This window comes from Chlamydotis macqueenii, chromosome 3 (genome assembly GCF_036417535.1).
Source record: "Chlamydotis macqueenii isolate bChlMac1 chromosome 3, bChlMac1.mat, whole genome shotgun sequence".
Taxonomy (NCBI): Eukaryota; Metazoa; Chordata; class Aves; order Otidiformes; family Otididae; genus Chlamydotis; species Chlamydotis macqueenii.
In genome coordinates this window covers 92,020,343-92,085,738 of record NC_141558.1, presented here as the reverse complement: position 1 = coordinate 92,085,738, position 65,396 = coordinate 92,020,343, and the positions used below count along the sequence as shown (strand labels likewise).

General features: G+C 40.9%; 1 protein-coding gene across 2 annotated transcripts; it reads left to right on the top strand.

Moving 5' to 3' along the window:
• Positions 1 to 18,894: 18,894 nt before the first annotated feature.
• On the top strand, positions 18,895 to 50,208 carry DRC8 (dynein regulatory complex subunit 8). Of its 2 annotated transcripts, XM_086744704.1 has the most exons (7): positions 18,895 to 19,092; positions 37,067 to 37,151; positions 41,501 to 41,573; positions 46,377 to 46,456; positions 48,350 to 48,392; positions 48,493 to 48,559; positions 49,579 to 50,208. In XM_086744704.1, the coding sequence occupies exons 1-7, from the start codon at positions 19,065 to 19,067 to the stop codon at positions 49,692 to 49,694; spliced, it is 492 nt and encodes a 163-aa protein (XP_086600830.1). In that variant the 5' UTR covers positions 18,895 to 19,064; the 3' UTR covers positions 49,695 to 50,208. The 2 variants fall into 2 exon arrangements, with proteins under 2 accessions (XP_086600830.1, XP_086600831.1); XM_086744705.1 differs by lacking the exon at positions 48,493 to 48,559.
• The last annotated feature ends 15,188 nt before the right edge of the window (positions 50,209 to 65,396 follow it).

Here is a 65,396-nt window from a genome sequence, read left to right as displayed (position 1 = left end):
TCTCACCACTGCGAACTTCATAGATTGATAGATTCTTTTAGGCCTGTTTCAGATCCCTAAGCCTTACCTTAAATTAACACATCTGCACACATTCACAGCACCTCTGTGTTAGAAAATGCCCTCATTCAGAAACACCCTAGAGCTGCAGTCCTCACATGTAATCCCATTCCTAAACAATGTCATGTCTGCCTACTTCAATACCACGCTCATACTGCTTTATACTTCTGTTACCATGGAGAAACAAAACAGCTAACAGCTTTGAGGCACATCAAGAGATTACTTACTTACCCTAAAGCATTCAAGCCTTTATATAAAGACACAAGTACAGAAAGTAAGAATCATTTTTTCCCCATGAAATTTAACACCACCAACCTGAGGTTGTTTGTTTTTTTTTTAAGTTGCTAAGGCTCTCTCTTTACTAAACCATTTAAAAGGCTGAACTTTTTTTTTTATTTTTAAAAGGAGATTCATACCATAGTAGTAAGAGTAGTAGCTAACCACTCAATTACACTACCAAACAAATATTCACAAGTGTAGTGGGACTGTGCTTTCAAAATACAGTATGCTGTTACCCATTATTATAAAAGTGAGAAATCCTAGTTATTTTCAGATGGCAAGTGATTTAATTGTGATAAGAACAGCATTTCTTATAAAGCTAAGTACATCAAATATATGCATAACTGATATAGACGGGTAACCTTAATGACAGCCTCCCAGTATAAAAAAAAAAACAAACAAATTAAGTTTTTGCTGTTTAAGTTTAATACATATTTCTTACACATTTCCTTCAATACAGCTTTTCCTAGATCATGCAGATAGATACTAGCCATATCATAAAAATGAGTGTTTGGTAATACAAACTTCCAAAACAAAAAAAATGCTAGAGGAAAGCACTTTAGCTTTAATTTGCAAAGCTGCTACTTGTATGATAATGATGGCCATATAAAAATAACACATCATTGCTGATAACCACAAATACTCCTCCATTAAAATTGCCCTTTCTTTGGTCTCAAAAAATCTTCCTTTCCATTTAAATGGAAAATGATATCTGCCTGTACATAACAGATGCAATGCTATGGTCTTTATCCATCATAGCATTTTCCTCCTGTGTTACTTTCTAACTTAAGAGAATATTTTTCTCTCCACAACAGTTTTCCCCTCTCAAAAGTAATTTAGGATCCTTTCAGGAAGGGAGTGGGCAGTCTTGGGAGTCCTGTCCCACCTGGGCTTTGAACCTTTTTTGAACCTTTCTGTACAGCTTCAGTGTTCCAGCAGTACTCAGGCATTTACCTTCTCCTAGTTCTGCTCTCTTACAGCCCTGTCTGTCGTGTTCTGGCTGTTCTTCTCACGTTTTACCCTACATCTGACCATCACAATATGCTCCTGGTCTCTTCTCTCCTTAACCCATCTACCCTCAATTAATATTGCCTTCAGAATTCCACATTCAGCACACCATTACTTTAAAAGAGAATATCATTCTTTAAATACTCTGCTGCCTTTGATGGTAGCAGGGAGCATGTGGAGCAAGTCTTTTGCTTTCCCCCTTTTCATCTCTTCTCATGAAATCCTCATTAATCATTATTAGAGCCAGTCAGAAATTTTCAGACATTTTTAAAGTGCTAATTTATCACAAGTGAGGTTGCATGACAAAGGGTAAGTTCTGATTATTTCTTAGCCCAAAGAACCCCCTATCTATATATCTCTATAAATAGGCTCTATCTGTAGACAGTCTGACAAACTCTCTGGGAGCTTGTTTTGGAGAAATACCACTGCACTTCTCCTGTGCTGCTCTTTCCCTGACACTCACTACTGCTCACTATCAGAGTCAGGATTGACCTTGCCTCGTACTATCTATAATCTCTCCACAGTATTTTAATATCAAATGAGGTCCAATTCATCTCAGACATGAGGTGGTCATTTGCCCTAATAAGGCCTATTATTTGCACAGGAACTAGATTTCTTGGATCCTAAGAATGGTTTTGGACCCAAGGATAGGTAGTGCCTGATTACAAGTAGAGCTAACAGTGTTCAAGGGACTGAAATTCAGGTTTCTGGCACTGGTTTGGTTAGCCAGTTCCTCCTCAGTAGCGTCTTTCTCTTATTATACTCCTGCATAGCATTCTCCTTTCTGCTCTGGTATCCTTTGGGCCTCCAGGTGGGTTGTCAGTCAAGGGTCAGTACACAAGTCCTTTTTAAGATCCTAATGATATTTTGCTTTTCCTGTGCTGGATGAAGTACTTCAGCAATCCCACCAAGCAGAAGGAAGGACTGCAAAGCTACACTGGGACATCACAAATCAGCCACAACCCATGTTTGTCACCCTTTAAGGGGCAAGCACCCACTGACCCCATAGTGACAAGAAAATGACCCTTTCCCCATTTTCAAGAAGTAGCTTTTCTTGCTTAGAAAAGCCAAAAACCAAAACCATGCATTTCTGAGAAACAGCTTCTCAATTCAGAGCATTCAAAGACTCATACAGCTTCCAAGCCTGGCCTTGGGAAAAGGGGTGCATCCTCCAGCATTAAAACCAGGATTCATTTTGGCTTTATTCAGAGTCATGCAGAAGTTTACTGATCACACATGTATCAAGGGTTAACATAAGAAGTTATTCAGTTCTGGAAATCACACATCTGCAGTTTCTTGATATTTTTCTTGTAACCTGCCATATATACACATTTACTAGAGTGGAGCTGTGAACTCAGGAAAACTAGATAGACTCTGAATAGCAGTCAGTCTGTGAAAGAGGAGGTAGCACTGTAAATCAACTTCTAAAAAATATTGTTTTCCTGTGAGAAGAACATGTGAATCAACCACTTCTAGAGAGTCTCAATTAATCTCCCTAAGGGAGTATTAAGACAATCAAAGTTGAGTGTCAGCTCCAGTGTACCCTCCTGCTCATATACCAGAAAAAAACCATACAGTGAGTATATGTAACTAAAACCAATTGATCTCAGAAGACAGATGCAAGAAGTGTGGGTGTCAAGACAATTCACAACTGGCAGCCAACAGACCAGCTCTTGCCTAATGTAAATTTTCTGTTCAACCTGTCTTTAAAAAAAAACAAAACAAAACAAAACAAGAACAACCCAAAACCCAAACAAACCCAAACATCACCCCCAGACACTTAATGTCCAGATGACCACCATCTCAGATTGTCTTTCCCTCCTGTTCTCATGCTCTGCAACCTCTACAGTACACACAGTACAGTCGTGTCATCATTTTACTCTTTAAGCCTGTTCAATACACCTTTCTCCTTCGCCTCTTAAGATGCTTTGGTCAAAAAAGGGAAGCAGTCACACACCTTTTGCGGCACCAGAGTGCTGCCAGCTCCTCAGGCCACCTCCCTCTCCTCAGTTCACAAAGAATGGTTTCTACAGATTGGGAAGGCAAAAGAGAATTGCATAAACCCCTTAAAACTTAAAAGAATATTGTATGCTAACAAAAGGTACTACCATGGTCCAACTGCATACCTTAAATCTGTGATGGGCAAGGCTGAGTAAGTAAACTATTTTTGAATATACATTAATCCACGTTAGCATGCTTTCAAGATGGCTGTTTTTGTAATGGGGGCATGCCACACAGTTGGAGCCCAGAGCATTCACAAGTGTACCTATCCCTAGGATAGGGATCCTAGCACTAGGGTGCTTATTTTTTTTCTTTTTCCTGAAGCTGTTGGCTTATTTATTTCTAAGTTCCGCAGCCTCAGGGGAACTATATGCAGACAGAGGCAGTACCTCAGACTTCTCCCCAACACTACTTTCTACATAGGAAACATGTCCAGTACATTAAAAAAGAAATAAATAAATGAGAAAAAAAAAAAAAAAGAGAAAAAAAAGAAGCTAGATGCTAGCTAGCTTTCCTTGTCTAGGTACTGCTCTGACAGTCCTACAAGGCTGTTGCTACAAAATCCTGAGGTCTGCTAAGGTAACTCCAGGAGACACCAAAGCATCAGCAAGTGCCAAACTGCCTTTCCCCACAATCTTGGTCTCAGATGTCTTCACTCTTACCTTTGGAAGCAGCATCCCAAGCTACTTTTCTGTTAGGCCCCAGAATAAGTCAGCACAGAAAAATAAAAGGCAAGGAAAACCTCTCTGCACAGTTGGTGAGAGAAGGAAATGGAGCCTTTTCCTTTCTGCCCTCTCGCCTCCCATCACACATGCACGGGCTCAGAAAGCTACAGAAAACCTAACTATGCACTAGCAAACCACAGCACAAGCATTAGGGACACTTAACTTTAAAGCTGTACGTTATACCATCTTTAAATCAAGAAATATAGAAAAGCAGTGTAAAGAAATTAGATCAGAGGTTTGGTTAGGGTTTTTTTTTTTTAGGAAACTGCATTTTATCCAGTTAAGTTTACCTCACTGTAGAATGCTCCCTAGGAAGAATGCCATTTTGTCATAGATAGCTCTTTAACCCGCTCTGCTAGAACAAATCTGCTCAGCCTTTACTTTCAGGATGAAGAAAACCAGCATAATTTCACATGACAGACTTAGCAGCAACAGAATCTCTTCTGGCAATGCAATAAAGTAACTGCTAACAAATGGCTACAGGTAATTTCCCAGGAAAGCATCCAAAAACTCAGTAAGCCCCCTGCTAACTGAGAACAATTATTTGACAATAAGCATCAGAAGAAAAGCACTGTCACTTAACCTTGCTGTTCCACATCCATAGTCTAAGGATAGTCCCAGGAGCGGACTCTTGCCAGAAGGCAGGCAGCCCTTCCAGCAGGTACTATAAAGCACAGCCAGGTATCCCATCAGGTCACGCTGCTTTAAAGGAACAGTGCCAGCAAAACCAGGGGGAGAGGAGGGTCAAAAGTCTTCTAGAGGCTTTCTGCTGTAAGGTAGCTAATCCAAGAGTTAACAAGCTCCTAAACTATCCAGCTAAAGTTTTCCGGTAGCGAGCATAAAGCAAATAATCTTTTAAAATCGCATCCGATCAAGATGTTTTGTGCAGCACCCTAAATGATCACTATTTGCAATTCAAGACTCTCTATCCTATAGCTTTTCCTATGTCCCTGGACGCCTGTGATTCTGCTGAGTGCGTTACAGGGTCAGGGTCTCAATGAGATTCTGGATTGTATGAGTTCTTTTTCACACAAAAGGAAACAGAACTGCCTGGCAGTTCCTTTATGATATGAGGCATCTGCACTTGTTTCACCTGCTCCCTCCTGCTCCACTCCCCAGCAAAGAGATCCCAAAGAGGAGCAAAAATTAAAACAAGCAAGAAGCAAGGTGAGCACAGCATGCTAGTCATACAAAGGAACTGTTTTAACAGTCCTATTATCACATACAGGACAGTGTTTCTGAAATAAAAGAAAAGCTGGTTGCTAAGTGACAGTAGTGTGCTTGTCTATCATTTACCAATTCAAGAACTTAAAACCAAAAGTATTGTTAAAAAAAAATTTAAAAAAGCCATGTGCGCTCCAAGCACAAATCTCACACCTTCAAAACAGAGAAGAATCAGATTGTCCACAGTATCTAGAAAGGGTTGTTTGTTTTTTTTTAATCACCAGTATGTTCCACGTGGGAAAGGCTCAGATAGTCTAGTTAGGGATAGCCCTGTGAAATTCTAATACACTGACACACAAAAAGCAATTAAGAGTGAAAGTAAAAAAAACAACAAAACACTTGAAAAATAAGGAATTACATGAGAAAATAATGTTAGAACTGCTCAGTTTTAAATGAAATGAATTCAGGGAAAATAATGTTAGACCTGATCAGCCTTAAAGGAAATTAACACAGAGCATTCAGATGGCAAATCTTTAAATGAATGCTTAAACTCAACTTTTTTTCCTGTATCCCCTGTTTCTTCTCTGAAGCTGGACTCATCACAAAAGCCAACAGGTTTTTTTAACTCCATAGTATCTAACTCTAGTGATTCCTGTCCAAGTTCTTAGGCTTGACAATGTGGGAGTTTGTACCTAGTGCCACACTAGCAACCAGCAATAAATTAGGAGCAAGCTTTCGGTCCACTGTTAATTTGAAGCACCCTTATTATGAGGAAATATTTCTGGTAGAATTTCCTTTTGTTCATTTGTACTTCTCCCTTACTGGTTTATAGCTTTCCCTATATTCCCTTGCCCATTTGTATGTATTTCAAATGCTTTCATTTACTTGAAATACTCCACTGTAATGATGCAGAACTTCACTTTGCTGGAACATTGAAATGTCTGGCTTGAACCTGACTTGCCCTGGCAGTGGCGTACGGCAGCCCACATGAAAACAGTTGAAGATCCCCGTCTGCTTCCAAGTGAACAAGGACTGCTTTGGAGAATGCTACCCCATGTAACCCCCAAACTGACAGCCTGGGAGGGAAGTGAATGGACGTGGGTGCTGAGGCACTTTTCACTTTCATTGCTGTGAACAGGTAACAGATCCACAGAAGCCAATTTGGATACTCAGCAGTGAAACTTGTGTAAGGGTGAAAACACTCCTTCTCTCACGCCTTCCTCTTCCTCTTCCCCACCACACACACAGTTACTGGTGTGATGAGGACCACACTGGAAACTTGCACTTGTGGAGCCAGGGACAGAGCATGTCCCTTTGCAAGACTATTAACCAAAACTCTTTGGGAGCCAAGGGCTGCTATGCACTCATCACCCACAGCTAGCAGCGCCTTGGGCCCTGTCTGCTGGGGAACAAGCACCTGGGAGGCCAAAGACACCCCTGAGCCAAGGTTGGAGAAAGTCTGCAGCCTGATGGAAGAAAGGGAGGAATTGGGTTGGGACAAGCCTCATGGCCTTACAGGGAGGCTGTGGCTTGCAGGCAGAGGGCAGGAAGGAAGAACATGAAGCACAAGAGATGGAGCAACCCACCCTGTGCAGGCTGAAGCAGAAGGGCTGGTGGAGCAGCGAGGAGCGTGCCTGCCTGAACAAGGGTGGGCTGTCAGCAGCCTCATGCTGGGATGCTGCAGGGTGCTTCCTTGGGTGATATCCAGAATGGGTTTGAATAAAGTGAAGTTTAAAAAAAACCTGCTGAATAAATACCAGTGGTAAACACTGTGCTCTTACAGAGTACGTTCTGGATTTTAAGCAGTTTTGTTGAAGTTTGAAGTTTACTTTGCTTCTTTTGTCAAGTTTATTAAAGTAATTTATTACTGCTTCTCCTGGAATCGCTTCAGAGATTCTGTTAATTCGGGAGAATAACAAAAATGAGAAAACTCCTTAGAATTAAGAAAAGGAAATTTATGGAACATGGTATTTTAATTAGCAATGAAGTTGCTTGTTGCAGGGCACCAAGATCTCTTAAAATCCTAACAGCCTATATTTTAAAATAAAAGTATTTAGAACTGGGTAACAGTATGTTATTTTCTTCCCTTTCTGCCCTTTAGGTATATTTGGAATCACATTTGTAAGGATAAAGGAGAAGTATTTTCTTTCAGTACTTCTAACAGTCTGATGTTTTATCTGAATTGGAAATTGCATTTGATTTCTGTCTTCTTTTTTTTTTTTTCCAGTCTTTACTGTGGCTGCATCTGCTGAAACTGGGGGTGTAAGAGAAGGAGAAGTGTGATTTACACTGGTGGAACTTACTGCTGAACTCACTGGTGTTACTTATGTGAGGTAAAGCTAAGCATACATATATGCCTTATGATTGGGACTGAGTATGAGTATATGCCTCAAGAGATTCTTCCATCAGCCATTTAGATCTGCTGACATTTTGGATCACTAGATCCTCCTCTCTTTTCAGTTTTTTCAAAACTTAAAGTCCTTTAAGATCATACTGACAAATACAACTTTTCTATCTAATTGTCTATATCCATTTTTCTTTCATCCATTTATTTTCTGATTATTCTACTTCAAGCATTTGACTGTGTTTTTTCACTTCTGTTTTTCATTTTTGTTTTATTTTTAAATCCTCTCATTTAGGTATCATTCTAATTCTTCTTCTAACACTAATAGCTCACAGATCTTTTATCTTCCCAATGCATATTATCTGTTTTTCTCAGTAGCTAACAAATGTGCTCTCTCTCTCCAGCTTCCAGGTATTAGCACTTTTATTCTTGATTTCCAAGTGAGAATATAAGTGATTAATTCCATGCAATTATTTGTGATCACAAAGTTGACAAAAAAAAAGAGCTCTTACAAGCTAGGTTTGTCTGTGAAACCTGATGCTTCATATAAAATCAACTCATCAGCTGCAGTCCACCAGGTTATTGAAAGATGTTGGGAGGACAGACAAAAGAATTTGGTGATGACTGTCTTAGCAGAAGACATCTTCCCAACATCAAGAACGATTGGGTTGCTGACAATGGTGCTGGCTTCTTCATAACCAAACATACCTTATGCAGATCCAAATGCCAGGCCTGGAGCTTTGAGTGATCTTTGAATTTATGGAGCTTTTTAAAAAATTTTCTTTTCCCTTTGTAACCTTGATATTATTGAAGATTGTCCCTACTGAGAAAAAAAAAAAAAAAAGATGAGTATTTACTTCTTTTAAAGTCTAAAATCAGAGATTCTCCTGTGGTTCTTATTTCTCAAATCTACAGGGAAGCCAATAGCTCTAGGCTGATAATTATATGTATTCATATTTTATGGCAATGAATATAGGTTGGAAAGTGATAAAAACAGAGTTCTAAAAATCAGTTTCTTCCTTCTACTGTTGATTCAAAGAAATGCCACAAAGACAGAAAACCTTGTTTAGTCTTTCTGGGACTGTCGTATTTACTGAGGAGGTCTTCAGTCACTCTAGAAACTGGACTTCTGAAAATATCCTGAAAATTTTGGCTGCCAGAGTTGTTTAGAAGAACAAGAGATTCTCAAGACTTCTGAAATTTTAGATCAGAAGAACTATGTGTATCTCCATGGCTACCAGATCTGTTCATGAGCATCCTGGCAGATTTCTGGCAGCCATTTTGGAAGGTTTAATAGATAAACTGCTTAATGAAAATACTATTGTAGCCATGTAGGCTTACTGGTAAGACCAAGGCTGTATCAGTCAGAAAGGAGGACATGTTACTGACCACTGTGCTATTTGATCTTGTTAAACTTGCTGGTGTCAGGACTAAAGATCAACAAAATGGCTTATTAGTGTCTTGTGATCTGTCAGTCATGGGCCTGTCTATATCTCTATGAAATCTGGACTTCCAGCATGCAAATATTTCACTATGGGAAGAGGAGAAGTGGTGGTGCCACTGAAGGGGAGGCTTCAAAGATGTGTCTGCTTTCAGCAGCATCTTATAGGGGCATACAGGACACAAAAGGAGAACCTTTTCAAAAGGCTCAGCTCTGGAGTATGCCATCTGCCCTAGGTCCCACGGTCTTCCTACGTGCCTCCCTTCTTGCTAGTTACTCTACATTTTCTTATTCTACATTTTCTCATTTCTACAAATTAACCTCAGCTTCACCTCTTTAATACTCAATTTGAGTTCTCTCTTCAGTCATGTATCTTCAGCGTCTTGGATGCTCCACACTACATGTAAGGAGACAAGCTACTTGCAAAGGGGATGTGGAGAGAGGTACAAATGCTATCTTAAAAATATTATACAACACTAACATTACTTACTGAGCCCACATGCAATAGAAATATGATATCACTTTTTAGGTAAGACATTGTGAGCTTTTGGAGGTTTGGTCTTAATCCTGTAAATAACAACAGATGGAAAATCACTTACATGTGTTACTGTTAGAAAAATGGGTATTAAAAGACTTATCTAGGGTCATGACTGAGGTCTGGTAACAGAGAAATAACACTTATGAATTTCACTGGCAAATTCTGTCTAGTTTAGCTAGAGTGGTTTAAGACCTTACTGTCACAGCAGCTGCACTGCTTGAGAAATGACAAAATGGGATGTGTGATCACTCCCTGGGTCACAGCTTTGTTTATCAATTTAAAGTATCAAATATGCTGTGCTGAACAGCCAGGATGGAAGGAGATGTACTGGGGCATCCACACCCATTGCTTTCTGATTCTTCTGTTACAGAGAGGAGATGCCAGCTGGCAGTGGAAGGTAAGGTCACCAGGAGACAAAAGTATTGCCTCACATCACTGCAGCAAGGTTTAGTCTTCAGGCTTCCAGACCTTCTGGTTTAGTTCAAAACTACTCTCCCTCTTAGACCCTGATTTAGGCTGAGTTAGTCTAAACTGACAGTAACTACAGCTCTCAAGGTGGCAATGATGTGTACAGCAATGCCAAGAATAGAATAGAATCATGGAATAGTTTGAGTGGGAAGGGACCTTTAAAGGTCATCTAGTCCAACCCCCCCTGCAATAAGCAGAGACATCTTCAACTAGATCAGGTTGCTCAGAGCCCTGTCCAGCCTGGTCTTGAATGCTTCCAGGGATGGGGCATCCACCACCTCTCTGGGCAACCTGTGCCAGTGTTCCACCACCTTCTTGGTAACTAAATGCTTCCTAATGTCCAGTTTAAACCTCACCTGGCACAGCTTTGAACTATTCTTACGCATCCTATCAATGGGTACTAGAAAGAAGAGCTCAGCACCTTTTCCTCCTCAGGAAGCTGGTAGAGAGTGGTGACATTGTCCCTCAGCCTTCTTTTCACCAGACTAGACAAGCCTAGAGTCCTTAGCCTCTCCTCAATAAATATTGTTGTATCATGAAAATATGCATAAACTGGATAAAAGATGTGTTCTGTTTTAATTATATACTTTGAAGCAATTATAAGAAAATAAATCTCACACTGTAGATGATACCACTTTTAGGTTAATTTATGTAGCTATCCAATTCTTGATGGTAAATTGTGGTGCTAATGGCATAAAACTGGGAAGAGGTTACCTATCTAGGATCAGGTTTACTGATCCTCACTTTCAGATAGATTTTTAAAATTGTATTTCCACTTTGTAAAGTTCAGTTAACAGCTTCAAACTTGTCTATATATTAGGTAGTCCATTTTTGCTGTCCTGCATAATCTTGGCCATAACTTCCTTAAGTGAGCACTTAACTATCTTAATTGATCACAGCTTTCCTAATGCTGCAAATCTTTACATGTGTATGATCAGTGTGTTTGATCAGCAACTGTCTGATCAGCAACTGTGGCTTAAGCAGTTGTCGCTCCCTACATTCTGCTGTACAAGTATTATGTGGCTATTCAGCAAATGCGAACTCTTCTCACAGAGAAATAACCCATTAGTACATTGTTGCCCATTTGTTTTTCCTGGGTTATTTTTCAGGTTGTTTGTTATTTCCCCAATGTGGTTCATTGCACAGCTTTAAAAATGCTTAAGTGATACAGCTCTGAATGTCCAACCCTAAGACAATTTAAATGGTTTTATCAGGATATTTAAGTGCCTTTTCCTGTTAAGTGTCTTTTATCTGCATTTATCTACAGTATCGATCAGAATCAGTTTGGCATGTTGCAGTTTTCCCCACTCCTTAGGGCTCTGTGTGTGATAACTGCTTGTGATAACTGCTTGTCCTTCTGTCCCACAAGGCTAATGTCTCTATCATGTAACATAATAAAGGTAAATTTGTTTGATTGCCTTTGTATTCTGTTGAAGGGATGGATGCAACTTCTATTTCGGAGCTCAAAAAGGGGTCATATGTCCATTAAAAAATCTTTTTTGCCCCCCCATCTCTGTCAGCTAGTCTAATAAATGATGATGTTTCTCTTTTCAAGCCCTGCTTTTGCTTCCTTGATAGGCCTCCATGTGAAAGGAGCACGACTGAAGCTAGTTCAGGACAGCAGCCACCTGAGTTAGAAGAAGGCAAGCCAGCGATGGACCAAAAGCCCCCTCCAAAAGGATTGTGCTGGAAGTCTCAGGCTGCTGCCTGGTGGCAGGTCTGTGTTTCCTCAGCCCTGGTGAGTTCTTATACTCTCCCTTCTGCTGCACTAGCCCAGCTGACAACCTGGCAACCGTAACAACAGAAAAGAGTATTTTTTAGCTGAATCAGTTCCCTACGCGGATCTTTTCAGAGCTGTGCCCCGGGGCACGGCAGAGAAGGGGATACAAGAGCAGGTGGTGCCTCTGCTTGCCCTGGCACAGTGCCACTGAAAACTCTTGACCAATCCAAAGAATTTGTTACCCCTCTCAGCTTGAGTTACCATATCTAAGTGGCTCTGTAGACAAATGCTTCCTATTTCTAGATTTATGACTTATCTAAGTAGTTACACTGGCAAAATTTACAAGTGGAGGAGCAGTTTTGACGGCTTATTTTTCCTGTTCCCTAGAATGAAGAATACAGCAAAATGTCATCTCTGCCTGGTAAAATTGGCTGAACTTCAGCTTTTGACAGTGTAACAGTCTATTGTGGTATGAATATTTTACATTCATAGCCAACATGCAAAGTCTCTGAACACAGATTAGATTTTCATTAATACAGTTATCTATCTTCTGGCCACAGTGCATCAAAGTCTCCTATCCCTCACAAGGGAATCAAACAGGAATTCAATTTCTTTCTTATTCTAAAGGTAGAGAATGTATTCCTGAGATGTGCCTTAGTTCTGTTCCTTTTTTCCCCTCTTAAAGCAGCAAAGTATATTTTTATTTCAAAGCAAATTTCATTTTGCAATAGTACATCTATACAGGAAAGTTTACAAAACAGTATCTACAGTATCTCTAATGCAAATGAAAATAATCTCTGCAAAGTTAAAGCTTATATTTAAGTAAAGAGAAAATGTCATGAACCTGGAAAAACAAGCTAGCCATTCAATTAGCCCTTTGAATAAAAAAAAAACCCACTGGGATGAATGAGTATTGAGGTGATGCTTATGCTGTAACACTAGTCTTAATCCTGTGCCAGAAGGTGAATAAATTGTGAATCAAATTAACATTGGTCCCCCAGACTTTAACTTTATTCCCACTGAAATTCTGAAATTAACATGAGCAGGTAGTGGGGTCAGACTTGTAAAGTGAAATCCTGAACACTTTAAGTTAATGGGACTTGTTATATAATATGATTTTCTCCCTTTCTGTCCTACTGTAGATTTAAAAGGATAATGCTACATAAATTCTCCACATTTTATCTTCACAAACAGATGGTCTACGTTTTTTTTTTAATAAACAAAACCTTGCATTCTGAAGAAGACAGAAAAATCTTAGGTGCTTAAATTGATGGGTTTTCTTATACCTGGGTTAATTTTGGTTTTGATTATTGCCAGCCTGGTGAGTGCAGCAATATATCCATGTCCGAATAATCTTGACAGTGGATCTAAAAGAAAGTAGTTCTGCTATTCATATGCTAGGAGGATTTTCCCGAGTATTAAGAAGTACTATATCATGCCTCATGTAAACTGATTAAGCACCTTATATGATCATTCAGATGTGTAGCCTTAGTTCCTCCTCTCATCCCAAAGCTAACTGCTCCTGTGTCATGGCTGATGGCTTTGTAAAATGCACTTTGGGCCAATTTACCCATGCTATGGCCTTTATACCCTTAAACCACATGTTATTATATAACAAGCAATGAAATAAGAGCTTTTTTTAAAGGCTTGATTCACAATATTGGCAACATAAACACAATTCCACTGCTCAATATTGCCATTAAATTGTGATTGTCCAAGTGTCAGTCTGAAACCTATGATTTTGTGTTTTCTCATATATCTCTATTTTTACACAGCTTCTGGATAGCTCTGTTACTAGAGGGCCTCCCTTAAATATTAAACAACGACCAAAGTCTTTCACTTTTTAAGAACACCAAAACGAGCCTTCTGGGTCATATCAAAGGTCCATGTTTTTGGGCATCCTTTCTTCTAGTGAGGCCGAAAGCAGGAGCTCAGTAGAGAACCAGGCAAATGGATATCCTGAATACTCTCTCAGCCTCCTACAAACAGTTTGTGTTTCAAGGATTTCCTGAGCTAGAGGCGTTAAAGAGCATTTCCATGTATTCAGTATCACTCATGGGTTTTTCTTTTCTTCCCAAGTGTGTAAATTGAGTGATTTGATAGTATGTTATTTGGGAATTTTTTGGTATGGTATTTAAATGTGTGCAAAGAACATTTTCAAATGAAACAGAGAAAGGAAGAATGGAGTTTGCATTCATGTTGCCAACCTCCTTGCTTTTGTCTTTTGCAAGAGTGGCTCCAGTGACGGTATCTTGCTGCTCCAAAAGTCCCTCATTCCTGAATTTCAGGCAGCTGGCTAACACCTTCTAGGCTCCAGAGGAACACAGGTGTCTTGGATATGGAAACCACGGTTTTCCTTCAAGGAAGCAGGCTTTCTTTACCAGTACAGGGCCCTTGAACTTGGCTCGGCGTTCAGTGGCGAGCCCCCGCTGCCTGTGGAGCACAGGGAGAAGTACTCATGGCAACCCGTGTTGCTAGGCAGATGGATGATTGTGTTTTGTTCCTGCTACTGTGTTCTCTGGGATCCTGGCTTCACTTCTAGATATAATTAATGGTAATAAAGTCTGAAGGTTAAAATATGTGGATCTCTAAGGCCATTTCTGTGCCTGGGTGGGATGGGGAACAGCATCCTGGCACTTACATATAAAAGCGAGAGCTTTTTTCTGCTGCAGCTTTTTAGGCATAGTCCCAGAGGCTAAGCTCTGCCAGTAGCTCCTTGACATTGGGGAATATTGCTGAGGGAAAGAAATGCTTCCTTTTTCCTAGTAACTCATTTTTAATGCATGTTCAGCCACTTTTCCTCAAATGCAGCTTTCTTTTGAAGCTAGACAGGAGCAACTAAAGATCCATGGGATCATAGCTGTATTTGAGCAGTAAGAGGTATTTGCCAGGACAATTCCAATGCCATCTCGTGGTCCGAGAAAGATTTGAGATGCTGCTATTATAAGCGGCCTTCAAGTCTATTTTTTTCCTTTCCTTCTTTCTGTGTTTTACTTACAGACACAACCAGACACTGAGCTTTCTCCCTCTAAAAGAACATCTCACCCTTTCTACCTTCCTCCTTATTTCTCCCTCACTTCTAATTGCATGGTCCAATTTCCTGGCTGTGCTGATTCAGATGCTTGTCAGACCCTTTACTGAATTTCTTAATATGGCAGAAAACTATTCACTTTTTGATTGATTGTTTTTTTTACTATTTCAGTGACTCATATTTGCTCTCAATGAATGGGGGAGCCAGCACAAGGTAGAAGGAGGATGTGCAGCCAGCAGTAGCGAACGAAGGGCAAGACTTGAATAAAGAGCTGGATCCTCCCATTTCAGCATCAATGAACTCCCTGTGTCTCATGTAATCATACCCTGACATTTTATTTAAGAGATCTGATTTTGGGCTTCTAGATTTATCAGCTGTATGAAAAATAAAGGAACTCCCTCCCAATTTATGTGCTTTTTGCTGTTCTGTAGGTCAGAGCAGGAAGACTTTTATTTTTCAAAAAGAAAACAAAATTATGATAGATAAGGTTAATATGAAAATACCAGCAGTCTGGTAGAGCTAATAGTGGTGGGCATGCCTATTTGTCTGTCTCTACCCACACTGTTAGGCTTCTCTTCATCTAGTCCAAGCATAGGATCAAACTCTGCAGTAACAAAGAGAACAAGCCAGAAGAGAAGCTGTGTTCCCTCCCACGCATCAAGGAATGAGGTAGCTGCTCTCAGTGTAATTTACCCAAAATCTGAAAGAAAAGATACAGCATAGGCAAAGAATGATGGAGTCTTTTTCTCATTTTTATATGGTCGCTGTGTATCATTTGGGTGAACAGATAACGTTTAGATAATACTCTATTTTGAAGAAGCTGTTTCTGAGTCACTCAGATCAGCTGCTGATCTCAGAGGAAGAGTGGCATGGAGATGCTAAATGCACTTGGGTCATTCATGTTATATCAGTGAACATGGGTACTGCAACACGGAAGCAGCTCCCGAGTGGTAGGGCTGTACCCATTTAGCTGCAGAGGAGCTATAGGTAGACTCCTGTCACAGGATCGTAGCTATTAATGTACTTACTTTGTGAAAGGCAAATGAATATGCTTCTTTGTGTCTTCAGTTATACGGTCCCCAAGGACCCACAGAGGGAGTTCCATACTGAAGGTCTTCAACAAGTGCTCAGAGCAAAGATGCGTCCAAACACGCTGCAACCCTGAAACCATGGGGGACACACACACTACTTTGTAGGAAGTTACTATACCTTCTTGAACTACTTTATCTTTGACATTGCTTCTCCCATTTTAGAGCTGTTTTTTATTGCCAAACAAAATTTCTGAACATGTGCATGGAAAATACACAAATTGTGTGATAGGTCCCCGATAGCTGAGGAATGTATGTGACTAAATTAGGTGCAGAGGCAAGGGTACCTTACGTCTATTAGATTTCAGCAGATTCAGGCTTTATATCAACAACGCTGGTTTCTTCCATATTTTTCACGGAGATACTTTCTGACATTTTTTTAAATGAAAAATTACAATTTTAAAAGGGTATGTTCTCTTCAGAGGAGCTCTTTAACGATCTTGCATGCAGCAGCTGATATTTCAAGCTGTTGAATTAGTAGTTCTGGGTTTCCTTTTGTACTTGTCTGTGCCAAAATGCGATTAGTTGTTTCAGCCCACTCATACCCTTGGTTTGAGATGTCTGTGTGCTAAGTTAGAAGGGAAACAGTCATGTGGTTCAGGTCCAATATTTGATCTGCATTATCATTGTTGAAATTTTTTTCCTACATATACTTTTCAAGATATATTCCCAGGAAAATTTAAAGCAGCGAGTTCTTGTTTTGAAGTGCTTTCTCATTCCATATTTTGTTCTTCTCCTGGAGTCAGGCAAGACACCAAACCCCTGTGTGTCAGGAATTGGGGGAAGAAGGGAAAAGAGGTGCTGACAGGAAAACAGGCTGCAAGCTGTTGCAAGCAAAAGGAAACTCCAGGCTGGAGAAGGCAATGCAGATGAAGCACTTTGATTTACAGCAATTGTCCTGAGTGGAATCTCAATAACATAGGCAGAACGAAGTGAAACACTGTTTGCTGAAGTTAGTATTAGCTGTAAGTGACAGAAGATTCTGCAGCTAGGCTAAAGATATCAAACCTAAACATCTAGGATTTGACCAATACTTTTATATTTTCTGAACAGTGCAGGCTGAAGTCACCTCCTACAATGGGACATAGGCATTGTGGCATACACAATGTGTTGTATCTGTTGTGTACTTCACAATTTCCCCTTTCTTCATTGGCTTTTACACACTGCTTTCGTTACCATCCCTCTTGGAGGAAAAAAAGACAAGCGTGTGGCAAATATATAAGGGTAGTGAGGAAAGCCAAGTGCAAGTCCTGATGAAATTGCTGGGAAGAGGATAAAAGTAGTGGCCTGAGTGGAATTACTGTCCTATCACGTCATATTTGCAGTGACTCACTTAAAGTCAAAGGCTACTGTAAATCCACAAGATTCTCAATAAATTTCCACAATAAGCAATATTTGCATCTATTTTAAAACTGAATGTTGTTCATATTTTGGGTATGGATTTGGTGTGAAAACCTGAATGACCAGAACAGGATTTTTAAAAGAATTTATCAGGGAAATCTATTAAACACTTTGAATTAATGTAGCATTTGTAGAAGAGCTCTAAACATCCTGTGATGAATCAGATGATCCAGAAAATGACAGAAGAAATCTAATACTGGAGCACATTATTAGAGAACTTGAAATTCCACATTTAAGATAGGGGAGGAAAGTGATAAGAATGCTCTGTGCTTGCCAGACAGCGTATTTCACACTTTTCTTCCGTTTCAAACATGTGGCTGATCCACCACCATAGTTCTACAACCAGGAAAGACAAAGGTTTTGTGCCTGGAGGGGCTGAGGGAACAAGAAATCAGACCCCTGTAAGACTGAAAAATAAGAGCCTTTCCTTCTGCTGCTGCTGCATCCTCTATCTTGGTTGCTGTGCTTTCTCAACAAAATGTCTGTTATCAGTTTGAGAAGAAACAAATCTGTGTTACTCCTGTAGTCAAACATGTAATTTGAAATAGTTACTTTAGTAAACCGTTGAAGTCTGTAGATAACCTTTCAGAGAGATCAGCTTCGTTAGAGAGCATAATCAGCTGTTTTCCCAACAGAGTAAAGATGTATTCTCTTGGGTATCTATTATACCCTCTTTACTCTGAGCTATGTTCAATAAAAATGCAGAAATAAGTGGCTGAAAGGCAAATCGCAAATGTTAAAATGTTATAAAAAAGTAAGTGATTCTTTTAAAGCAAATAAGTCCTATTTGGGCTCAATGTGTTTCTTGAAATTTCAGGCTTCTGTGAATACTGAGCACATCATAACTGTTTGTTTGAGAGGTGGAGATGAGCCCTTGAGGAGCAGTCATCCACATGGGCCTTGCAGAAATTTAACATCTGACAAACAGGCACCTGCTGTGGTGAGGACAAGGTTTTAGTTCTAGGAATTTCATAAATATTTATTTTTTATGAATATATAGCTGCATCTTGCTGGAATATTAATATTTATATTTTATCTACTTTCACAGTTGTTTTAGAGTCAGAAGAACCAGGCATTGCAAGCGTGTCTGCTAAAACACACAGCTAAATTTAAACTGCACAGTTTTATTTAATATGCCTAAGAATATTTTAGCTGTTTTGGCGTGATGGTACTTAGAATAAAATGTTCTTTCACTTTCTAGAGCTCAGATACATGGAAATCTCTGCGATTGCTGGGGAAAACTATTTCTAAGAGAAATGGAGTACTGTGAAGTGGCAGGTTTGAGGGGCTCATTTGTTACCTGGCTGCAAGGGCAGTGGGGTGCAGCACTGACCCCACCTCACAGGCCAAGTGTGGGTTTGGGTCACAAAGGGAAGGGTCCCCTCTTTAGCACAACCGGAGTGATGCCCTAAGCCCCTGCATGGGGCGGCATGGGGCCTCAGGGCCTGGCAGCAGGGCTGGGCCTCTGCACTGGGATCCAAATTTTGGGCTCGATCAACGTTTTGGGAGGACTGCGGCCGTGGCTCCCTGCCGGGTGCAGTACTCGGGGCCGGCGCGCAGAGCCTCCCTCAAACTACTTCCATCATCTTTCACTTGCTTTCTATCTTAGCAGGCCGCGAAGGCCGCAAGTGAAGGGCTTTGCAGGGCGGAGGGAAAGCGGCTGCATCTGTCAGCCTGTCCCGGCCCGCTGGGCAGGCCTCCGGCAGCCGGCCTCCCCGCAGCGGCGAGGGAAGGCAGCGGCGGGAGGAGAGGGCCCGGCTGGGCCCGCGTCGCCATGGCGACGGCTCGGGGCTGCCGCCATGGCGGAGACGGAGGGGAGCGGCGAGGGTAAGGCCGGGCCGGGGCCTCCAGCCCCGCGGGGCGTGCGGGAGGGCTGGCGGGTGGGACGGGCTGCCGCCGGGCGCCGGCCTTGCGGGGCCCGCCCCGCCGCCGCCGCCGCCTGCGGCCTCCGGCGGCAGGACAAGCGGCGGCCGCTGGGGTCTGCTGTTTCCGGGGCTGCTGCCGAGATGGCACACGGACACGCTCGGAGGGGCACAAATGTGTACATATGTGTTTTGTGCATATGTTTATATATATATCTCTCTCTGAATGCATGCACACGTACATATTTACATACACATATAAACGGCCCCCCCAGCCTCCCTGGCCCATTCGAGGTGGCCGCACCACTGCCCCCGCCTCAGGCCTGGCCCCACCTCAGGGCGAGCGGCCTCTCCCCAGCACTCCCTGTCGCGGGGGCCGCCACCCGCCGCCCCCTGTTCTGCCACCAGCGGTCAGTACCGCCCGCGGGCGATGGCCACGGCTGCTGGCGGCCTCATGGTTGTGTTACTGCCGGGCAGGGCGCAGCCGGCGTTCATGGCGGCGAGGCTGACCAGCGGGGTCACGGCCTGGGGTGGCTTCCAGAGCAGGCGGGAGGGCCGAGCCGGCCGCTGGAGCCAGGTGGCCATCGCCCCTTGCAGTCATTTCTGGATGCGTCGGGCTCTCTCTGCCAGGAAAATGTAATCTGTGCTGCTGAGAGCAGCATGGCTTATTTTTAGAGGCGAGCGTGTACTGCTTTAGGGAGCCTTGCCAGAAATTATATTTTACAGGCTAAAGGTAATTCCTTCTGCAAGGATATTCAAGAATCATTTCAAGGAAAACAAACTTTCTGTAAAACTCACAATATTGTGACTTCTGAAATCCATCCTTTCCATAAGTAAAATTGTGTGTGTTGTAATAGTTTGCAAATTCTGAACATTCTATTTGAAGTAATCTAAATAATGGATTATTTTGTATTATTTAGTAAAGAAATTCAGTAAGTTCCTTAGAAAAGTCCTGTATAAATAGTTGCTGTGGATGGTGCTGAATGAGTAATTTGATTTTGGTAGAAGTATTTCTAGCATGCACTTTGCAGAATAGATATGTTGCAGAAATTAAGAAATTAGACTGATGTAGCTTCAGTAAGGACTGTTCTTAAAGTGTTATTTTGATATTATATTATTATGATATAAAATCATTTTTCATTTTTGTTTAGTCTTGTGAAAGCATATTTATTTTGCATCTTTCCAGTTTTGTAAATGAAGCTGAGGTACAGTGCTGGCAGAGGTGGATAGAGATGATAGGATAACAGCCTAGAAGTCTGCCGAGCCATCTGAGAAGAGGGAATCTGGTGTTCTGGCAGGATAACTATAATATTGGGAAGTTCTGACTCTGAGTATTTTGGGCGCCCATATGTATGATATTGAGATTTTGCACCATTTTGTCAATGCGCAAGCAGAAAGAAACTCTTAGAAAAGGAAGGTCATGGGTTTTTGATTGCTTGATTAATGGCTTTTAATGCTCTTTTTTTGTAGTTTCAAAGTGAGAATACTTTGCAAGAAGTTAAATTACTGTATTACTGAAGACAGACTCTTTTTTTTTTTTTACACTTCATGTTTTTTAACATCCTGTAAAACACTATTCCCATTAGAATATCAGATGTCATCTTCTAGAGGAAAATTGTGCTGTCATCCTAAACGACCTTGACCTATAAACTCCATTCTTGGCCCTGCCAAACTTCCTGATGGATCATGGAAAGTGACATACTGGACTTTGGTTTCCTGTCTGTAGAGTGAGAACAATAACCTGTATCACACAGACAAAGCATCTGACTTACCTTCTGTCACTTGTGAGGATCACAGTCTGTTATTAGGCAGAGCAGTTGGTTATTGCTCTATAAGGGTGTCTCATTGTTACAAACATGGTTGAGGTAAGCTAACAGTCAGTGTCTCATTAGCCTGCAGAAGCAATCCCGTAAGTTGCTTACACCTACTTCAGAGCTCCTTTCAGACTTCTTGCAGATAGCAGTTAGAGGATTAATTAAGTTTCCCCAATTCTGGATTCATGCATTGATCATCCTTTCTTCTGACAAGCATTCCACGTCTATGCAAATGACAACTTTTACTTTATTACGCTTCAAACAGAACAATAACATTAGTTATATTGTCAAATAATTAGTCTTTAGGGTATTCCTCGCGCTTCTTTGTAGAACTACAGTTCCACCAGCTTTCACGGTAAAGGTTTCCCTTAGGTCCTATTATTTTCAAGTTTTATCTTCTTCAAACTTAAAATGCCTGCTTAAATGTTTCACACATGTGCACGATGTACACAGGAAAAATGGTGAAAGGCCAAATCCTGCAACCTCTTGTATATCATGTTACTTGCATAAGTATTACCCCCTGATTTATGCAGTTCTTGTGAATAAAATCTTGTATGGGCATAAATGTTAATGGGATCATGCCCATACTATCTGTAGCTACATGTTTTATGTATTACTTTCTATCCCTACATTTGTGGTTTCAACAGTGTTTAATATTTTTTCTTCATACCCATCTGACTACGCTAGACTTTTTGCTTATTCTTTCTCTTCTGTATACTTGTCTGTATCTTCTCTCCTATCATTCTGTTTCTTTCCCCTTTTCCGCTACTTAATTCAGTCTGTCTGTTCTTCCATTTGCTCTCAGATACTTCCTTTGTAATTTGACATAACGTGACAGATTTTCCAAGTTTTAATATCTCTGATCTCAATACTGATGTTACTAGAACCTGAAGGCAGAATGTAAGATTGGTAGTGCCTGAACTAGAGAGAAGACAAGACTTATTTTTCTCCAGCTGGGTTTTAGGAAATCACATGAAAGTACATAAAGGAGAGAACGCTCAGTGTTCCTATATCATTATGGTAATGTTATGTATTTGATCAGTATTAGAATTTTTCTAAGACCATATTCTTTGTGCCAGTTAGCACATATTTAAAATGCAATTAATAAGTCATGAATTTTAATCCAAAAGGAAGTACATGAAATAGTCTGAGCTCCTGATTCACCTACTTACGCCCAAATGAAACTGAATAACTAGTTCTGGATAACAGATGTCTTCCAGAAAGGTACCTGATTCTGATGCAAAGACCTACAGAGGTGGAGAATAACCGTTCTGCGATGATGGTTTTCTCTGGTAAATGATTAGTAGTTGTTCTGGTTAGTTAGAGTTACAGCTGCAGTATTTAATCAGGCCTCACAGATCCTCTTCCCCATTTATGAAACAATCATGTGGAAGTTTTTAGTGGAGATGGGAAAGAGTTTTCACCCCAATATTGGTGCCTTATGTAAATACAGTAACAGTGTGTTCAATCATACATATACATCTGCTCTTTAACTGCTCTGGTTTGCTTGCCTGGCATGCTGGTGAAATCAGAGATTTACTGGAGTTTACGTTTAGTAAGAACTAGATACGTATCCCATACAACTACTATCTTTTTGGAAAGAAGTAGAGTTGCCCCTGCTTCACCTGACCTGCTGAATCCTCCCGTGTCTCTGGGTAGAATCTAAACCTTCCCTCTGCCTGGATTCTTTATTGCTAGAGTTATTGAAAATGTGCTATCACTGTTCATTCTGTTTTAATAAAGTTGCAAGTCCAAGCTTAGAGAGCCTAGTAGCTGCCAGGAGCACTGTAGGCAGCTGTAAGCATTAATTCTGCTTGGAGCACACTTAATTAACATGAGAGTTTCAAACCTGACACAGAAAAGCACTTAAGCTGTGTATGGCTTTGGGGAATCCCACTGAATGGGATAATATGATGCACGTGATGCTTAAGCACATGAGTACATTTAAGCATCGTGCCATACTGAGGATTTTTAAAATGTGTTTTTGAGGGTTTTACAAATAAGCATCAGCCTTTGAAAGGTACAAAAGGTGTGGATTAAACACTCACAATAAACCTTCAGGCTAAAGTACTCTATCAGACAAATTATCTCTAATTTAAAAAGTGGCAGTGTTTCATTTATGGAAAAATTGCAAAATTAATAGGAGTTGTTTAAGTAGCTTTCCCAGGGCTCAAACAAGCAATATTTCAGCTTTAGAAGAAAATCTGAATATATGATATCAGTTACGAAGTCAGTGTGTGGTTTTATCACAGAGGAATTTACAGGTGAGGACTATGAATATTTTTGTATCATCTTGTTGACATTGCTGTGAGAAATTACATGAAGAGAAAAGTTTATAGCTTTTATTAGACTGTAAAGCAGTTTAACATGCACCTTGACATGAATCTGAGTTATGTTTTAATATTTGTACTTACTTGAGAGTGAAATAAAAAAAAAATTATGTCCATCTACCAGGGACAAACACAGGCTATAGATCCGATCCTCTTGGCTATACTCCTGCAGTAAAAGTTAATCTCAGATGGATGTAGAATAGGTAATTGCAGATTGACAGATTTCTTGTTTCCATGGTGCATAAAATGGCAGAAGTTTTTCAGTTTGGCTCTACTTCTAGCTGACTTATTGAATAAAAAATTGGCTAGTGTGCAGAAAGGCTTTAAACTTTTTTGTCTGTTAAACAATGCCAATCAGCAGATACGCAGTGCTGACAGGGAGCTCGAGAACTCCCACAAATTATCTTTCCAACTATAGTTAACATGTTATTAAGAATTTCCATGTCTACATACTAATTATTCTGAGATCTGAAGGGTTGTTTTTTTTTTAGCAGTTTAGGAGTACCTTTATTTTGCGTGAACAGATACCGCTTCATTGTTATCGGGAATAAGATGTGGCAGGCTAAAGGTTGTGGAAGGGAAATGGTCCTATTGGGTAACAGAGTTCTGACATGAGCCTGATGTACACGCTCAGCGTTTAGCCCCCAGGAGGGAGGTGGCCATGCAGATAGGGGTGCTGGTCACACCACTGCTCTGCACCAGCCAAATCCTGCCATGGGGTCCAGCTGCCGCTCCTTCTGTTTCTGCCACGGGGGTCTGGTTGAGATGGGGGGCAGAAGCTGAAAATAGCTCCCACACATCCTGTGAGGTATCCTGAGGGGAGAAGTAGCTGCGGCAGCATTGTCCCAGCCCAGCCTGTGCAGAGGTGGGCCTCATGCCTGGCACAGCGGCAACATCAGGAAGGGCATGGGACAGTCAGAGATGGGGCTGAGGGTGCTGCAGAGGGTGGCCAAAGAAGCGGGGAGCGCCCTATATGGAGCTCGCAGGTACCCAGTGCGGAGGTAAAAACTGTTGGCATGGTAAGGGGCAGGAGGTCCCAAACCCTACCTCTGGCTCCCATGGCTTTTGAGGTTGGATTATGTGCTATCTGACAGATTTCGGGAGATATTTTTATAAATGGTCTTTAATTGTAAATGTCCATCTTTAAGAAAATAAAAACTCCCAACTTTTTTTAAATGTGACATCCTTCCTGTTCAGTATTATGTAGGTGTGGGTAGTATGTGAAAGCCTCATGGATGTAAGATTGGAAGGGATTTCCTTGAGTCCAGTCTGGGGCTGTGTACAACCATAACTTTGAAAAGCTTACCAAGCTCCATCCTAAAAATGCTAAGGATTATTGTGTCACTGATGTAAGGTCATAGGAGGTTCTGGACCGTTACTGCTTGGTCAGGTTGAAAATTAGACATGAATTCTGAAATTTATCCATGACAGCTTGTATCCTTTTTTTTTTTTTCCCTGTTTGACAACTTTCTCCTTTAGCTTAGCCTGCCTCAAATGGTTATAGAAGTAAGTCTTATTCCCCATTGATGATAAATTGATGATAAATATGAATGTCTTCAATTTGTCAGCTGAAATGCTGTTCAAATTCAGAATATTACTCTTAGGCAAACAAAAGGAAAATTGGAGGTTCATATTCATTCACAATATGTAAAGAAAGTGATTTAGTGCTGTAAGTGATACTTTCAAGACAACTCTTTAAAAAACAAGGAGGTGCAGCAAACCGCTGTAATCCCATGCCATTGTATTTCACTGTAACAGTCTTCCTTTGCTTGGTCAAAGCCCTCACTCCAGAGCAGTGCAGATAGAATCGCATATGTGGTCTAGAAACTGTGGGGTTTTTAAACCATTTGAGGCCCTGTGAGGCAAATTGGAGAGCTTGTGGTACGTTACATCGTAACATCATGTGTTAGAAGTCATACTTAAAACCCCTCATTCTCCCATTACTGTTCTTTCAAAAGAAGAACATTTACAAACTGCGGTATTGTAGCAGCGCTACTGTGGTGCTGTAGTTAAACTTTATAATGGCTTATGTTTAAAATAAATGAATTCTCAGAGCACTGATATCCACTTGATTCTGGTCCCTGGTTCCTGACCACTTGAGCAATCAGCGTGCAGAGGCAGTTTAGTAGGCATATTCAGTTTATGAGATGTTTGGTGCTGCCATGCTTGCAATCGGATGTATGTGCGCGCTGTTGGTGACAGGTTACAGAGTGCCCTGTTGGGGCCATCCCACGTCAGTGGCAGAGTGAGCTGCTGTTGCAGGGCACACAGCAGCGCGTGCATGACTGCGTTTCAGTGGAGCATATGTGTTGTAGGCTGTGGGTGTTGGGGTTGTCCTTTGTGGCTCTGCCATCTGCTTCTGGGGCCAGCACTCATGGAGAGCCCAGGAAAAATGGAGACAAATGCCTTCTGCGACCACACAGCATAGCAGCATGGGTTGTGTTCTGCTGGTGTCGCAGCCTGTGTAAGCTCTTCTTTTTCAGCAGCAGCTGGAGGTATAGCAAGACTCTGAGCATCACCAGGAGAGCTATATATCCTCGCAGGGCAGCTTGCTGTTGGTGATGAAAGAGAATATAAGTATGGGCTAGACATAACTCTTTCATTATATCCCAGGTGTGGCTGAGATGAAAGATATAGAACAAATTGCAACAGTGGAGATTACTGTTTTTGCCAACTCTGAGCTACAACAGGAGTGCTGACTGGTATACAACTGCCAGAGTTGGGATTTCAGGGATGTGCAAGACATCCCTAATGGAGATTTATGTTGAGCTTATCTCTGCCTTATGAAAAGGGCTGCATGCAACTGGTATTGACTTTTTAAAAAGTGTCACAATTATTTTTGCAGGGTAACAAATGTCAAGCGCTGGCATTTTTTCACTTCACTGTAGGAAGGATAAAATCGTGACTTTCCTCAAGAGAAATATAAGATATTGATTGTATATTTTCTGTGAATCACAAGTGTACAGGAGACAATCCAGATCTATGTATAGATGGGACTTCCTTGCTTTTTTTTTTGATGTCTGGAGGCATATCTCCACATCCTCTGCACAGAAGAGATCTTTATATCAAAAGGAGAGGATTTTCCCCCAGCCTTTTGCAAGATGGTGCGACAGTATGTTGTTTCACTGCCCTTAGTGTCGGCTGCATGCAATGGCAAGTATTTGGCAGCTTGTCTGTGGACACCAGCTAGCAGAAGGAGAGTTTTGCTGTCAGAGCTGGACCTGTGCAAATGATTAGGGTGAGTGACATTACTCAGAGCTTGCTGCTTTGGCTCATGAAGCTCCAGGCTTTGTGAAGTCACCACTTGAGTAGCTGCGAAATGATTATGTGCTTGGCTGGGTGAAATCTAGGTCATAATTGAGACTTGTTAGGTCCAATTTGGATACATGTTTCTTCCTGAGAGTCTTGATTGCATGCTGCTTCCAAAGAAATAATCTGCAACAGTTGTGAGACCTGTGGAACTAAAGCAGCATGGCTATGGCCAACTGCTTGGGAAAACAGGCAGGGCCAAATCCTGAGAACTATAGTTGAACATTTCATGCTGGGTCCTGATTGTTGCTCTAAAAATGTTACAGCTACTCCTGACATAAAATATTTGACAGCTTATCAAATGAAAATGCGTGTCATTATGATCCAGGACTCAATAGCTTTTTCTGTCCTGTAAGGTCACTCTAACTGTCCCATCCCAGAGTTTTGAGGCCTGTCTCATCCAACTCTTCCCTCCAAGAAGTGCAAAAAGGTGAAACAGATTTGAGGAAAAAAAGTATTTTAAACACATGACCAAATATTGGGAAAAACAAAAAGAAGCTGGCTTTTCTGCAAGGACACTGCAGCAATAAATGCACAAAGTGTGGGCAGACTTCTGTGAAAACTGGGAAGAGAGAAACTGGTATGGTCAAGGTAGGTGCTGTTGTGTTTTGAAAGATGCTCAGGAGGACTGCCAAGCATTTCTGCTGTAAGTAATGATGATTCCAGATTCTTTCAGTCTCTAAGAGAGTATCCCTACTTTTTATCTGGAGTTTGGGCATACACAGAGCATTCTTTTTGGTTCCCAGTGGATACAAGGAGTAAGGCGCTTAAGAAGGTCAAGTCAGGGCATCAGCTCTCACTATTGACTGTTTCAGAGCTCAGAGAGACTGCACTCAGGGTGATAAAAATGTCTTAGCTATAGGGAAAAATGTAATACAGAGCTGTGAACTTGAACAGCAAGGTGCTTGTCACTGGGTGCTAACTGCAGTACCCCCAACAGCCAGAGGGACAGTGGGAGATGGCAGGCGGAGCTCAGGGCTGTGGCTAGGTGAAGCTGCATACAGTCAGTAGAGCAGCAGTAGCAGAACAGTAAGTTGGAGCTGGAGGAGGGCTGGGTGCCGAGTATTGGCTTGCGTACTTCCCTGCTACTTACAGGTAGCTACTAACCCTCCCGCACAACATCATCCTGGCTGGTCAAGACAGAGCAGAAAAACTGCCTATGATGCTGTGTATGTGTGAATCCAGCAATTTCCTGATGGAAGGGCTTCTGCCTACTTCCACCAGCAAGGCAGGGGATGATTTTCCTTGCAGATTTAAAAGCAATGCTGTAGCATGGCTTACAAATTACTCACTAGGAAATGTCAGAATGTCATGCAATTTTAACCTGAATTAGGCCAACTTGTGGTTTTCTGACTTTTTTTCCTGAGCGTGCTGGTAGGTCCAGAACACTTCATCAGCAGGAGAATCTAGTGCTGTATGCAAATCCTGGCCCCCACCTGCACACCTGCACTTCCAAGGGCTGGACTAGCTCATCTCGGTGCTGCTGTGGGCCGCTGCCTGGGCTTGCAATGCTCAGGAATCCCTGCCAGAGTCTGTCTCGTCTTACTTGCTTTGATCTGGAACACGATGCATGCCACATCCCAGATGTATGGTCATACCAAACAGCCAGCCACTGCACCTCCATCTCTCCTCTTTGGCAGATGCAGACCAAATCTTGAAATTCGTTTTGTGCGGTGAAAGTGGCAAGAACTTCTTCCATACCATCCCACAAAAAAAAAAAAAAAGTAAAAAAAAAAATTGAAAAATTGATCACTCAGCAAACGTCAGCTAGTGCAGAGGTTTGAGAAAATTGAACTCTAGCTGAGTATAGCTAGGTAATATTCCTTGGTCATTTCACAGGTTTGTAGGCTTCTCCGCGGATGCTTATGAAGACTGGTGCTTTGGTATGTATAGGTATATATGTAGATATAGCATATCTGCACACAGAGTGTGTACAGTAAGAACATCAGGGCATATTTTATCGAGCCTTTCCTGAGATGCATCAGGTGCTGTCACTGACATGGATTGATATACACCTGTGTTTCATCCCTCAGACTAACTGCCTACAAGGGAATGGAGTTTTCCCTAGCAAACGATATGATTGTAACATCCTTCCCTCATATGTCCCCAGATTGTGCAGATTTAGCTTGCCCTCACCAACAAGCTGCTCAGGAACTCTTTGAACAGCAAGGAGGAATGATTTTCTTGCCTGTAGGGCAGAGGAGAGACTAATCACCCCCTTCCTTTTCCTGAAAAATAAGTCTTTTCACCTGGAGCTGGATCTAGACTGCCATGGCCACAGGCATGTGCAGTGCCTGAAGAGATGCGAAGATTGTGACAAAAGTGCGAAGCCAGGCAAGGAGGTTCAGGAGAGCAAAGGGGTGCTATCCCAGAGGGAACAGTGCTCCAGGGCAAAGTGAGCAGCGTCGACCAGCAGTGTCAGCCACCTCTGCCTGTGTGCATTTCTGTGTAAGGAGCTCAGCCAGTTAATAGGAAAGGCAGCGTCATATTCCTTACTACATCCTCAGCACGTGCTGCTGCTTTTTTTCAATAGCACCTGTCCATGCAGTCCATCTTCCATATGCCTTCCCCACAGCAAACCTGCCACGTTCCAGCCCTGAAGAGCACTTAGTGGGCTTTTACAGGCTATAAGGAGCACTGTACAGTAGCAGAATTCCTGGTGGAACCCAGTCCCACTCAGTCACTCCTAACATTCGACATTCCCTGCCCCTCTTCCCTTCACTTGCAAGTTCTGCTTTTGTTTTTAGCAGTTTCAGTAAGTTCAGAGTAAGTTTGCTTTGCATTTTATATGTAGGAAGTCTTGATGCCTTTTATTTCTTTGACAAACAAATTGCAATCTTTCTTTCTGGGGTTCTCCAGAAAGAATTGGGTGAAACCAGGAGAATTAATGTCTCTGTTCCAGAAGCCTGGGCACAGGGAGGGTGTCAGGGTCATAGCATAGGAAGTGATGCAGAAAATAGTGGTTTATTGGTCCTCTCCAACATATGGGCAATATTGTGTTAGAGCAAGAGTCTGTCAAGGAATTTGCAGAAGTAGCAAGGGTATCCCTTGTAATTTGCCCGTCTCCATTCCTGTGGGCAAATGCATTATCTGCAGCAAGACCAGGCAGTGGTTGTAGTTCCTCTAGGAGTTCATGCTGACATACTTTGCCATCTGCATCCCCCCGGCTTTGAGAAATACAGTGCAAACTTTGGACAGAACAAGCAAATAGGATCCTGGTGAGGATGTGGGAGTCAGGTTTAATACAGCAGCTGTTCATGTCATTATGAATCAGGGCAGATAGGTATGAATTATCAAGTACTGAGGATACTGAGTGATCTCTGTGGACTGGTGTGAGGGCTGTTTGCCCAGCACAGACCAGGCAAAATAGTGGCATCTTGCAAGAACAAGCAGAAGGGACAGCATTAAAATGGATTTCATGACCTTTAAGGATGTGTACCACAAGGGAAAGAAATATTTTTTTCCATTGATGAAGAACTATATTTGATCCAGAAGGGGAGGCAGTAGACAATATTGAATCATGACTCCAGCACCTCTGGGGAGAGATAACTGGGACAAGAACTTAGTGAATGGTGGATATTCCCTTTCAAATCAATGAAACTTTAATATGAATTGTGTTTTGGGGGCAGTGTGAACTGTGGATTTAAACACCTTTGGATACACTAGGTGATGAAAGGCATTGACTATTTATGGCTTCTTTTCCAACTTGTCCTGGCATTCTCCATGGCCTGTTTTGTTCTATGCCATAGTGTTAGATTAAGAATTTTATGAGCAGCTAGAAGCTTGACTGCTTATCAAAGCAGCAATAGTTTCTAGACTTAGTTTCTCAACTGTTAAATTAGTTTGTTAATTGCCCCATTAGTTTTGTTAGTTTTGGTTCCCACATCTATTAAAACATCTGAATCTATGGCATTTAAAATACCACTGAATAAACATCTATTAAAACATCTTAGAATGCTATGGCATTTAAAATACCACTGAATAAGCAAAAGCTAGGATAATATTCAGGATATCTTGTTTCATCAGGTGAAGTTACTGGCAAATTGTAGCTCCATTAGTTGCCACCAACTGACTATTACAAACTAGATATACTTTCTATGTTGATATATTGTTGCATTTTTCAACTTTGAGGTTAAAATGCACAGTCATTATATAATTTAAAAAAAAATCTTTAATGGATTTGTCAACTTCTAACTGAAATAACCAAATTGTTTCCATTGTGGTTGATCTGAACTATTTTTATTTTTTTCTTACTAGCATCATTCTAAAAAATAATCTCATTTCCATGACCAAAGCTGGAGTCAAGATAGTGCTTAATTTTTTACATCACTTTATTATATATTTTGCCCCATGTTACAATTGTCTTATGTAAAGGAAGACAAAAAGGAAAAAATGGCTTTTGTATTTTTATGTCAGAATTTGAAGTAGCTTTTGCAGTTAACCACGTCCTTCATCAAACTGACAGCCTGTATTTTATTATCAGACATCAAATTAATTACCTGTTTTTTTCTAAAACCCTATTTCTGCTAGTGGTTTTGTTCTCATGGTTATTTGCACCATGTGCCATGGGGCCGTGTGAAGATTATTCTGATTGCTCTGCTCTGAGAGCTCTATTCTATGTATCTATTTTAAAATATAGTCTCTTTAATTTTATTCTCTATTAGTAAAGTAGTTACTGTGATGGAAATAACCAGGTAATTTTTCAGCTTTCACATGTACTACCATTAGGAAAAGAGGTATGACAATAGGGTGAGTGAGGTTATGCTCTTAGCCCAAGGTTACTTGCATACAGAATGATGAGTGCAGGGCTTTGGTTTTGTTGATTCACACTGATGATGGGGTTTGCTTGTTTATCTAAATACCACATGGTGTATGCTGCCACAAATGTAAACAATAGGAAGCAATGATATGGCTAGTTGTCAACAATTTTGAAAAACATGAAAGAAAAAGCTTTTCCTGTTCTTGAGACTCCATTTTTACTTCTTTGAAGAATGCTTGAAAGTGACCTTTGCAGAAACCAGTTAAGCTTTTTTATCTTCTACAGGAAACAGACCAAAGTTCAGGTTGCCTAAGTATCATCTGTGATAACATGGGATGCTTCTCATCCAGGAGAGAAAGCGTTATCCCTTTCCTGAGTCTGCAGGCCATAGCTTGGATCCCCAAATTGGAGTAGGTACCACTGTCAGTGAAGACCTCAGTCTGCTAATTTCTTGGGAACTCGCATATACTAATTTTAATGAATCTGCATCTTTTATCTTTTCATTCAATCTGAATGGCTAAACTCAGGTGACACATTTCCCATTGGTGCCATCAATACTTTACATCAACTTGTTTTCTTCAGATTGCAGTTCAGGAATGAGTTTATCCTTTTTTTTTTTTTTTAAGAATCAAGCTGCTTTATAAACCTCTTGTTTTTCTTCAAAATCTACTTGATTTGTCTTTCCAGGATGAAGACTCTTCAATGAACTCATATCTTAAATTATTTCATTATGTATCACAAGACACAAAGAAATAACATTGCATATTCCACAAGCTTACAGCTTAATAATATTGTTCCTTTTTTTTTTTCTAATATCTAATATATTAATATAATACATGCTATAGGAGGTACAGAGTGGAGAAAAAATATGTCTCTTGCCTCAATAGTTTTAGAGCATGGCATACAGTTACTGTTCCAGCATATTAGGCTGACTGTACATTAGGCTTACTCTGGAATTCAGAAGGTCATTAGAAAAAATCTAATGTATGCCTGTTCTTCTACAGAGCAGAAAAGTCTTGCCAGTAAGTCAGATTCAAATAACCTCAAGATTGTTTTCTCCCTGTGTTCCTTTTCCTCAGTAATTTCCTTAAAACAGAATTAGTTAAATGCTGTAAGGTTTTTTTCTTTGGGGTGGGGTAAGGTTTCAGAATTATTTTTAAGTCAGTCAAGCTCCCCATGCTTAATATGAAGGCAACACCAACATTTGTGGCAGAATAATTTAGGGAGTTGTATACTTTGCTTTCGAGTTAGGAAAGAGAAGCAGTAGCATAGGAACACCTTACGCTGATATCATTACCAAAAATTGATCTTATGACAGCACATTGGCTTTCCTGTTCTGGAAACAGAATGTCTTGATAAAACTAATGCGCTTATTTGAGAGTGTTTGAGATTTCACCTGTGCTGGTGATGCTGAGTATTGTGACTGCTTTTTAATATCTTGACCTAGGTGATGGTCCAGTTAACACTTGCTTAAAAGCCTGATTAGATCTCACAAGAGCTAACTGATAACCTCCTCAGAGTTGCAACTGTGAAGTATCTTATTGGTTTTTTGCTTTGTGTTTAAGCAAATAAACATTGTACAACTACTGTCAGATTTGTTTGGTTGGTTTTGTTTTTGGTTTTGATGCCCTTATTTCCATTAGTGGTTTTGTGAAGGATTTTGGAAGAGGTCAGATGAAACAGTGTCTGCGAACATCAAAGACAAATCTCTTTTTCTTTTTAGTTCATCTCTTTAATCCTTTTGCCCGGTATACTAGATAATAAATTGGGAAATGCCCTTAAAGGGAACGTGGCATTCTTCAGGAATAGCACCAGTCTCCCTTCTTACTGGGGATCTGTTCCTGCATCTTGACACATTTCTAGGTTTTTAACTCCATATTAAAGCTGTGAGGAATAAGATCTGTTTAGCTAATTCTACTTCTTGGCCAAACCTTTTTTTTGACCATGTAGTAGGCTCGGTTTTTAAGCAAATCAGCCCTTAATTTTACTCTTTACATAGCACAAAAAGAGTTTCAGAGTATCACGTTGCGTAAATACGTTCATCGGGCTGCATTGGGACTAAATCTTTTCCTGTGAGCAGCAGGCAGATGCTATTCCCCAGCATTTTAGGTGGTTGTTTAATGTGGACCTACCCGTTCTTTTGACACCTCTTTTTTCTGCACATAGTTTCTCTTCAGTGAAAGGAAAGGTTGCCTTTTTGAGCCATTAGAGCAACTGGCCGCAAGGAAGAAAAGAAAGCAAGCTCACACAGTTAAATGAATGGCAGAATCTCGCAAATTGTATAAACTATAAATCACATTTTAAAATGCTCATTACTCAAGAGTCTGGCAGAGCCACATCTATTTGCTTCTGTTCCCTACAAAGACTGAAGCTGTGGTCTTTGAAGAAGTGTCACAACTGAGGCAGGTGTGCTGCTTAAAGGCCGGCTTCAAATGGGCCTCAGAGTACTGGGAAGCAGTCTAGACGAGTTGAAGAGGAACAATTCAGTCTGAAAGAACCAGCAGAATTAATTTGGGAGTCTCAGCTCCCTGCCAGTCTTACTTAACTGGCAGCATCTAGAGTTTTGTCTAGTTCATGCTAAACAAACTGGGAATATAGCAAAGGATAGTACAGGAAAGGAAAAAGATAGTGGATATTCTTTTCAGTTAGTGTATCCAAGGAATGGATTTTAAGACATTTTGTCTTCTTATTGCCTCTGTGGTAGGAAAATAAATGAGAATGAGAAAATGAGGAAAAAAATTGCAAGTATCTGAAGCATTTTAGCAGCATAAAAATGGAAATAGGGTATCATCCCTACAGAATGCATTTGAGAGAATAAGTAGTTGTAGGTATTGGAATATTTTTTTGCCATGGTATTTATTTATTTAAGCCATTGGAAGTAATAAAATAATTTTATTTTACTGTCTTTGACAGTATGTATTGTTTTTCTAGTTAGTAGAATAAGTGAGGGAAATCTTTTATTAGATTGGAGTGTAGAAATTTCTGTCCTGAAAACTTGTTCCACAGGGCAACAAGAAACTTTTGTCGACCTACCCATGCAGCAGAGTCTCCTTGTACAGAAAGATTTCAGTACATTAGAGCATCACATCTGCAGAGTTAACTGCATGTCTGATCTCTTGATGCCCTTCTGGATGATATAATTTTAAGCTTTCATCCGCTACTTATCCTAGAGCTGGAATCTATCTTTCTCTCCCTCCTGAAGAGAGGTTTAGAGTGAATCATAGAAGTTTTCAGATAACTAGCTTTGCTATCCTGAACTGTGTTGAATATCTTTGGCTTTCATTCCCAGAGGGAGAACAAGAGATGTAGGTAATAGCTTATTAGATGTTCTCTCATCTCACAGAGAGTCTTTAAGAGGGCTACAGTATATTATATTTGGATATGGCTCTTAATCACAACTTCCTCTCAGTTCTTGGAAGAAATATAGATTATCTGGTACCTAGATTAAATAATCAAGTTCATTTCAGCTCAGGACCTTTCTTCGACAGGCCTGTTGAAATAGGTAAGATTAATGTATACTGTTTTCGCAGAAGGCAAAGCTTGTCAAGGCTGGATCGCTACATAATTCCAGTACTAGAAATCTCTCCCTGCCTCCCCCTGGTTAATTTTTATTTCTACAGAAGGCTCACTCATCAAGCCAAGAATATACAGCTATAAATATTCCTTCAGCATTTCTCTATTGCCAGACATAGTGTACAACTGAAGTGCTTGATGTCAAGAACAAAACTGCAGCAATCTGCATTGGAGACTGCATCCAGGACACTCTGAAGTCACCAAAAAAACCCATCAAATTTAGTAGTCTGAGAGTCTTTAGGGCCTCTTCTACAAGGAATCATGTCCACTTAGATTTAACTGTGTTTTGTAGAAAGTAATTAAATGCAGATTTTACTGTTTAGGCACATAAAACGTAGGCATTATTGTCAAGCTGTGAAAAGAACACAGCTTGTCCTGTATCTGGGAACTGAACAGGGCTCTTCTTCCTCAGTGAGCTCCAGTCTTTAATCCATCGTACATGTACCTGCCTATGCTTCCATCAGGGGAATAAAGTCAGAGAGAGGAATATAGGGTATATTCCTGCCTCTCTTCTCATTATGTATCCTCTGGGGGAGTTCAGTACCAAACACAGTTGGAAAGCAACAGGCACTTGTACCTTTTTAAGAGAATGCACGTCTCTTCTATATGAAGAAGAGCTTCCTTATATCTGGGTCATTCCACTACTATACTGAATTGTTTGCAGCCTGTGGTTGGTTGACCTTGGCCAGCTTCCAGGGACTCACCCAGCTGCTCTCTGTCCTCCTTAACAGCAAAGGGGGAGAAAATAGAATGAAAAAGCTCCTGGGCCAAGATAAGGATGGGGAGATCACAAAGCCAGTGTGTCGTTTAGCTATGTTCTGTTCTGATACCCATTGCCAGAAAACAGACATTTCTGTCCTGAGGGTGAAGGAGCAAATGAAAAAAAACAGTTGCACGCTGCAACCCCAGGGATTCCCAAACTATTGGGATTGTAGAAGCTAGGTATGAATTTGTTATGCCTGGGGAAACAAGGTCCAGTGGTTTAGCACTGGTCAGAGCTGCTCAACAACACTTAACAGCAGACGAGCCTAAAGAAGAAAATAAATTGCCTAGTAGAGGAAAGCTATGTTTTAATTATTATGTTGAAAATAAAGAAGTGTGAAAATGAGAAAACACCTGATACCAATCTCGTGTTCTGGCTGTCACTCAAATTTTCCCTGTGGCGTCTCTGTGGAGTCTGTGGGGCTAGCTCACAAAATGCTGCCTCTTGAGAGCTGGTTAGCCAACCGGAGTTTGGGGCTGTATTTAGGCACAGGAAAAAGAAGTTCAAGTCCATATTACTTTGCTTCCTGTATTCTGTCTTTTGGAGTCAAACATTAATAAATGGGGTACCCAGTTCACTCTTTATTTACTCTGGCTTCCTTGCCAGGGAGGTTTTTTCTGAGATGGACCTCTTCTTCTCTTTACATTTTTCTCTTCAGAATTTATTTCCTGGTACTTTCCTTACCTCAAGAATGCCATTTCTGGCTTTAGATGAGATATAACTCTGATAACTTGTGGTTCTTCTTTTGCCATTCTTTGAGACAGAGATATAAATAGCAAATGCAGCAAATTACTCCTTTCCCTTCACTGAGATTGTCTTCCTTTCCAAACGGTTACAATATATTATTTACCATGAGACATATACACTGTGCATGTATCTTAGCCATTTCTTTATTCCTGGTTCTCAACTTTTCATACATTGTGGCTGACTTAGTGGACATGAGAGCACTTATGTGTCCTTGGATGCAGGAACCTGGATGAAGTGACTCAGCCTCATCTCAGGGCAAGCCTGGGCCCACGTTTGCCTTGCTTGTAGCACTGGCACTGTAGCATCCAGGAAGGGCTCAGGCTTGTGGTCCAAAAGGAGCTGTAGCACACTCAGAGCAGGATCCACACCTGGACAGCTAGGTGATCCTGCAGCTGAGATGCACCATTACCACCAGAGTTGGTGTAGCTGCAGAGCCATAGCAAGGCCATATTAATAATATAAATGACAGATTCTGCATTTAGAGTGTTTTTTTCAGAATAATGTCTGCTTTTTCAAAGTACCTTTCCTGCCTGCCCTTTCATCAGTTTTGGTGCTTCTGCTGTCACAGTTCTCGAATTGGAAATAAATCAGTTGCAACAGCTCAGTGAATGTTTCTTTTTCTTTTCTTATGTTTCTTTTTGCAGATGGCGCAGTAGCTGAAATTGAGAAAAAGATTATAGAAGCTTTTGAGGTGTTTGACCATGAATACAATAAAACAGTGGACGCCAGGTTTGTAAATATCATGACACAGAAATATTACAGGATCTAGTATAGAGATAAATGACTCCCTAAACCTGCATCTGCTTTACCAGAAAATGTAATTGAAACAGCCCTTTTGATCCTGATTGGACAATTATGTCTTTGGTTGTTTAGTAGACATTTTGCATTGTTCAGTGGTTGAAGACTGAAACTGGCTTGAGAGGGCTGCTGGGACTGGTGGAGTAAAGAGGCAAGAGGAAATTGCAGCTAGACAACAAGCCTAAGGGTACAATTATTCCCAGCAAATCTCTGCTCTGATAGCTCATTTGGCACTGCAAGTGCTGGATCCCTTAAGGATCCCCTTGCTTTCAGGATAGTCCCAGCACATCAGAGGGTGTCCCTACCAGTCCGTGTCACAGTTACCTACTCTCACTATGTGTCTCCAACTGCAATGCATCCTGCACATCCCTCTTCCTCTGGGGTAATGTGGGAGGTGGGTTTTGCCCTGACAGAGAGGTGTTTTTAGGAGTCTTGGAGGAAATTTGCTTATAATTTGATTGTATAACATAATAACAATAACAGCAAGCATAATAATATAATGAACATAAAGATGAGCATACTTGATTGCACCAAAAGTCCATTTAGCTTATTACCCTCATCTGAGCTGCTGGTAGTTACTTGGAGGAGAAATATAAAGAATTGAGCAAATATGCAGTATTTCTTCCTGGGTTTTGTGTATTTGCCGCATTATGATTTGAGTGGTGCCTGGTTTTCATTTTTTGTCCTATGATAAACAGTGAACAATTGTTCTCTATTAATCTTCTTGACACCATTGATGATTTCATAGCTGTCTGTCACATCTGTCCTCCATCACAGTAGTTTAAGGCTGAAGAGTCTGGATATGTTTAAACTCTTAGGAGATTCTATTCCATAGCTCTGGCCATTCTTTTTTTTTTGTGCTCCTTCTTGCTCAACTTTCTCCTTTTTGAAATGAGATGACCAGAACTGGGGGAATAGAATGCACAGATGGGAGTCAGGAGGGAGAACCTTTAGCATGCCATGTTATGGAAATACAAACAAAATATATGTCTGAGGGAGTAAGAAAATGTTCACTGGAAGATAAAAACATGGACTGTTAAACTGATCAGGGCGTAACTGGCTACAAGATACAGAGATAAAGGACATAAAGTTTTAAAATTCCTAAATAATCTTAATTCTGGTATTTTTTAAGTTTGAAATTTTGACAGTGCTACTTTAACTTCATTGTAACGTAAACAGCCATACACATGACAATATGGCTTTTGTGATACAATATGTAAAACACATGTTTGTGTGTCACTGAGCAGGTTCTGAAACTATTATAAGCTGTTGTCATTAAAGTTTACTAAAGTAATTTTTCATATTTCCAATTACTATTTTCATAAAAATATAACCAGAGCTTTTAATTATAAAGCAATTATTGAGTATAAACACTGCAAAGGACTGTGAGAACTGGTGAGATTGTTGTCATTAGACATTCCTCACAAAGCCAAATTGGAAAACATCTGTAAATTTTCCAAGCATCTTTTCTACATTATAAAACAGAGACGAGAGTGATGCAAAATATTTACTTGATGGTTTTAGCAATGCATGCTTACTAGTGCCTCTAAATTTAAGAAATGATGGGTACTTCATAGAGGTGAAATGATTTTTCAGTTACTAGATAGGGAGAATTTCTGGGTACATCCCCATACTTAATACAATTGCTGTTCCCTTGCCCATAGGGCTCTTTGGGAAGAGTGCTCACTTAAATCTCTTGGCCCATCCCCAGGGAGATGCCTGATGCCCAGGGCTGGGCTGCCCCGGTTCCCCTGGCTGCCTTGCTCCTGGCTGGGCGATGGGATGCGCCCTGTCTGCCCAGCCCTGCCCTGCCATCCCCCATGGGGAGCCCCGGCCACGACCAAACCCCAGCCCTGCGGGGCCCCTAGCCTTCACTGCGCCATGACATACCAGTTGGTTATTTTTGTTTGTCACTTCCATCTGCAGCCTTGGCTAAATAGCTGTAAAATGTTCTGTACTCCTCACTCTATTATATAATGGATATTGAGCTTGAGAAAATGTTACAACAATGAAATGATACAAATAGAGTTTTTTTTTAATTTGTTCATTCAGACAGTAAGCTATAACCTGAGAGGGGACATTCAAATGTCTATTTAATATAGTAAATGCACAATTTCAAATTAATTTTTATCATAGTACAGTTACTGGCGATGAGCAACAATTTATTGCCTGATTATTCCTAGGTTCCTATTGCAGGGCTGTTTCACAAGAATGGGATTATTAATGGCTGATTATCTTGTATCAGAAGGTGGCAGTACAGCACAATTCTTAACCACAATTGTATATGTATGAATGGTACTGCCTGAAATATCAGATTCCTGTGAAGAATATGGAAAATTACCCTGGCTTGACAGGCCAACATTGGTATTGCATGACTCCTAATGCAAATACAAGTTAGTAAGAAATAAAACATGAGGAAGACTGTATTGTTTCATTCTGCTTACAATACACCCTGTCAAGGGTTTTAATGATTGTACAAATCTTGTCATTGGAAATGTTATATGTAGGGTGAAAACTGTGGCCCAAGATGTTATTGTGTCTGTGTTACAAAACCTATATGAACATAAACTCGTTTTAACCATCATTTTTGTATGCTGGAAACGACACAGCAGAAACTACAGTTGCTGAGCTAAGTGATATTATTACCAAATGTGCCATGACTTTTTTGACCACAGACACTTCAAACAACATCCTCACGCTGGCACACGCTCAGACTGTCAGAAACAGCAGCCTGCAGTGCCAGATTTTACAGACTCTTTCAGGGCCTGGCTTACCTTAGTCACATTGCAGTTTTGCTGCGTGTGAGGTGAGGCAGGAGATGATGGCACCCTTCCCATCTCTGGCACTCTGTAAGAGTAGAAACAGTGTGGGACAGCAGAGAGGCATGATTTGGGTTGCGTGTTTCCCTGGGGGAAACAAGGGTCTTACAAGTATCGTTTAGTTGTAAAAGGCAAGGGAGTGCAGGAGTGAGAGCATCGAGTACAGTATATCCATACCAGAAATAGGATGCATGGACAAGGATTATAAAAATAGGACCAAATGTCTGACCTCATTAAGGCCAATGGCCAAACTTCTATTCACTTCCATGGGGGGGAAGGTTTCACTGAGTCATTTGAGCAGATGGCTTCGTTTTGTAACAACTGTATGCGTGGGATTGGGTTTTGTTTTGTAACTACTTTTGTGCAGCCAGCATTTTCCTCTCTTTTGTCTATTGTAGTGCTTCTCACATGTTTTCAATCAGAATGGGAGCTCCTTGGGACCTGTCTGAGGAGGCCAAAGACTGACCCGTATAATTCCCGTGTGCTTGGTGTGCCACATTTGGGGAAAGGTCATTGCTTCTTGTATCTACCATTTTTATTAGGCAATCTAATTTTTCCACCAAATGTAATTGTGAGGATGAAGAAACCACAAAGGTTTGAATTATGGGAACTACCAGCACTGTGGATACTTATTCAAATGTGCTTGAATTTCTGTATTGTAAAATTGGACTGAAAATCACAAGCAATATTGATGCTTCTGTTATTTTGTTTTCAAGCATACTGTAAGTCTCATTAGTACTCTTTTTTACAGCTTTACAGTATTTTTGTTTCTAGTCTGTGTTATTGTTCATCTTAAACTTTTTTGAGGCATTGCCAGTTTGGGCAGAATTTTATTTAGAGCCTCAGAACAACTGCACCACGTTCAGCAGTAAATGCAAGCTGTGAATATATTTTGCAGCATAAACAGGGTGGTGGTAAGCCACTGTGTTGGTCTGTTTGACTCAGAGCACAGCAGGGGCACAGCAGGGCTGCCTCCTTCCTGACCTTTTGTAATTGTTCTTTGCTGTGGTTAGAATTTGTATCTTTATAGCATTTAATGTAAACATATATTTTATTTGTTACATTTCATCTCAGTAGGTTTCCAAGTGTTTTATTAACCATATAAACATAGACTTTACTGAAATTAAGCTTAACAATTAGAGGACAGCAGTTGAAAAGTAACCTGCACACAGTACACTGCCACACACTGGTAAAGAAGAATTTTGTGGGAAAGTCACAAGAACAATTATACTCTTCCAAAAAGCTCCAGAATATTTAATATCTGTAAAAACAGACATTGCTTACTGAGACATCATCTTAAAAGTCCATGTACACAAGCTTGTGTGTGCTTGTGTGCTTGTAGGTGCACACTTCTATATGCTCTGAATGGGTATCTGGATTCTCCACAGACGCTCTTGTATTGCAGATTTACTAACAAAGATGTTATCTCTTTTTCTTCCTTCCTTCCTTTCTTTCTTTCAGAGAGATTGGTTCAATTGTCAGGTCACTGGGTTGCTTCCCAACTGAGGCAGAACTACATGAACTGCTTGTGAAGGTAAATGTTTAGATCTTTTGTATTTTTTTCAGTCTTAAACTTGCACAAGTTTGGCCCTTCTGCCTTGCTGTGTGGGAAACCTAAGGTCTTTTCCCAGAGGTTGGAAGTGTCGTGGAAGTGATACAGGCAGGTAGGCAGTCTCTCAGGTTGCTCTGAAGCAAGCCTTGAGACTGGTGAGGTAACAACATAGGTTAAAATGAGAAGTCTTTGACTCTCTTTTACCCCAGAAGGGCACTGTGACACTGTGCCAAGGTGGAGGGGCATTTGTAGAAAATGGAGGAAAAAATTGGTTTTGGCTAATGAAAAAGAATATCCTAAACCTCAATTGGATTAGAATATCCGAATCCTAACCATCTCAGTCTCCTGGACATGCCATGGACACACACTGGATGATTAAGTAATAAAAATTAGTTCTTAAGCAGGTGTTAAAATTCTACATCAAATTCCAAAAATACACAGAGGGAAGACATACTATTTTTTTTTCACTGGGTCCTGTTATTGCTATCTTATAGCTAAACCTCTCAGCTTTCTGTCCTTCATGAGGTCTCTCCCAGTCTTAAGATTGCTCAGTTATAGGTAAGTAATCTCTTCTTACTTGATTACTTAAGCTTGTAAGCCAGAATTCAGACATAAAACCTCACAAGACCTAGCCATCCTCCCATTCACACAGGGGTAAGGAACTTCAATTACAGTTCTCCGCCGTTTTTTCCTACACTAATTTTTGTCTCTTTACCTCATGTTTGTAATAGAAGGCATGGTGTGCTGGTGCCTTGGCAGGGTATGGTTAGTAAATGGGACAAAGAAGTGGGAAAAAGACTTCACATTCTTTTTGCAAACTGATATGCTGCCTTAGGGAATGGAAGATGCTGGAGCTGAGAGATGGGGGAAGGATTTTTCTCTTTTTCATGTATAGGTCAGGATACCGGGAGTTGATCTCACTCTTTTCTTCCTGTCCCCAACAAAAATTTGGATGGTTGCAGTAGCAGTCTGTCCTCAGTAGGCTTGTCTGGTCTCTTGTAGATCAGAATTCAGTGTGAGAAATCTTGTGCTAAGTCTTGTGAAAAAGACACAGCTGCTTCAGATGAGGAAGTGCAAATAACCATCAGAAAAGAGCGAGCTTTTAACATGATACTGCAGTCTGCCTGGTCTGCTTCTGTACTCTCAGTACCAGATTGTCCCAGCTCACACTGACAAACAAGACAAAATGGAAAGAAAAGTTATGGTACTTAATATAGATCATATTTTTTGTGGCCTGCAGAGATTTTTGTTTGCAGCAAATGAGCAGTGCAATTGGCTCAAATTACAGAATTGAGAAAAGGAAGGGGATGCTTTGACTGCACCCTGAGTCCAGGGGAATGAGGAGAGTTTAAGGCCTACCTTCCCCTCCCAAAGAGAATGGAGTTCCCTTTTTTTTTTTCAATTTTTTTTCAATTTTTTTAAATTTTCAATTTTTTCAATTTTCAATTTTGAGATAAGTAATATGTAACAAAGTACAATGCAATGTAGCTATGAGGTGGAAGATTCTTAAGATACAACAGATAACATCTATGCAATGGTTGATTATAAGGATATTAAATTAAAGTACAAGTACTGCAAGAGGAAAGAATACATTCAAGAATAATGATTAACCTTAAAGAACGTTGAACTGGAAGTTAAATCTTAAAGAAGGTTTTGTAGTGCCTGTAAATGAAACTTCGGCATAGGTTTAGTACCAGAAGAACACTGTCTTCTTGTAGAACCCTTAATACATTATATTAATCACAAATATATCTTAATGTGTATAAGCTACCGTTATCATTGACTATGGTAATACTATTTTACCTTAACCTAGATAAAGTAAAAATTGTCTCTGTTGGCCAGTTTGTGACCAAGCTATTGCTCCATCATTTTTGCCCGTTGTAAACTGTGATTAATTTATGTTTCTCACTACTTGTGTCTCTCAGTCATCCTATCTTCCTGTTAGCCTTATTGTAGCTCAACTAGCATATGTTGTCTTCAAATTATTCATATCTGCCAAATCAGTATTCATATAATTATTTTATCTCTAAAAAGCATCATATACTGTTTCCTATATTGCCTTATGTTAAATGCTATACTTAGTATCATATCTTTAGGCCTATGTACAAATTTAAGATTAAATGATAAGCCTAGAGATGGTGAAAGCTAATCCAAGGGTTGCTACAATGCGTGGAGTTTGAAATCCCAGTGCACTACTCTGCCATAGATCTCCTGGAAAACTCTGGAAGATGGGTTTGTTTCTTTGTGACTCAGGTCCCCAAACGTTATGTGGACAATAATAGTACGTTTGTGAGAGCAGAAATATGAAACATAATGGGTCCCACAATACAGTTGTTATAGGAGCTATGAAAGTAGGAAAGAAAGGAAAGAAGTAGAGCAAAACTCACAGAGTTTGAACAAGCAAATACTGTTATTGTCACAGCCACTGTGAAAAGGGGAGGAATTACAGAAAAAGGAAAACATCAGTGAGAAATGAGGTATAGAATAGGAGTGAGCATGAGAAATCATAGAATCATAGAATCTTAAGGGTGGGAGAGACCTCTAAGATCATCAAGTCCAACCATCAACCTAACACCACCATGCCTACTAAACCATGTCTGGAAGAGTAAGAGGATACATATACCTGAAAATGTGAATACTTACTGACTTAGACAAGGTTTATATATTCAATTTACTCACATATCTATGCAACGTTAGAAATAGGATTCATTTTAACAGTTCAAGATACTGCTGGGCCTGTAGATTCACGGAAATGGAAGCTTTTCTTTCCAGGTCAGAGAAAGCTGAGGTTGCTCAGCACCTTCCAGGACTAGGTCCATTGTCAGGAAGGACACATTTCTTCCACAGGCTGCTTTCTAAAAATACAAAGAGCACACCAACAAAAAGAGGTGAATCTGGATGATACTTCTCAGTAAGGGCTGACATTTTCATAGGTATTTGCTATGCTGAACTCTGAAATGGTCATTGCCAGTGAGTTCTTCAGGTATGAAAATTAGAGTGACCTTCAACTGTTTGGATGAGCAGGTCTAATGTTTTTTGACTCTTAAACATGGTTTATGTAACTTACCATCTTCATGGATGTTTTGGGTCCTTGCTTTTGGTTGTTCTGCTTAATATAAGACACATCTATCTATCTCTGATAAATAACTACCATATTTCTTTTTCTGTCTCTGTGAACTTCTGACCTAATACTATTTGAAGCACAGATGTTCCCTAAAACATCCTGTGTACTTACACATCGCAGTATTTGTGATGCATGGAATAGTTCAGTGTGTTGGTTAACTGTTACGCCACTGGAAATAAGTTAAGTTTTGCCAGGTATTTTGTTACATCTTTTCAATCAGGCAAGTAGTAAAATGAATTATTCTGTAATGGTAAAAGGTATCATTTGATTTAGCATGAAGCCTGCAACAGCTTCATTTCCTTACTAAAGATCCCTTCCGCTAGGCTCACCAAACAGAAGGGAAAAAGTGCTTTTTCAAGCCAATTTCCATTCTAAAGCAGCAAGAGGTGGTGGCTGCCTGCTTTTAGCAACCAAAACCCTTCAAGAGCACTGGAAAAGAGCATGCTGCAGCAGTTGCAGCTCTCCATTTACGTAACTGGATGTATCAGGCATCACCCCAGATCTGACCCAGTTCCCAAGAGGAATATTTCTTTCTTCATCTTTTCCTGGCTCAGTTAGGAGATTTCAAATCAGTGCCTATTTGAGTCTTTTTTCAATCCGAGCTGTTTCTTGGAGAGCCTAGTAAGGTGTTGCTGCTGCCATGTGAGATCACAAGGCATGCATCCAGTTTCAACACAGACAGGAGCAGCCTACCTCCATTAAGAGGGCTCCTTTTGGGAGTAAAGCTTGAAATTTTCAGGGAAGGGATGCACCCTGATGATAGGGAGCAGTTTTTACCACATTGCTCATCTCCTGTGGAAGTATAGGAATGCAGTGAGAATGCTGCTAGAAGTCTCTGCTGTTTTGGGACTAATCTGTTAATTTATTTGGGAGGCAAAGGGAAGCTTTTCTTTGTGTAGCATTTTATGGGCTGCCTTATGACTGTTTCAGACTGCCCTGGCTCAATCTGCCTGCCTCTGTGGTCCTTCCCCTGACGACTCTCTCTGGCTACGAAACATGTGGAGGCAACAAATTCCATCCTTGAGGTGTACTCGACTGGGGCTGTGTCCAAACTAGCACATTAAATATGCCCAGAAACATCCTTGGGTGTTGAAGCCAGCTGGCACAGAGCAGCTCATGTCTACCCTGGTAAATGTTTTATATGCACCAAGCAGCCTGCTGGAGAACAGTCCCTAAGGTCCTAGCCAGGCCCGGGGAGTGTTAGATGGCATAGGCCAAAATTATGCCAGGGAATGTGCTAATGGGTTATGGGTGGTCACATTACACTGCTTGGGGATGTTCCAGGTCCTGCTAGATTTTACTTATGAATACACTCTGAATGTTTAAACCTCTGCTGAGTTATTGTGGAAGATAATATCAGCTACTAGGTGTCTCACTCCTTTGCATGAATGGTTTCTAAGCACAAGAGGGCAATATTGAGTTGTTGAAAGTGTCTATAATAACAGGTCTGTATTTTGCCTGGGATATTATTTCTTCCTCTAATTTCTTTCTATTTGATCACAAGTCTTTCACTCAGATGTTATGGTGCCATGTGATATTAAAAACCTGATATTCAAAGTCTAACTCTGAAATTTTAGTGCAGGAACCACCCCAATTTTCTGGTTTTCATATTAGTTTGCTAATGAGTCATGTAACCTGCCATACTTAAGTTTTATTTTTAGGTAGAAGGAGAAGAACCAACTGGATACATTCATCTGGAAAAATTTCTTCCAGTGATGACAAAAGTACTGCTCAACAGAAGGTAATGGAAAGTGGATTTTCTGTGTGTCTGTAGTTTATTCTAGATTGACAGGGTTGATTCTGAGTAAAGATATCTACAGTAATATTATGTAACTGGAAAGAAAGAGTACAGATTTTTTTTTTATTATTTAAACTCAGTTTACATTAGCTTGATAGATTTTCTGTGAAAATTACTTTGTGTACATAAAATTATGTTGTACGGATGATATAAATAATAACTGCTTACAATCATGAATTGTGATAATGTGCAGCTTTTGTATTTTTAATGTGAATCACAATTAACTTGCTATTCAACATGTTTTGTGCATCTCTGAAATATTTTATATGCAAATTAAGGTCATAACCATTACTTTCTCTGAACATGTGAGTTACAGTTACTGAGAAGCACAGTCTGTTACAGTGTATTTTTAATAAGCTAGATAAATGAGCTTTATGTTCATTTCTCAAAATGACTGCCAGGTACAGTTGAATGTACACAACTAGCACTCTGAAAGACTGCTGATCTAAAAATCTAGAACAAAACCGCTGTTCATTATTCAAAGATACACAGAAATCTTTGCATGTACAGAGGAAATTGTGCTAGTTTGATATTTTGCACTAAAAGCAAGATTACTTATAGATAATTTATTTTTCTTTTTAAAGATGGTAGCCAAGGGTTTTAGGAGAATCAGTCTTGTCCAATACTGAGAAGTTATTCTGCACACAGAGGGCCTTTGGTAAGAGGGTGTTCTACATATGAAATAGCTACAGGATTTCCCAAAACTATCTCGCAGCATCCAGAGGCAGTGGGGTCCACCTTGGGGCTGTGTTTGAGAGTCTTTGGGCCTGTGCGTGGACATTGCCCTGCCAGCTGTGTTTGGGTCCCAGTGTGCTGGTGCAGGTGAATTGCTTTCCCAAGTTCCTGCACCTTTACTTTCTCTGGCCTTCATGGCACATTCCTATTTCCACACTGATGTTCACCCTTTCACAAAATGATACCTTGCTGCTCTGGGCTCTCTCCTCCTCTTCCACATCCCCTCCAAACAAACATACACACACACATACACAAAACAAACCTCCAACCAAAAACCCCACACACTTTCCTCAGGCTAGTGCAGGCTTGTCAAGACTCACTTTATCTTTTGGGGCACCGTGTCCATAGTTCACTTATCCAAGGGCATATGAGATTTGGATCACAAAAAACAAGGCCTCTTCTTAGCACATTTGATTTTTAGATAGTAAAAGAGTGAGGCAGGTCTGGACGAAACAATCAAGCAGTTAGAACCTCCTTGGCTTCAACATCTTCCCTTTAGTATTCTTGGGGGTTGGTGAGAGTCTGTTGGTATATTGCAGGTCTCCATTGCTGCAGAGGGCTTCCTTTCCAGCTCTGAAATCAGGCACGTATATGCATGCACACACGTGCCCAGTTCTTCTGTCTATCTGAAATTGATAGTGACAGACCTTTCCTTTGTAGCTACCAGCCTCCTTTGTTCATCATCAGCTCATTAAGAGTGTCAAAGTCCCACTAGGTGATCTGTTGCCTGGCTACCAGTGTACCTGGACAAACCTTTGTTTTCATGGTTTGGCCATCTTCTGTTCAGTGCATTGGCTACGTGGAATGATTCAGCTGTTATTGTTTCCTACTAACCCGCTCAGGCAGCCCAGACACGCAGAAGCCATTCGTCTGGCTCCTTAGCCCAAGGAAAATTAAACAGGAGTACAATAAAAGACATAAGAGGTAAAGATATGGACAGTTCCAAAAGTAAAGCTGGAATTAAGAGTTTGATAGACATACTTAGTAAATTCTCATAGGAAATAAGTTTTCCCTTTTCTTTAGTACTCATGTTTTATTATTTCAGAATAGTACAGTAGCCTGGCAAACAGTGACTTAACTCTTCTGATTCAATGGTTTCAGCTACCGGCCTATTCCAGAAGATGTTCTTCTACATGCATTTGAGGTCTGTAACTAAATATTCAAGTACCTAATTGCCTGAAAGAAGTTGCTAATTCTTTATTCAATATGGTTAAAAGCACAGGTTTTATTCTTTTTCTTTAAAGGCTTTGGATGAGAATAAATGTGGATATATTACTAAAGAGGAGCTGGTCAGATATCTGACTGAAGAAGGTAACATGACTTTTGTAATATCAGTATTTAAGTAAATAAACATTGCATGTGTATATGGCACCTTGAGGTCTCCCTTCTACATGCCAAAACTTCTGGGAGTAGATATATTGTCTTCAAACAATACTGTTGCCATGATGAGTGGCTGCAGACTAGAACATTTCACTGGTGAGTAATACAGGGAAAAAAACATTTATCTGCCAGCTTGCAGACATTATAAGATAGAGATTACTGTTATTAAGAGTCATAATTCAATCTTGTGTGGATATTTCATTATTCTATGCACATCTCTGTGCTTCATAAGGATGTGCCTCTTTTTCTGTCCTCCTGTAAAATGTAGTTTAGATTTCCAGATGTTTCAGGTGGTTTCAGTGCTCATTCATTCTTACATTATCTTGATCTTAATTCTAGTGCCATATGCAAACAAAGAGATTCAAAGACCAGATTTAAGTTGTATATCATGTAATCCTCAATATCCCTTGAAGAGCCTGCTTTTCTTGCATGGCTGACTCATGTCTGCCTGCCTCAAGTACAAAAAGATGTGCAGACTTTGCACAAGACCTATCCTCAGATGGAGACTTTGTTCTCAAAGAGGGATGCAGTAGGCCGTCAGCAGCTTTGAAGCTCCTAAAAGAGAAAAACCAGAAGCCTTTGCATGATGTAAATACAAGTGAAAGGATAGCCAAATGAGAGATAATAATTCTAACGTACACATTGGAAGAATTCACTCTGACAAAAATGGTTGTTTTGAATTCCCTGTGGCAGAGAGGAACAGGCTGTTTTGGAATCTGTGAACTGAAGGGAGATCAGAAGATCTAGGCCCTCTGTCTCCTTTCCCTTAGACCAGCTTGCTTGGTGTGCAGGACTTAAATTGGCAAAAGTGAAGGAATTGGATGCTTAGTATTACTCCTTTTCTCCTCTGTGTGAGCACCAAAAGGAGATCCTTTCAAGGGAAAAGCAGTGTAATTTGCTTTGAAAGTAATGCTTATCAAGACAAAGTGTTATTCTCTGCTGTCTTTCAGGGGAGCCCTTTACTCAGGAAGAAATGGAGGACATGCTTTCCACTGCTCTGGATCCAGAAACAAATACTGTTCACTACAGAGACTACATTTCAATGATGATATTAGATGAAACTTAAGATCTTCCACTTTAGTGTTTGAGATGCTTTTTGGTAACAGCAGTGTAGCTTGGTAGTTAGCTGAAATACATATTTTAAAGTATAACAAAGTTCAGCTTGCGACCTTGTGCTTATAATTAATATAAAATCTGTGTAGCTATACTTCCTTGGGTTCTGTATACATATTGAAATATCTCACACCTGGAAAAAGAGCTCTTGACAGAAATACTGTGTAAGGTCTGGAAAAGAAATCATGGAATCTGGTTTGAAAAATAACAGGAAAAATAATGTTAATGGAGTCAAGAAATGGCTTTACAATTGCTTCTGAAAAACTGATGGAAAATGAGACCTGTGAAAGCGGATAATAAGTAGGTAAGTGACTACCTTAAGATGACTAAAATTGTGAAGGCATACTGCTGAGATAAAGCTTTTATATTTAAATGTAATCCCTGTTTATGTTTAACTAATAAGGTACCAGGTAGGTTACTCCTTTTGAAATAATACAGTAGATCAAATAAACATTGTACAGTTTCTATTTTTTTTTGTCAAATATTTGTGTTTTGTTTACCACAGGCAAGGACCAGATAGTTCCATTTTATGTTACTCATCCACTGGCACATAGTATTTTGCTTACATTTTAAACATGCAAGTTAACACTCAAACCACTGTCATAGTCAAATTTACAAAGTCATCCTTGAGAACATTTTTGTTATTATGGGCAATAAGCTGTTCCCCTTTCATAACCAGTTTAAAAGTCAGGAGCTTAAATTGTTGAAAACTAAGGATCATAGGACTGGTATTTGATTTTCATTAACTGATGAAGCACCATTTTTTGAAAGATGTTAGTGTAGAATACGTGTCTCAATTACCCTTGCTAGAAGACCACCACAGATCTCACTGCTCTTCTAATTTCTAGCTTAATCATTTTCTTGACTGTTACTGTTGTCCTTTAACTTGAGTTCAAGTTCTTTCCCCTTGAGTTCTTGCCTTGTCCATCATCTTCTAACAAGTGAGCAGCAGTTGCTCTCAACTGACACGATCTCAGCTTGTAGAAGATTCTGTGGTCTGGCCCCCAAGGGCACCATCTTGTACTTTGTGCTTCATACCTTTGACCCCATTTCTGTTTTTCTGGTCTCTGTCACGTTTGGTTTCCTCTGTACGGTGTCCTACCAGTCCTCTGTCTTAATTGCACATCCCAGCCCTGTGTCATCAAAAGACTTCATCAGCTGATGAAATCCAGGGAAGACTGACACACAGAAGCACCTGTCATGCCCTAGCACAAGGTTCCTCATGTCAAGTCTTTTGCTCTACCCATTTGTTTCACTTGAGCTGGAAACTCGGAGGAGTTGTTTTCATACACAGCTGCAAGGGAGCTGCTGTGCTTCACAAAGAAATTAGCATGATCTAAATGTGGTGATGGAAGCAATCTGCAGGAGGCCATTTTTTAATTCTCTTTTTACTTCTCTAATCCAAGATGTTTTTCATAGATATTTTTGTAAACAAGGCAACAAAGAGTTAATGTGGGTAAACAACATTTGCCCAGTTCTAAGATGGGTTTCCATCTAGGAAGCACTGTTGCACTGCTCCTAAGACACTGCAGTGCGCTCTTGTTAACGCATTTACTGTGCATTTCATTTATTTGTCAATAAGAATGAAAAACAAAGGTAATCAGTGTTATAATGTGTGAAGATAGAGGTTTTTTGAAGATTAAAGCAAAAGCAACAAAGGCCCATTAAGAAAACATATTTTTTATTAGACTTTTTTAGTCTCTCTTTGGAAGCTGAAATTATTTTCCCTAGATGAATCCTTCTTCCTTTTGATATACAGTGTGTTGTACTGGATCTCTAACACAGCTGGCATGAATACAAGTTTCATTCATATTCTGCAGTCTGGGAGCCACTGTCAGCCTCATATTGGATGTCAGCAGGAAGTTGCTTGTATCAGGAAATAATTTCATAGCTCGCAGTGCTCCAGAGAGAGCACAATTTGTTTCTGGTGGTGCTACCCCAGAGGCTGCCTCCGCTGCTGCTGCATCAAATCAGGATGGCAATGTACAGCATAGTTACAGTCCATAGTACAGACAGGATACATACAGGATATGTATTATCCTTTGATAATACATATAATTTTTATCCTACAGTCCTCAAATTCAAGGGAAGAGGATATTCTGGCAAGTAAAAAGTGGGATTGTGTCTGAATTTATCACACAGCACCTCTTCCAGCCTCATCTTCTTATACATGTCCCCAAGAAAGATACATGCAAATAGGATAGGTAAAAAACAAGTTTCAGTCTTCAGTTTGGGCATAAGCAACCAAATTCCATTGCCTAGAGAGTTTCCAAGCTGAGGGTGGAGGAAGTGTCAAAAAACAATCTCAGGATTGAAAGGATCCTAAAAGCTGAGAGCTCCCTGCCAGCTAGGATCATGTAGCAGTGATCTGACCAGCTTGTGAAGGACCTGCCCCATGGGTCCTCCATGAAGCAGCTGAGAAGTGTTGCACATGACTATTCCATTGCCCTTGTCTTTCATGACTTGCTAGTCCATGCCATGCCCACTCAGCTCCCTGTGGGCTGCATAAGGGGACTTTTCAAAGTTCCCCAGGACGGACTTTCTGAATGCCCGGCATCTCTGTGCTCCCCAGGGATGAGCCAGGTCCCATGCCCTAGGAGGAGGAGAGGAGACTTAGGGAACCATTTTGCTATAACTAAAAAACCCTATTTGTTTCTAAATTTGAAGGGAAAAATACATTACTTTGTCCTTAGCTTTGAGGTGGACAAATTGAACTGCTGAGTGGTCTTGAGCTGTCTCTAGCTACGTGCCTCTCCTTGCTGGCTGTTTTGCCTCTTCCCTCAAGATCAGGAACCAAGATAAGGGAGTGGATCACACAGGGAAGCCTCTGGGGAAAAACCGACCTAGCACCTGGACTAAATCCACAAAGGGAAGCAGAGCCAAGGCTTTGAAGATACTGGGGAAGTCAGAGGGTTTTTGACCTAGTTGAAGGAGGGAGAGGGAAGGGAACTCATGATCCAGATGTAAAAAAGAAAACGAAAAAGAAGAAATCAAAGAAGCAAACCCTGGCAACCACCTACAAATACAACTGAATCACCATGCTGTTTACATCACTGCTGCAAGTTGTAGGCTGGACAAGACTTTACTTGTTTCAAACTTTAAGTAGGTTCAGCTGTGTCAAGGCATATCTGGTATACAGTGGAGATCTTCTCCTCAGCCTTATTGATATTGTGGAGAAATTCTTCCAGCTGCTGACTTGTGTTTGGGAGTCCTGTTGCTCGTATTCCAGGTAATACATTGTTTTTTTATGTTTCTCTCCTCAGCTTTGGAGTTGCTCCTCCAAAACACTTTTCTGTCTCCTAGTGACAGTCCCATATATATTCACATCTGAAGGCTTCAACATTTTCCCATTGCGATGCATACCAACATGGTATTTACAGTTCTTTTAGACTCTCCACTGACTCTGGGCAGAAACAGAAGTTGCAGGACTTCCTCTGCCAAAATGCTAAAGGGCCAGCATCAGACCTGGGACTCTAGGAAAGGAACTGGGCTGTTTACCTGTGTACCTCCACCCATATGTTCTCAGAGGTAAGAGCCTGCAAAATGTTCAGGGTCTTGCCTCTCTTCAGGCAACAAGAATTTGCAATATTTTTCCTTCTTTCTCTTACTTCAGTCTGTCTTTACTCTGGGTTTTCTTATACTCCATTCATTAATCCAGTTGCATGATAACCTGTGAGGGCTGAAAATGCAAGAGTGGTTTGCTCTGCCCCGCACTGCTGATGCTCTGCTGCTTGCTCTGACAGCTGCCCATATCAGGATGTTATTTATCGCCAGACCTAGACTTGCTGTCACTGAAATCAGCATTGGCAAAACTCTCATCACAGGTAATGGGAAGAACCTAGGAGTTTGGCTTCAAGGGGAAAGGTGGCGGGGGATGCTGGAGTTCAGCCAAGGCTGAGATGGGGACAGGAATCTATGTTTTTTTTAAGTCCTGTAATATACTGTTATCATTATGTTATCATTATGTAAAAGGGGGAGAGTAGTCTTGACAGTAAGGCACCAGGTTTGCAGGCAGGTTTCATCCTAGACTTTGTGAGAGGTATTGGGTAAATCATATAATCTCTCCCTAGCTGAATTTTCCATCTATAAAGTCACAGTAATTATAAGGAATAGGAGACAGGGAGTATCTGTCTTGCCTGCCTGGACTGTTGACTTTTAGTACCACTAACTCTGATGTTTGCACAGTGTCTGGTACTATGATGTTCTGATCAAAATCAGTGCCTACAGACCTCCCTGTCACATAATTAATAAAATTCTCAACCTTCAAGTCTTTTGTTCCAGACTGTACATTCAGGTCACAACTTCTAAACAGGTCAGTCTACAGCAAGTATGTTTGTTTTTCATTGAACAGAACCCTGTTTCATAGTGTCTCATGCCATGATAGGTTTGATTGTAAAACTAACTATTGAAACATCTGGTCTTATTTTTGGAGGGTTTTTTTTTTTTTTGGGCAGGTCAGCACTAGGCATAGGGACTACGCTGACTTAAAATCTAAATAAAGAGGTAAGTTGAAACAAAGCAGATTCTCCTGTTTAACCCATTTTAAATCCCTGGGGCTACTATTTGTCTTAGTATAGTTCTGAAAGCCAAGAAAATGTTATTCATCATGGTCAAAACGTTGATCACAGCATTTATATCCTGAGGCCCAAATCCAGAAGTCCTTATTCAGACAGAGCTCCCATTGACTTCAAAGGAGCTCAGAAATAGCGATGTACTGGCTCACAGGGCACTGTAAAAAGCTTTTAGTCTGTTTAAACGAAGCCTCATTGGTGGAAGATCTAACAGAGATGTACAACCAGCATGCAAGTTGTGTCATTGAAATGACAAAAAATGTAAAACCATGGGAGTAGGTAGTTAATTCTTGTCTACAGTAATGCAAGCAAGCAAGATTCAACAAGAGTTAGCAGACAGAACTTTTTCATATTGTTCAGAGTACAAAAAGTAAAATCTAGGGATGCTAGAAGCTTAAAGTTACCTCTTCTTACCATTATCCACACGTGTTTCTTCTGTGATTTCATATACTAAACCAATTCCTTTTATCCTGGACTCTATTTTTTTTTAGAAGCCCTTTTAGAACAGGCTTCCCTGTTGCAAATACCTGTCTAAATGATAGCATAAAAGGAAACAGTTTGAAATAAGATGTTTCATGTAGTGGAAAGCCTTTGAGTATTTGCTGCCAACAGTAGTCTCTTTTCTGCCAAGATAACAGCATCCTTCAGTGCAGAACAGGTGCTAAGCTTTGCTTTACAGTATGCAGTCATATCTTCCCCTAGACACCAGTCTAGTGACTAAAATAACTGGAGTTCTCAGGTTTTCCAGAGGTTTGATTTTTCAGCTGATAATGCAAGAATTTGAAGCTATCTGAGGTCTTCCACATGTGCAAGTTATCAAAATTTTATGCATCTCAATAGTTTTAGAGTGATGGAATACTAAGGCTGTGTTATGGTCTAGGTGGAAACTTGTACCAAAGACTGAAGTTTAGCTTCATTTTAATCTATACTAACACAGCCAAGAAAAAGTCAGTAGTTCAACTTTAAGGACAACTTTGTTGAAATACTTATTTGCATGGTGAAGTTGCACTCAATATTGCAGAGACAAAACTAAAAAAAAAAACCAAACCCAACACTGTAGCTGGTTTTCATATGGTGTTAAGTTGTTCCCTTGAGAAGCAATGCCAATCTTCTGAGCTCTGTCAAACAGAAAGGTGCATTCAAATTCAACTCAAATTTGATGGAAAACTGAGAACTTATCTCTAGTTCTTTGGGCTTCATCAAAGTTACAGAGCTAGTTTGTTAAGCTAAATATGATGTTTTGCCATCAACTGTTGAGATCAGGAGGGAAGAACTTCCTGAAGAAGTTGTATAACTAGGAGTGGGAAGAAGACCACTCTAAATACAGGGCCCTTCACTCAACCCATTCCTAGAAAGAAGGAAAGCGAAAAAGAAGGAAGAGCTCCTTTGCTCCACCAGAGCCACAGTTTGTTGACTTTCAGGATATGTTATAAGACATGTCTGTTTGCTCAAGACAGCTATTATTCAGTTTACAGAGGCTGGCCTGAGTCTGAGGTTCAGCTGTTTGAATTGTTTTCATTGGTAGTTTCCACATTGTGCTCCACAGCACAATGCAGTGCTGCTGTCATTCACCTTTTTATTATAGTAGCCCTATGAAGCTCCAATTTGGAACAGTGTGTGCTCTAAAAAAACCCAGCTATCTAATCTATCTATGATGAAAAGCAGGGCACATACACAATACAATCAGTTACATATAGTTATTTTATTTAATTACAGTTTTATGATTTATATAAGCAAGCTATGAGTTTCCCCTGTTGCTCCTTTGCCAAGACAAGTTTCTTTTTGATGTCACACCAAAGTACATATCCTGAAAGAATCTGTAAAAATGCCCTGGAAACAGAGGTAAAAGGAACTGTTGAAAGCATGTAAGCATTGGGTTTACACCGATGTGAAGAAAGAGGTTCTTCCTCTTCATTTCCTATTGGCAACATGCTGTTGGGCTTTCAATAAGATCTTCTCACAGAAATCTTGTGGCTCCATCAGGTAGAACTGAGTGGCCATGAAGAAAAGGGCCATGTGGAAATGTGTCCTTTGGATTTTCTCATATAAATGACCAAAACATTTTTTTTTTCATCTTCCAACCCATGAAGGGATGCAATGTCTTTTACCAAAGTAGTATAATAGGTGATGCGCTTGTTGGTGAGATCTCTGCTTTCTTCTTAAAAAATGCACCACCTCTCCAGCATAATAGAGTGGATTATTTGGGGCAAGAGATCTTTCCCAGGACCTTAACTCTTTAAAACTGGTAAGTGAACACCAGGGACAGTAGTAGACATTGCAAAGCTAAAAAAAAAAAAAGAAAAAAAAAGAGTAAGAGATAAATATCTGCATATGGATTTTTCTAATTGTCAAGAGCCCATTCTGTCTGCAGAGATGATTTAGCAATACTCACTGAGAGGATGAGCTCCAACAGGTAGAGAGGAATAACGTTAACTCTTCTTTTGGATGGGATGGCAGGATTTTAACAAGGGATTCCCACAAGCCCCATAAGCGCTCTCTGTAGCATCCTTCTTTCAGAACCTGACCACTTGGTGTTGAGGAGGAAGGACTATTTAAATGTTCTGAGAGTGGTCTATCCCCACAGACATTAGTCCCTAACTGTGGAAGAACATAGCCACTTCGTAAGCCATGCTAGCTAGCCTTTGATAGCCGGAAGCCATTGCTCCCATAGAGGCAATGTCAGCTGGAAGCGTGCAGTTATAAAATGAAGAGAAAGACTGCTCTTCTGTTTTCTCAGGATAACACAGAAAAGTTCAACATCATTGCTCACTCCCTGCCCATTCTCACTGGGGGAGCAAAGGCTTCAGTGATACAGTCACAAGGGGAAATGATGCACGATAAACTGCAGACATTTGGGGCAAACATAGAAATTAGAAAAAATGATCTACAAGTAGATGTGTTGAACCCATACACCTTTTATATGCAAAGTTCACGCCCAGGGTAGCTAATGTCAGTCATGCTCTGTACTACTAGATGCTTACAAAAAGCTCAGAAAAACACACTTAAATTCAGAGAACAAATTCTTCATACACAAATCAAGATGGGAAGTAAAGTCCAATTCAGTGTCAAGGACTTGCCAAAGAGGGTCCCTACAAAACGGGAAGAACCAACACCTGCATTCAGAGACTGAGACACACAGTCTCTGCCTGGGCTAATATGACAACTTCAAGAGATCAATAACCATGGAAACCTCAGTAAAAGGAATGCATCTTTAAGGAAACTCAGAAGAGAGAGGAAGAAATGATAATCAGAGAACCCTTAAGAGGCAAAAATACATATATTCCCCTCTCCAGAAATGCTTGAGGTACAAAGAGTTTTTATTTTTAAACAAAAATAAAATTCTCACTGGCACCTATGAGAAACTATTTGGTGCAAAGGTTTTGTAATATCTCTTTTATAAGTTGTCACACTTCTGAATTTGTGAAGGTTTTAGAAGCTTATGGTCAAACTCACTCTCAGTTTTCATTTAAACAAGAAATAGGAAATAATCTACCTTCCTCAGTTCTGGTAATAGCTTTAAAAAAATTAAAAGCAATCTGAAAGGAAGTAGCTCTGGAAGACTACAACATGTCTTTCTAACCATATTTAATGTGTTGTACTGTCCTTTGTTGGAAGCCAAATTCTGATCAATGCTGTTCAAATACGATTCTTAATTCTATCCTTGGTGAGGTCTGTGAAGTGCACTATCAGAAACTACAGGTAAACAGTGGTGGGAAAAAACCAAGAGTGTTCTCACACACACACAGAAGGCTTGCCTGGCCTTTCAAACAGCTGGCTGAGAACCAGATCTATCCATCAGCTAACAAATATATGACAAGAAGCAAGAGAAGAAACAATGCATTCATCACTGCTAAAATTTAACTTTGTAACTTACCTTTCGGCAATGAAAATTCATAACAAGGATAATAAAAAGGGCAATAGAGGAACATTCTTCCCCTTTCTCTATTGGAATTACCTGCTGTTTGTCCAGCACTCATGTGCACCCAGCCGAGACCAGCAAGTTCACTTTCCTTTTGTTATGCTCTGAACCAGATATAAACCGTAAGGTAAAACTCCTGCACTAAAATTCTGCTCTGCTGATTAAGTCTTTTAAGCCTTACAATATTTGTTTAAGAACAACAGATAAGATTCTGTTTGCAGGGCATTTTTTAGACAATAGGTGGATTAAATAAATTTGTTCAGGAATGGCTGTAAGCAGTCCCTGCTGGTCAATGAGTGTTCCTCTGAACAGTGGCATTTACAGACCATCACTGTTCCCCACCTGGGGAGAAAGCCTTGCTCTGTCCCCCGTACAGCCCCACCACAGCTGCCCCAGCAGACTCCCATTGGTGAAAGCAGTCCCCAGCCTTCACACTGCCACTGCTGCTCCACTGGCAATAGAAACATGAACTATAGCAAAGAAATGACATTAATCACGGGCCAGGTTGCAGAAATCCACACTCCTCTCACTCAGGATTGTAAAAATAGGATAAATTCTCCACATTCGTTACTACCTTCATGTTACCAATAACATCATGAATCTACTACAACCCTCCATAAAGGGCTAGCCTGACTGTCCATTAAGTGTCCATCTCACAGAGGCAGTGCAGCGTTTTTCATCATCTTTGACCCTCACGCTGAGGGTATGTATCTCATACAGATGTAAAAAGGTACCTCTGGAGATGCCAGGAAGGGGTCTCAAAATTCCTGTGTCCCAGGTCTTTGTCGGAGGGGCTCGCAATTAACACAATTATATTCAGCAAGCTCTGTATCTTCTGTGTTCCCATCATAGACTCTATTTTCATATAAATCTGAAGTCAACTGGTTATGTCTCCGTGTAGTGGCCTACTCAGCAATCATGTTGAGAAGAAACTGGTCTCTTTGGAAACTGTGTATAACTGAGCTACACGTACAGACTATGATTTGTACAAGTAAGTACTTTCTGGCCCACTAATACCTGTACTGTTGAATGCAAAATTAGGCTGTTGCTAAAAGGACCTGCATATATGGAACAGAGGAAGAGTACCTATACCATTTTGCTTGTTGTATCTCTACACAACTGTCATTGTGCTCAAGTGCAAATTACAGGAACCGTAAGGCGTTTAGCTTGGAGCCTAATCTGATGAGTTGTTATAAAGTCTGCTAGAGCAGCTTACTGGAGACAAAAGCTGCACCAGAGGCAAACTAAGGGAATATGGTTAACCTACGCAATGGCATGGTATTGTGTAGATCTCTCTCTCATTGCTCTAAAAACTGCAACCGTTAGTACTTCCTTTGAGGTCTCTTTGCCTGTCTTGATTCCTGGAATGTGCCAGATATGCTATTAGGGAACCAACAGTGCCAAACTGCTCTCTGCTCTTCTCCTACCTGTCCTCACACTGCTGTATCCAAAAGACATCATTATTTTCTACACTGAAAGTTCAGGGAGCAAGCTGTGCCTTCTTCAGTGGTGCTTAGATGGGTCAAAAGTTCATATGCAAGAGCATACTTTGACTGCCATCTTCCTCCTCCTGGAGAGACTGCCTCGTTCTGAAGGGGTTCTGGTGGCGTCAACAGCATATTTTGGATGCCTGCTAATTACAGAAATCTGTAGATCCGCCACGCACTGCTACATTCACAGATTAGAAATTGTTTCCATTTTTGTAGAACAGTCCAGTCCTTCAATTACTCATTAATCGAGGCTCCATGTTCCACTTTCCTGTATGGCCTGTGCTTTCCAATCTAGTTTATGGGTCAAAGGAAGTTATTTCCTTGTAAGGAGAGTTCGTTAAGACAGATTCTTCATATTTATTCCCCATACTGACATCTTCAAGATCATAAAGAGAAGTTGAGCCAGAGAAGGAAGAGAGGTAGCTTCAGCCCTTTCTTGCAACAGATATGATGTCAAAGTGCACCAGCAAACAAGTCTCATTAAGATGCCATGTCCTTGGAGCCAACCGCTTGGCAGGTATCGTGAATAAGAAAATGCAGTCCCTGTTTAAAAGTGAGGAACTTCTTACCTGCTTGAAAAAGGCATGCAGAAGAATTTCAGGATTAGTCTTGTGCTCCATGAAAAAAAAGTCTTTGTGGTTGTGATGTATGCAAGTTATCCTCATTTATGAAGACAAGAGCTGTAAGATTCTTGAGTTTTAAGGATTGCTGTTATCAGTATTCCATGTGGCTAAAGCTTGGAGAGCAATTTTGAATATACAGGATGTTTGGTTTAGTTAGCAAACCAACTTCATTTATGTAGTCCATTAAAAAACACCTCCTTGGCCTGTTTGCTCAAAGGAATGTGAATTGACCATCATTCAAGACTGGTTTACAGAGCTGTTACTGGTAATGCTTATAATTAAGAGACATGTAAAATAACTACTCTAAGTATCTAAGTATCTCCTTATTAAGTCTGAATACAACTCTAATGCCTAATTGACTCCAGTTTCATTTCATTAGTATGCTACAAACAAAAAGAGCAACAGGTGTCTGGGTAGATAGGCAGCCTTTATAGTAAACAGTGCCTTTTAGGAGGAGACATAAGTGTTTTTCTTTCAACACAGAAAACAGTAAACACAGAGACACAAAGAAACATGCACACCCACCCTTTGCCAGACTCCTGAACGTTGTCAGGACATTCCCCTGAAGCAGCTTACAAGCTTGTAGCCTTCATTCTATTGTATTTAATTGTACATTGTTATTTGGATGGCAATTAGTAATTCTGAAGTTGCCATATGGCCCTAGCTGCCCATCCTTTTCCAGACTGACTTGAATTATATGTAGCAATTTTTTCTTCCTGGTTTGTCAGAGACTCATTAAACAATGCACATGGACCCCCTCACTGATCAGTTAGCATCTGAGCAGCTTCCTGAAAGACTTCCTTAAAAGGTTACAACCTTCCTTTTGAAGTCTAAGGAAATGTGTTCCTGTCAAGCACATGAAAGAATGTGAACAACTGGAGAAACCTGACATACACAGAAAAAAACCAAAAAAGGTAAGTCAGTCATCTGTTTGTAAGCTAAAGATGTTTGTTTTCCAGGTAATTCTGAGACAGCAACCTTTGCAAGGGAGAACTGGGTGGCTGTCCAACAGAATAGGCTGTATCTCCATACAGGTTTTCTGAATGCAACTTCACAGCTGTGTGCCGTGTAATAGGACCGGTCCAACTTTAGAAATTTTGGCGATACTATTTCTGGTCCCTCTGGAGCTTTCTCCGTACTTTCTAGCAACAAAAATGTTTTCTCTGTGATAAATGCATCAGCTTGAAGCTCAAATAAAATGAAGATTCTCTGAATGATATAAACTTACATACTTTCCTCTCTAGAGGGTGATCCTCACATCAACCCTCATCACCACCCTGAGGCAGCTTTTCCTAGAAAAAAAAGTCAGAATCACTTCATTCTTCCTTTTCTGTTTTAAGCAGGCCTAGCATGCTACAGAAACAGTCCATTTCTCTTGAGATCTTTCACTCACTGATACTAGTTTGTTTATTTATTTGCATGTAAACAATCTTAAAAGAACATGCCTCCCAGGCTTACAGTATCTCCTCTGCCAAGCAAAGACACCATTGCCATACAGACTAAAGCATGAATAACATGGGAGCAAACACCAGCCTCCCACCGCCAACAAGAACACAGATCAATACAAAATCACCCCAGCCTTCAGGATCCAAAAGGCATCCGCTCCTCAGGCTGCCTCCCCAGCCTTGCTCTGTGCCTGTTAGTGAATAATGAAGTCCCAGCTGCTCCCAGCAGCGCAGGATGGTGACCTGTACACGTTCACAAACACAGAGATTTGCCAGCTCCAGGGCACAGATTCCAGTTCTTTTGAACCAAAGGCCTGTTTCAGTTTGCAGTCTCATTAGAGAAGTAACTGCGTGAACATACTGGTGCTCAAGGCTTCTCAGTAAGCATTAAAATTATTCACAATTGCCTTCACCTAGCTAGCAATGTTCACCCAGAATATTGTTCCGTACCTTCAGATGGGACCAGCCTCAGCTGTCACTGCAGCACACTGTGTTTTCATACCAAATACCTGACTGCTGTTTAAAGCTCCTTGGTCACGGAATGGTGAGCACCAGCCAATGTCTACAGCATCAGCCGCTCTCCAGAGTCTCACACTGCCTGTGCTAAGAGATTTGGACCAAACTGAGTACAGTAAATTGATCTTGTTGCATCATTGCAGATCAGAGATTGTGCAGTGAATACAGTGGTGAGGCTAGCACTAGTTTAAATGCTCAATAAGGCTTAATTGCATGGGTGAACATTTCTTTAATACGGACAAGGCTAAACAACCAAATTAAAATGTAGGTGGTTATAAATACTCTGAAGCCTTGTCTATGCATAAAAAGACACACTGGTGGGTCCAAAGAGAGGGAAAACTCTGGGAAAGAGGCAGCAAGGAGCAGTGCGGGCAGACTAAGAGTGTGTTGTGGTTTTGTTTAGTGAGGGGGGGCCTAAGGTGGTAGCTTCTGTAGGAAGCTGATAGAAGTCACTCCCCTTTGTTCAGTGGACTTGGCCGGGCCTAGGGCGGACCCGCTGCTGGCCAAGGCCGAGGCAATTGGTAGCAGAATGTTCTGTGATAACACCTCTGCGATAACGTATTTAAGAAGGGGAAAACAGAAAAAAAAAAGAGAGAAGAGAAGATGTGAAGAAGCTGAGCGGGGGCAGAGGCGCAGAGGGGGAGGCACAGGCCTCATGGGCCTTGCAGGCCTCACCCTCTGGCCTCTCGCCAGGCGGCCGACTGGGCCCAACTCAGCCTGGCCTGGCTGCAAGAAGTGGAGAGGAGATGAGCTGGATGATGTGAAGAGATTCTGAGAGGCGTCTGCCAGCCTGTTGTGAAGAACTTTTCTTGTGAGAGGAGGAACAGCTGCAGACGCCAAGGTCAGTTCAGAAGGAGGGGGAGGAGTAATGCGGCTCCTGGCCAAGATTCCCCTGCAGCCTGTGGTGACAACCATGGTGGAGCAGGTTGTCCCCCTGCAGCCCATGGAGGTCCACGGAAGAGCAGAGATCCACCTGCAGCCCATGGAGGACCCCACACCGGGGGAGGTGGATGACTGAAGACGGCTGTGGCCCGTGGAGGGCCCACTGGGGTAGCCATTCTTGAGGGACTGCACCCCATGGAAGAGATGACCCACGCCTGAGCAGTTTCACGAAGGACTGTGGTGTATGGGTGGGACCCCACAAGGGAGCAGGGGAGGAATGTGAGGAGTTCTTCCCCCGGCCATGAAGCAGTGGCGTAAAACAACGTGTGATGAACTGACCGCAACCTCCATTCCCTCTTCCCTCCTGTGCCGCTTGGGGGGGAAGGTAGTAGAGATAATGTTAAGCTCAGGAAGAGGGAGGGGTGGAGAGAGGTTATATTGTTCTCTGTCTCATTCTCCTGTTGTTTGTAGTAATAGATGAATAGTTTTCCCCAAGTCGAATCTGTTTTGCCCGTGACGGTAACTTTAAGGATTTCTCCCTGTCCTTATCTCAAACCTCGAGCCGTTTTTCTTATATTTTCTCCCCCTATTCTCTCGGAGGGTGGGGGTTGGTGAGAGAGAGACTTCGTAGTCTGGTCCCGATTGGGGCTGAACTACGACAGAGTGCTAACCTCCTCTTCCACCAGCACACTTGTTTGCAAAGTATTCATCTTTCTACAGTGCAGTTACAGCTGCTACATTAAATTGGCTTTGTCAAACTGATGCAGCTTTATGTCTGAACAATGCTACCAGGTTAAAGCGGACTCTCTCCACCTGCTTACATGGGTACAAGCTAAATGGGTGTAACCAGTAAAAGGAGCTTTAAATCCAAACAAATAACCATGCAAGAAGGTCACGCTGATTTTGTTAAGGCAGTTTAAACCATCCATGTATGTTAAATTGGTAAAACTTTCACAAGCAGACAAGCCCTCTCTAAAGAATAGAAGAATTTAGTTCTGCTGACCTTGGTCACATGGAGTAATGCATTCCACTCTGCCAAAGCTCTTCAGCAGTAGGAAGAAATGTCCATCAATTGCTGCCAGCCCACCTCTGAAATCATGTTTGTGTTGCTAGCTGCCAAGGTACGGGATTGTTTTCCCTCTGTCACGGTGTTTGACAGAACCGTTATGGTTCAGACAAGAGCCACATCATTAAGGCCGTGGGTGGGGACATGCTGCTGAGCACAGCTGCCCCTTGCTTGTGTTGCTTCCAGGGACAGAGCAGAGCTTGAGGGGACAGACGGAGACTTTCCTAGAGCTGTGAGTCTGCCTGCCCTGAAACCATCCAGCAACACTTTACCCAAGCCTGCCTGGGCACACAGACAGGCTGCTGGAGTCACCTCCCCCATGCTGACTTCTGTGCTCAGTGACAAGACTGCTCATTTGTTTAAACCTGAAATAAGTTCCCATGCACAGCAAGCCATGCTTACTTGGAGCACCGGCCTCACGGTGTCCCTCTGAGGAACAGGTATGCCCTACTCCTCCCCTGCTCTGAACACTCCAGAGCTGTGCTGCCAAGTCTGAACATCCCTTGATGGGCAAGGCACAAGAACTGCAGTCATCTGGGCCCAATCATGAATCCTCCGGGCCTCCCCTGGTAGGTTTTTTTGTGTAGTCAGAGCAGAAGAGCATGAATAAGCTGGAGCAAAACTCATTGTGGTAGGCAGTGAAGGCAAAGAGAGCAGCTCTATACCTTTCTTGGCCGCTGACCGGCATCCACGGGAGGTGCCACGTCTAGCCACGGCTCTGCCTCCCCAGCTGCCAGTAAGCTGATGAAAACAGTGATACAGGGACCAAACTGTGACTTTCAAGGCAATGACAAACTAGAAGCAGGTAACAAAAAGGTATGAGAGAAATGGCAAGCAGTTAAGCCAGTCATCAGCCCTCTGCAGTTGCTTCCTGAAGAATACAATCAGCATGGAATGATGTACAGCAAAGAGAAAAATGGAACATTAAAATGTTTTGAAATCTGCATGCTGTAAGGTTCTGTTTTAACTCTAAACTTGGTGATAAAAGAAATGTATGAAATGTTTGAAAAGGAGTTGAAAAAGAGTTTCAGATTAAATAGACGCTCACAGATCTGGAGTGCCTACCGTTACAAAAATCTGAGGAACATACTGGGGTGAGATCTCTGACTTAGCTTATTATGAGTGTAATTCTCTGTTGTTTGA

Excerpts from the sequence above, each read along its gene's own strand:
- DRC8 (XM_086744704.1), top strand. The coding sequence starts at position 19,065 with ATGGCGGAGACGGAGGGGAGCGGCGAGG. Across the intron at positions 19,093-37,066 it reads GACGGAGGGGAGCGGCGAGG|ATGGCGCAGTAGCTGAAATT; the intron begins GTAAGGCCGGGC and ends TTCTTTTTGCAG. Across the intron at positions 37,152-41,500 it reads AATAAAACAGTGGACGCCAG|AGAGATTGGTTCAATTGTCA; the intron begins GTTTGTAAATAT and ends TCTTTCTTTCAG.